We start from the raw sequence: 72089 nt of genomic DNA, 5'->3' as shown, positions 1-72089 counted from the left end.
AACATCTAAGAACAATACCATTCAATTCCAACAATATCTGTTTCACAGTAGACGTCAAGAGTCTCTATACCTCTATCCCACATGATCTGGGTAGAGAAGTACTAGAGTGGTTACTCCTTCAAGAAGAAGACATACCGGCACAGAAGTAATTTATCATGGCACTTCTCGAATTCATTGGTAATAATTCATATTTTCAATACAAAAATACATATTACTTACAAGTTCCAGGCACAGCAATGGGGGCCACTATGGCCCCTTCATATGCAAATGCCTTCATGCACAAGTTAGAGACAGAGCATGTACTTCAGAACAATCAGTGGCATAAAGATCTAGCCATATGGATCAGATACGTTGATGATATTTTTGGTGTGTGGACTAGTGCAGAACAGGAACTTCTGGCTTTTTTCAATTTCATTAACCACATAGATCCCAGGATCGTTTGATGTCCGAATCTTATTTTTTCAAGATCTCTTGTTACTTGTTTTTGGAATATCTCAACAGATGGTACTGAAAAGGGTGGAATGAAGTTGCTTTTTCCCCTAAATTCTTTAAGGTCAAGAATGTCCTTGTACCCAGGATGTTCTTGTTCAAGTTCAGCAAAGAATACTTTTAACTTCATCTTAAGTATAAGTTTATACAGTTCGATCTTGGACTCAAATACGGTGCTGTCGTGAGTGGGAATAAAACTTAGGCCTTTTTTGTAGAGTCTGAGTCTCTTTGGGTGTAAGAACTCTTGAGGATAGATTAATTACTATGTTTTTTCTGTTGTAACCTTGTGTTCAGTTTTCCCTTTTGGTTTTCTTTGCCCCCTTCTTGTTCTTTTCTTCCTCTTTCTAAAAAAGGAACACAATTTCTGTTAAGTGTTTCTGTTGAGCCTGTTGTTCCTGAGGTACTTGGAGTTGATTCTTCTTCTTGATTAGTTGCTTCTCTTTCTGTGTCTGTCCCTGAACTTGATGTTTCACTGGTGTAATTTGTCTTCGGCTTTCTCAAAGGAGGTTATATATTTATCCATCCAGCTATATACCTCGTCTTTCAAGTAATTGTAAGTATCCCATTTGAATTTACAGATCTTTTTGGTTTCTAATTCTGTCTTATATACAGATAGTTTGTTGTTGATATCCTCTAGGACGGCATCTACTTCTTCTCTATTTAAAGTTGCAACAAGTTCTTTCTCTATCTCCTGAATTTCTTGTCCCAATTCGTTGAGGTTATTTGCCAATTCTTGTATTGTCAATAATATAAGGTCTAGAGAACATTTGTTCAATATAGCCTCCCACTTTTTTACAAACTCTTTGCTTTCTTTGCACAGAGTAGGTCGTAGCTGGATTCGGAGCCCTCTTGGTATCCTTTGGCTCTCCTGGTGTTACGCTCACCTGGTTCCCACGGGGACGTCGATCTGGACCGGCCTGGTGCCACGTAGAGCCTGATGACTGACTGGACACCCCCACTTACTTCATTTGTCGGCTCCAATGAATATCTGATGGTTTAGAAAGGTGGGCTCTCCATCCTGCATCGAGCGCAGGGGCGCGTAGATGACCAGTTACTTCACTGGCGTGGAGGAATTGGTGAGTTCCAGAATTGACTCTTGGACTCAATAGTTTGTAAGAGTTCAAATGTCTGATCTTCACTCTTTCCGATTCCTTGTAGGTTGCCAACTTAACCACCACAGAGAGTCCAAAGGGCAGTTGGTGAGAGTCAGGTAAGTCTATAGCGGTTTTCCCCTTAGTGGCCAGGGTACGGCGATGATACAGAGTTTACTGCGCCGACCTGATATGAGGTGCGTTCCTCCTGCGGTAAATCAGGTAAGTCTTTGGGGGTAGCTTGTGATGTTCAGTGGTTTCCCCTTAGGGGCCGGGTGCGGCGGTGTTGCAGAGTTAACTGCGCCGACCCGAGATGAGGTGAGTATCCCCCGTGGTAATCCGGTAAGTCTTTGGGGGTAGTTTGCTTACTTGTCCTTTGGTTTTCCCTTAGCTCACCTTGTTGTTCTTGTCTCCCGAGGTGTAGGCGAGTGGCCAGGAGATGCTGAAGATCGCGATGGAATGCGGAGATGCAGCGAAGACCGGTGAGTTCAGCGCGGCGCCGCGAGATGCGAGGCGACGCATGTGTGACTTCTTGCTTCCAGCTCGAGTGCGTGATGGATCAAGGATTCAGGTAAGGATTACTGTAATGCTCCTGTTCTAACCTCTTCTCCTTCTTTCTTCTTATTTCTAGAAACTCCGGGCTTGAAGCAGGCGTGGCAGAAGACTGGAAGCTGCTGCAGGCACGGTGAGCGTTACGCTGCTGGATGCAGAATAACGCGAAGCACGTGTGGCTGTCCGGGCGTGGTTTAAATAGCCTAGGAAGAAGTCCCAGGTAAGTATTCTTCCACAGCCCCCACCCGAGAAAAAAGTAGTCCCTTAAGTAAATAGTCCCTCCTAAGCCCCATTTGGCTGGTGGCTTCGTGCAGCATGGTCTGCACCAGGTAAGTATGCAGCATGGTCTGCATTAGGTAAGTTTTCTGAAATGAGCCTGGCCCCATGGCGCCAGGACTGACTCGATCCTTATGAGCCTGGCGCCGTAGGCGCCAGGACTGCACCCAAACAGCCCCTAACTGGGGTTTTTGGGCATGCTCTAAATGGCATGATGTCTGCTTCCGGGGTTGCTGGGCCTGGTCTGGCTTCCCGGGGGCAGGCATCATGACAGCACTCCCCCTCAAGGCCCCTCCTAAAGTTGTTCTTCCCCTGGCCTTGGTTTGTTAGGAAATTCTCGGTAGAACCTCTTCACTAATTGAGGTGCATGCACGTGGTCACTAGGTTCCCAAGACCTTTCCTGAGGACCGTAGCCTTTCCAGTCGATTAGATAAAAGATTTTTGATCTCACTTTTTTTGAGTACAAGATGCTCTTAACCTCAAATTCGGGCTCTCCGTCTATGAGGATGGGGTCCGGAGGTTTGTTTAGTCTTGTTCCTGGTTGTACTGGCTTCAAAAGGGATACGTGAAAAACGGGATGAATCCGCATATGAGCACGTAGGTCCAACTTGACAGCCACCGGGTTAATGATGGCCTTGATGGAGTAAGGTCCTAAATACCTAGGGCTAAAAGGTCCGTGTTCCCTTGAGTGGGATGTGCTTAGTGGCCAACCATACTTGGTCCCCTATCTGGTATTGTGGTGCTTCACTCCTGTGCAGATCCGCATCTTTCTTGTATTTTTCCTTAGCCTTTCGCAAATGTGCAGTTGCTTCCTTAAAGGCTTGTGTAATGACAGTGTGGAGATGGTCCACCGCAGGCATCTCCAAGTGTTGGGGCGAATCAAGGTCCGAGGTTCGAGGATGGTGTCCATAGATGGTAAAAAAAGGACTTAGTCCGGTTCCCGGAATTATTGTACGCATACTCGGCAATCCAAAGAATGTCTTTCCAAGTACCCTCAGACTGATGTAGCATACAACGCAAGTACTGCTCAAGAGTCTGGTTGGTCCTCTCTGTTTGACCATCGGTCTGAGGGTGGTGACTGGTGGAAAGCCTAACATCTATCTGCGCCAATTGGCAACATTTTCTCCAGAAATGCGAAATGAATTGACTGCCCCGGTCCGAAATCAACACGCATGGAAAGCCGTGTAGGCGAACAATGTTTTCAAGGAACTCTTTGGCCAGGACTAAAGCTGAAGGTATCCCTTTTAAAGGAATAAAGTGAGCCATTTTGGAAAAAAGGTCTACAATAACTAAAATGGTGTTAAAGCCATTGCACGGGGGTAGATCTGTTATAAAGTCTAATGACAAGGTATGCCAAGGAGTGGGTGGGATATCCAAAGGTTATAATAGTCCAGCGGGTCTTTTCTTTTGACTTTTATTTTGGGCGCAAATGCCAAAAGACATGACGAACAATTTAATGTCTTTGCGCCAGGTGGGTCACCAGAATTGTTTCTTAATTTTGGCTTCAGTTTTTGCAATACCAGGATGTCCTTCCAGTAAGGTGTCATGGTACCGGGAAATGACAAGTTCTTGTAGTTCCTTTTGTGACAGAAATAGCCGGCCTTGGTAATGAGGTTAATCATCGGTGACAGAATACTCTGGACCTTTCTTGGCCCAGTCCTGTAAGGCAACGGAATCAAAGAGCTGGTGGATCTTTTCTTGAATGTCCTCCAGTGAATGTATGGACGTCAGGCCAAGGATCCTTTGTTCGGGAATTATGGGTACTGGTTCTAAGGCTATTTCTGTTTCTCCCATTCCAATTCGGGACAAGGCGTCTGCTTTACCATTTTTACAACCTGCTCGATAGGTTATTACAAAATCAAACTCGGCGAAGAATAATGCCCAACGGAGTTGGCGCGAAGATTGGGCCTTAGCCGTCTTTAGGTATTGCAAGTTTCGGTGATCAGTGACGACCGTAATGGTATGTCTGGCACCCAGCAGATAGTGCCGCCAAGCCTTGAAGGCGGACTTGATGCCTAATAGCTCCTTGTCGGTAATGGCATAGTTTAATTCGGGAGCCGAAAACTTCATTGACCAGAATGCCACTGGATGAAGCTGGTTGGTTTCGGGATCCCTTTGGGAGAGCACTGCTCCCATGGCTGAACTGGATGCATCCGTTTTCACTATGTATGGAAGCTTAGGACGCGGGTGTCTTAATACAGGGGCAGATGTGAATTTTGCTTTTAACTCTTGGAAAGCGTTTTCGGCTTCCTCTGTCCACACAAAGCGTTTATTCTTTCGCAATAGCGTTGTAATGGGATGCATGATGTGTGAGAAGTCCGGGATAAATCTGCGGTAGAAATTGGCAAAGCCAAGCATGCTTTGAACGCCTTTGACTGAAGTTGGCGAAGGCCAATTAAGAATTGCGTCCACCTTACGTGTATCAATCCTGATTCCTCTCGGGGTCAGAATAAATCCAAGGAATTCCACTTCCGTAGTGTGAAAGACGCATTTTTCCAGTTTAGCATATAGTTTATGCTGGCGTAACTTCTCTAGGACTGCTCGGACGTGTTTTACATGATCAGATTCTGATAAGGAGTATACTAAGATATCGTCGATGTAAACGACCACACAAACATCGATGAGCTCTCGGAGGACAACCTTCATGAAGAATTGGAAGGCTGTTGGTGCATTGCATAGTCCGAAAGGGATCACCTGGTACTCAAATAATCCGTACTTGGTGCGAAAAGCAGTCTTCCATTCGTCGCCCTCTTTGACACGTACCAGATGATATGCCCCCCGAAGGTCTAGTTTAGTGTATATACAAGCATCCTTCACCTGGTCTAGTAGTTCTGGTATCAAAGGCAATGGGTATCGATTCTTGATGGTTATCTGATTCAGAGCGCGGTAGTCTATGCATGTTCTAAGGTCGCCTTCCTTTTTTGGTACGAAGAACAAAGCTGAAGATGCAGGGGACTTGGACGGGCGAATGAAACCTTTAGCAAGGTACTGGTCAAGGTACTGACGCAAGTGGAGGTTTTCGGGTTCCGTAAGGGCATAAATTCTGCTGCAAGGTGGTTGTGCTCCCGGTACAAGATCTATTTGACAGTCATACGATCTGTGAGGTGGTAAAGTGTTTGCCTGTTCCTTCTGGAAGACATCCTGAAAGTCTTGGTATTCAGCTGGTAATTGCGTGGCAGCTGGGATTACTGGGGCCAGGACTGAGTTTTGAGTTTTCTTAGGGTAGCAGGTGTGAGCACATTCTGGGAAGGTTAGTCTCTTCTCTCGCCAATCAATGCAGGGATTATGTTTTTCTAACCAAGGTATTCCCAGTATTAGTTGGAACTGTGGGGCCTTGATCAAATCAAAAACAATAACCTCTCGGTGCCCATCTTGACCCAGCAATGTAATTTCTACAGTGGAATGAGTTACGGGCCCAGAGACAATTTCCGTTCCATCCACTGTGGTGACGACATCGGCAGTGGTCTTTCGGGTGAGAGATAGATTCATCCTGGAAGCCAATTCACAGTCCAAATAGTTACCTATGGCTCCACTATCAACCTATGCCTTTACCGCGTGCATGCGTGATGGTTGCTCTGGATCTACAAGGACCATGGGTATGGTGAAATGCGAGGTCAGAGTGTCCTTCTTTAGGCTCGGCAAGCGGACCTCTACACTTGCCGGGCTTGATCGTTTCCCGAGTCAGGTTCTAAATGGCTTTCGTCTGCTGCTCCTATAGTTTTCTTGGGAGGTTTTACTGGGCAGTTCCGAAGGAAATGAACGGTAGCTCCGCAATAAAGACATAATTGCAGTTGCCGTTTTCTTTCTCTTTTTCCTTCTGCGTTAGGGGTCCTCTAACCCCCCCAAGTTGCATAGGTTCTGGGGCATCTACTCCCTTGGAGCTTACGTGGGTTTTCATCAATACCCTATTCTCGAACTTGGTTCGGTCAGCCTTTCTGGTTTGAAGTCTGTGATCCAACTGGACCACTAAATCTATATATTCAGCACAGTCCTGAGGCGGGCTCACTATTTGGGCTAAAACATCTTTGAGTTCTCCTCGAAGCCCTCGATGGAATAATGTGATTCGCTTGGCTTCAGGCCATTCGGTTTCCACTACTAATCTGTTAAAGGTTGCAATGTAAGATAAAAGGTCCTGATTGCCTTGCCGTAAGGATAAGAGTTCGTTATCCAAAGCCTGTCCTTGGGAGTGTCGGGCGAACAGTCTTTCCATGCTTGTTCGAAAACCCTGGAAATCTCGAAGAATCGGGTCATCCTGATTGACTAGTGGAATGGACCAATCCGCCGCACTGCCGCGGAGATATGACAGCACAAAGGCCACCTTGGCCTGGTCATTCGGGAAGGCTCCAGGTCTACATAAAAAGTGCAAGCAGCATTGATTCATGAATATAGCAAACCTTTTTGGGTCTCCGGCAAAGCGTTCAGGCGGAGCCAAGGGAACAGCTCCAGGTAGATTTATCTGCACCGGGTTACTCAGTGGTACAGGAGCTGGACTTGCCCCAAGTCCTGGTAGAGGAGTTTGTCCAGCCTGGCTTTGCAATAATTGTCTGGCCAAATCATCGGTTCGTTCTTTTGATACTATCAGTTCTCTCCTGAGGGCATTAGTTTCTTGACGGGCGGAATGCACTTCGGCCCTTAATTCCCTTAATAATTGGGCAAACTGATCAGTTTCCGAGGTCTCCATGATGCCCAGGTGGGTATTTGTGGGAGGGCTTCGCGTTCTCTTACGCTCACCTGGTTCCCACAGGGACGTCGATCAGGACCGGCCTGGTGCCACGTAGAGCCGAGATGACTGACTGGACACCCCCACTTACTTCGTTTGTCGGCTCGAATGAATATCTGATGGTTTAGAAAGGTGGGCTCTCCATCCTGCATCGAGCGCAGGGGCGCGTAGATGACCAGTTACTTCACTGGCGTGGAGGAATTGGTGAGTTCCAGAATTGACTCTTGGATTCAATAGTTTGTAAGAGTTCAAATGTCTGATCTTCACTCTTTCCGATTCCTTGTAGGTTGCCAACTTAACCACCACAGAGAGTCCAAAGGGCAGTTGGTGAGAGTCAGGTAAGTCTATAGCGGTTTTCCCCTTAGTGGCCGGGGTACGGCGATGATGCAGAGTTTACTGCGCCGACCCAATATGAGGTGAGTTCCCCCTGTGGTAAATCAGGTAAGTCTTTGGGGGGTAGCTTGTGATGTTCAGTGGTTTCCCCGTAGGGGCCGGGGTTTGGCGGTGATGCAGAGTTAACTGCGCCGACCCGAGATGAGGTGAGTATCCCCCGTGGTAATCCGGTAAGTCTTTGGGGGTAGTTTGCTTACTTGTCCTTTGGTTTTCCCTTAGCTCACCTTGTTGTTCTTGTCTCCCTAGGTGTAGGCGAGCGGCCAGGAGATGCTGAAGATCGCGATGGAATGCGGAGATGCAGCGAAGACCGATGAGTTCAGCGCGGCGCCGCGAGATGCGAGGCGACGCACGTGTGACTTCTTGCTTCCAGCTCGAGTGCGTGATGGATCAAGGATTCAGGTAAGGATTACTGTGATGCTCCTGTTCTAACCTCTTCTCCTTCTTTCTTCTTATTTCTAGAAGCTCCGGGCTTGAAGCGGGCGTGGCAGAAGACTGGAAGCTGCTGCAGGCACGGTGAGTGTTACGCTGCTGCATGCAGAATAACGCGAAGCACGTGTGGCTGTCCGGGCGTGGTTTAAATAGCCTAGGAAGAAGTCCCAGGTAAGTATTCTTCCACAGCCCCCACCTGAGAAAAAAGTAGTCCCTTAAGTAAATAGTCCCTCCTAAGCCCCATTTGGCTGGTGGCTTCGTGCAGCATGGTCTGCACCAGGTAAGTATACAGCATTGTCTGCATTAGGTAAGTTTTCTGAAATGAGACTGGCGCCCATGGCGCCAGGACTGACTCTATCCTTATGAGCCTGGCGCCATAGGCGCCAGGACTGCACCCAAACAGCCCCTAACTGGGGTTTTTGGGCATGCTCTAAATGGCATGATGCCTGCTTCCGGGGTTGCTGGGCTTCCCGGGGGCAGGCATCATGACACCTGGTATTTGCCAAGCGTGATTGCATGTAATTTGCGGTTGATTTCTTTTCAAATTAAGTATTCTAATTGTTTAAACTGGCGTGTAGGGTCTTCTTTATTGGTGCTAGATGTGCTGAATCCAGTGTCTTTGATGAGACCAGGTATTTTGTCCGCCTCTTCGGCTGTGAAGCCTAAAGATTCAGCTCTATTGGTTGTCAAGCCTTCTACTTCAGCAAATGACATGTTTATCTGGAAAATGTACTGGAGAGGTTAACTCTGTGTGCCTCCACCTTGTTTATGCCGAGAAAAAGTACAAGGAATGCAGGGAGCAGGTGGTCACTACGTCGGTAGTTCAAACTTATTCTATTGGTAAAGTAATGTGTTAATAATTACTCTTACTTTATCCTGGAGCTACCAGTTGAAAAAGGTCCTATGGAATAAGGACCAAAAATCAATGAGAAAACAAAAATAGAGTGACTCTATTCTATTAGAACTGATGCTCTCAGTTGGCCCTTTACTGGGCTGCACATGCGTGTACTATTGTATTGACCGATTGTTCAACATAATTAGTATTCTTCACTACAAATGGTTCGAATTATCACAAAGGAACTCTTTATTCACATTCCTCTTAGGTTCTTTCATCAAATATTATTCCTTCATATTCAATGAGGCCAGGCAAATATAATGGTTAGGTTTCATGTACATATGCATATGCATTTCGGTTTATAACCTTCATCAGGGCTGTACAAAATTTCTAGCATACACTTTCTTTTACAGTAAATTGTATACACAACGCCAGGTATCAATGTATTGAAATCATGCAAGTGAAGGCAGAACAATAACATACCAATATTTCAAGTGTCCATCCATGTGTGCCAAGGGGTTGACATGGAAACAAAAGAGAACTGACAGTCAGCTAAATTGAAAAAAATCGAAATAACTAGTGTGTGACAAGAGTATGTTATAATTAAGCATTGTACCTTGTGTATTCAAAAAGGTTCTTCTAATATCGTGCAGAATGCTCGTACAAACGTAGCTCCTGTCAAAGATAAAGGAGCTGGTAAGTGCGGATAGAAGTCGGCATAGGAATATAATGCACTGAGTAGCTGGTACGCTTATCTTGTTCAGCAGAACAGAGTCGCGAAGTCAACTCGCCGAAGCGCGAGCGCGAATGCTATCTCCAGTATTTATCTGTTGTCATGGAGACGAGGCAGCGTACTGCAGCCAAGCTGCTGTACGTTGGCTCGTACCCCTCCCTCCCGCGTGTGTGGGTGGGCGGGAATGTCTCCATGGCTACGTACACAATCTCTACCATGCCCGAAAGCGGTGAAAAGAATATTAGTGTATACGCTACATACCAAAATTAAACTACTGTGATTCTTACAATATAATCCAATTAACAAGGTAAAAACAAGTTGCTAATGTTGAAAATACGCGCTCAACAAGAACGCGGCTGTAGCTATTCTCTCAGGCATATATTAATTAGCATGGAGACGGGACGAGGCGGCGCACAGCAGTCTAGCTACTGCACAAACGGCTCTGGCCCCACCCCCCATGTATGCGGGAGGGTGGGACTATCTCCATGGTTACATACACACTCTTAGTTATTTTGCTGATGTCGTCACCTGCTGAACAAGATAACCTTACCAGTTACTTGGTGCATTATAGTTCTATGTCGACTTCTATCCGCACTTACCAGCTCCTTTATCTTTGACAGGAGCTACATTCGTACGTGCATTCTGCACGCTATTAGAAGATCCTTTTTGAATACACAAGGTACAACGCTTAATTGAAACATACTCTTGTCACACACTAGTTATTTCGATTTTTTCAACTTAGCTGACTGTCTGTTCTCTTTTGTTTCCATGTCAACCCCTTGGCACAAATGGATGGACACTTGAAATATTGGTATGTGATTTTTCTGCCTTCACTTGCATGATTTCAATACATTGATACCTGGCGTTGTGTATACAATTTACTATAAAAGAAAGTGTATGCTACACATTTTGTACAGCCCTGAAGAAGGTTATAAACCGAAATGCATAGGCATATGTATATGAAACCTAACCATTATATTTTCCTGGCCTCATTGAATATGAAGGAATAATATTTGATGAAAGAACCTAAGAGGAATGTGAATAAATAGTTCCTTTGTGATAATTCTAACCATTTGTAGTGAAGAATACTAATTATTTTGAACAATCGATCAACACAATAGTACACGTATGTGCAGCACAGTAAAGGGCCAACTGAGAGCATCAGTTCTAATAGAGTGGAGTCACTCTATTTTTGTTTTCTCAGGAGAAATATTACTGACAGCCACTTGCCAACAACAAGCCCTGCAATCAGGGACAGGATCCAGGCCTTTCAGCCTTTTAATTTGATAAGGGCCATGAGCCTCAGGAATGTCCACAGCAACTACCGCATGTTGCCAGTTTGCAGTGTTATACAATAACACAGTAATTTATATACACTTTTGTTCAGGGGCTTAATGCCTTTGCTGCATTTGCGGGAGCCCTTCCGGCGGTCACTTCCTTTGGGGTATACAGAAGTGTTATCACCTCGTTGCCTTTTCACACAGGTTCCTCCACAGCAGGCACTTGCTGACATAGGCTTTATATAGGATTTATAGCTTTTCAGTGGGTATTATTGTTTCAACTTCCTGCTGCATGGCTGTTTAGTGGTAATCGGCGGCTGTTAACCCCCCAGTTTATTTCTTTGTCATTTCATTGGGTAAAATTGATGTGACATCTACTGTGATGTCATCATATGCTACTTACTATTTTTGAAACTGGTCCTAGAATGTTGGCATGTCACAGTCTTCTATCAGATTATCTAGATGGATAGCAGTGTGCTTTAAAACTGCAGTTATTTGACATACAAAGACGTTCCAAAATGGATCAGGTGTCACTGGAACCCTGGCTTTCAGTCTCGTTATTAGAAAATGACAATTATTTCCACCCACTTTCTAAGCACCCAGGCCCCGCACTAATAACAGCATGGTGCTGCAGAGGGCCTTTAGATAATCCTTCAGTCTCGTGATTAAGGTGCCACAAGCACTTTAATCACGAGACTGAAAGCCAGGGTTCAAGTGCACCCTGATCCGTAATGGAACGTCTTTGTAATGCCCATCAGGCCACAATAGGGTGACCAAATTTAAAAAGTAAAAAACTGGGACATGGCAACTAACATAAAAGTAGGACTAACTCTTGAAAGTGGCTGTCAAGGCACTACAATTCAGTAGCGTTTGGAGGGCAAGGGGGTTTAAGTGTTGCTGTTCAAAGAAACACATATTATAATACATTTATTACAAACTAGCACTATCTTAATTTGTAAAATAAAGCATTTCTTCTGTGCGAGATTGTGCATTCTTGCCTGCAAGCTATAAAAACCTACTACAAAAAACAGAGACCACTGCAGTTTCCAATGGGAACATAATCTTGAGAAAGGGGGACAGAGCACCAAATACCGGGACAGTCCCGGCAAAACCGGGACGTCTGGTCACCGCATACTTGCCGATCCTACAGATTTAGGCAGTAGGCTACTGCTTTTGAAGCAGTTCTACCGCCTACAGATTTATTCAGTGACAAATCCTACTGCTTTTTATAGTGGCAAGTAATGTATGCGACTATAAGGCAAGCTCCAGGACAAAGCATGCAATACATTAATTAGTCTGTCTGTACAGTGGACTGGTAGGTCATTACTTTGATTGGGCTCAGACCAATCCACTGACCTGACAGCTACTCTGTCCTGCACTCTGGCCCGGACAACCCTTAGGTGAACCACCAGAGAAGGCAAGTGGCAGAGTGTAACACCTTCACACAACATCTGCCTATCAGACTATGGGGGGTATCAGTCACCATATCATTCAGTGTTCAACTTGCAATAAATAGGTACTACCTGGGCTGCTGCTACAGAGCAGTGGCAAACGTTGCCCACCAGCTCTGTGTAATTACCTTCTGTGAAGTTAGGTAATTGAATTTGGTGTTAAGTTACCATTCAGAATTATACATTTTTAACATTTGAACATCTTTCCATATTGTGCTGTTTGATGGGTTGTGTATTTTAAAATATTTCAATGGTGCCAACAATGTATGTCATGTATTGTCCCGTGATGTCATTGTTATGGGAATTATTAATTTTTGAAACTTAAAAAATCCTACATCTTTTTGGTCACAGAATGTTGGCAAGTATGTCACCGTAGGCCAACAACATAGCCTGCTTGCATAGGGCATTTTTAATATTCGTTCAGTCTCGTGATTAAAGCGCTTGTGACACCTTTAAGCACTAGACTGAAAGAAAATGCAAAGTGCCTTCTGTAGCAGGCTATGTTATTAGTGCGGGCCTGGGTGCCTAGAAAGTGGCAGTAAATAATATTTCTCCCCTCATTTGGGCGGGTGAGATATTGTATATTTCCACATTCTAAGCACCCAGGCCTGAAGTAATAACATAGCCTGCTTGCAGAGGCCATTTTTTTTTTCAGTCTCGTGATTAAAGAGCTTGTGGCACCTTTAATCACGGAGACTGAAAGAAAATGTTAAATGTCCACTGCAAGCAGGCAATGTTATTACTGCATGCCTGGGTGCTTGGAAAGTAGCAGTTAATAATAAATCTCCCGCCCATAAGGGCGGGAGAAATATTATTTACTGCCACTTTCTAAGCACCCAGGCCTGCAGTAATAACATAGCCTGCTTGCAGAGGGCATTTCAAATATTCCTTCCTTCTCGCGAATCACGAGACGGAAAGAATATTTGAAAAGCGATCTGCCAGCATGCCATTGTACTGTGGGGCTTGGTACTAGCAAGTGGCTGGAATTAATATTTCTCCTACCCGAATGAGCAGGTGAAATATTTCTTCCTAGCCGTGGCCACTTGCTAACACTCAGCCCTGCAGACAAGGGTCTCGTCCTCATCCACCCTCCCCTAAGCACCCCAGCATGACTCCTTACCTCGGATTGAAGCCGGGTCTGTGAGTGGAGCTCGGGTGCTCCTGCTGAGTCTTCTTCTCCGTGTGACTTCCACGCCACCCCCGGGCTGGGATCATAAATTGATACAATGTATTTAGCCCAGCCCGGGAGCTTCTGCCTGCTGCATGCACACTGTCAGTGCACCGAGCACAGAGTTTAAATAAAAAGGCACAGTAATTTGTGCCTTTTAAGATCTGCGCTTGGTGCCATAAATCATATTGCAGTTTCTGCGACATGATTCCAAAATTAAAACGCAAACCAGCGGTATCGTATCGCAAATTGCGATGCAATACCACTTATTTTGTGCCTTGGTCTCCAGTGATTCGGTTTGTGTCCTGTCGTGGAGCAGTCGCTTAACACATAGCAGGTGACATGGTTAGCTAGGACACGATGCAGTGTTGAGCTGATCGAAGTGCAAGCACTAGTTTGGTTTGGTGGAGGGGCACAAAAGCCAGCGTCGGCACCTTCCCTCTTGTTCAAGGTGCAGTCAACACGTAACAACCGATTCAGTGTGGTAGAACAGAGAAGCTTTGGCTGGTCTGACCCTCCGTTTACTGTGAGGCCTCCACAGAAGACCCGAGGACAGGATGTATCGGTTCTGTGTCTGCTCTCCCAGTTTAGGGGATTTGTCACATCAGGCTGAGGGCTTTGGAAAGTGCTGCTTTCCCAAAGAGAATCCAGTGAGATCTTCAGAGCTAATCTACTGCAATAAAAGATCAGAGAAGGCCTGATAGGAATCTGAAAAAAGGTTGAAATACCCCTTCTTTTAAAGGCACAAGTCCTGCCCAAGTGGTCTAAACCCTGCTCTTGAACTCAGTGGACTTTGCTGTGTTGATGTCACACCCAAAGTTCTTTGCTCCAGAGGAAGTAGAGGGGACAGGAAAGAGAGAGAGGGGCAGTGAGAATCAAAATGGTTGAAACCTTCTCCCATTGACCAGAGCCCTCCTGCCTATCCTAATATTGCCCCATTCCCTCCTTACAGAGAACAAGGATCTTTAGAGATGCAGCACCCTGGTGAGAGGCTACTCCTGCTAAATAGGTGTGTTCCCTTTATGCCTGGGCCCATTACCAGTCCTCACAAAGAGATCACAGAGAATGCTCAGCCTTCCAGGATGTCATCTTGCCATTTGGCGGGCTGCATCCAGCTGATCAGAATACACAATACTTTCCATAGTGGAGCTGGCTGACATGAGCTGATACATGTGCAATATCTATTGGAATGTGGCGGTTGTGATCATAAGTAGCGCCATGCACCATGCCTAAACGTAGGCATAGATTTTATTTAGAGTTTACCCTGCCACCAGCATGGGCGACTCATGAACATCATTCTGGGTACAGTCAGGCATATTTTAAATGCCGCCTCTCAGATGCAGGGACTTGGCTGTCTCTGCTGCTGTCAAGTGGGCATCTTGTGGCCTTCCAACCCGCTCTGTGCCATGAGTAGAGCGGGTGTTGTGGATCGGGCTACTGATGCGGCAGGGCGTGAGAGCCCTATGCTTTTGGCATGGCATCAACGGGAAAAGGGGGAATCTGGTTTGCAGATTACACCTTTTTGAGTTGGAATTACCCTCATCATTCTATTTGTTCATACAAATTTAAAAAGACAGGGCTTTGCACCCTTCCCAGATGGCAATTCCTCACAGTGAGATTGTATGCAACGTAGGATATCTGTCAGAAGATGCAAGACAAAGGCATTCCATGCGAAAGTACAAGAGGTGGTAGTGACAAAGTACAACGCAAAGCCTCTCTTTTACCTCCTCAACTCCCTCGGCACATCCTACACAAACTACGCTGATGACACTCAAATCCTCATCCCCCATCCGGCAACCACTGCCAAGACACATCCAAGGTTAATGCCATCTACGAGGCCGTTCAGACTTGGATGGCTATGCACAGCCTCTGTTTGAATGATGAAATGACAGAAGCACTAATCATTGGTTCTCCAGCATGCCTCACCAAACTTGATAAGTCCTTCAAATCTTTTATTATTGATGGCCACAACATCCCAGTTGCGCCTGCAGTAAAGACTTTGGGGGTCTACTTTGATGCTACCCTCAACATGTCTCGACAGGTGAACCACACTGCTTCTACATTTGCCTATGCCACCAAGTTCATCAATGCCAGCAAGCCGTTTCTGTCCTCAGAAATCCGAACCAACATTACCCAAGCACTTATCGGATCCAAACCCAACTATTGCCACCCTCTACTCTGCGTCACGTCAGAAAAAAACTTAAATAAACTGCAAGTGGTTCAAAATAATGCCCTCTGAGCAGCCACAGACCTGGGCAAACATGACCATATTTCTGAAATGAGGCGATCCTTTCACTGGCTCCCAGTCAGGGATAGAATAAAATGTAAAACAATTTCTATCACTCACCAATGTTTAGCCAGCCACATACCAACAAACCTCATCCAAAAATTCCCAAAACAACCCCCTACAAGACTGCAGTGGTCAGCCTACAAACACTGCCTGGAGACTCCCAGATACAACAGCAAATGAGCTGGAGGGGCCAGTTTCCCAGTCCGGGCTGTCACCCTCTGGAACAATCTCACCCCCACCCCCACACCTGCGGGCTGAACCTTCAGACCAGAGATTCCGAAAAAAAATTGAAAAGCCACCTTTTCAATTAACAGCTACCAGGTTATCATCCTTGTACCTGTATTGCAAATAGCGCCTAGATGACCCCGGGCTATGTGTGCTGCTATAAATGTATAAATAAATAAGTTATATCAGCTTTCTTAATAACCTCGGGTCTGGGAAATTAAGGCCTCTCCAGATTTCCCTGCGCTATTATTTCCCCTGCCTTTACTTGATATTCACACTGTTCTGAGTTAGGATCTTTATGTCACTCCTATAGTCAGGTTCTATGATGCCTGCTAAGGCATATAAGCCATATCACCAGGCTAAACGTGATTTAGAGGTGAGCCTAATGTATGTGCCTAAAGGAGGGATTAGGACCAAGTCAGTGGGCATCAACGATCTGTCTCCAGGTTGTATTAATTCTCCCCTACTGCTATATAAATGAAATCCAATAGAATGTCTTGTAGCTATTGTTGGATCAGAAGCTACATTTTTTAAAGCTTCAGTGTTCCCCAATTTATTTCACGTGAGCCCGATCCTCCTCCTGACATCATATGCCAAGGGTCAGGAATGAAACTCGGACACAGGTAATTCAAGATTTTGTCCATAAACATTTAATGAACGAACATGGGTGTGGAAAATGCCTCTCTGTTCCCTACTTTAAAAAAAATAATGGATCAGTCTTTTGTCAGGATGTCCAAAGTAAACTGTGCTGTGTCCAAAATACTATTCTGACCATCACATTCTGAAAATCAACTATAAAGTGAAAAGGGAAATGTCTTTGGCCTTGGAAGGTGCACAAATGTTCAACACAGAAAATGCTTAACTCCAACTCAAAGGTTCCAGGAGGATAAAGTTCACAATTCCATTTCTCTTCACTCAGCTTTATAATGGTTTCTTTAAGTTCCTTTAGATCAAATAGGTTTAGCATACAAAACAGCTTGGCTGACAGCCTGATTTTTGATAGACTACCTGGTGTGCTAACCCACCAGGTTTCTTCTTACTCCTTGATATCTCTCAATCACACTCTTTAGTTACTTCCTGATGTCTCCCTCTCAGGACTTTCTTATGCAGTGTATTTTACAAGTTGTCCAATTTAGTTTTACCCAGTATACTCTCCAGCTGCATTTCTTTGATATGCAAAATTTCTTTTCAACATCTACAATCACTTATAACTTGCCTGGTATACTCTCTTGCAAGGGCTTTTCCTAAAAACAAACACTTGTTCACTTGTACAAAACACTTGTAATTTGAAATGCCTGGTATACCCGCCTGCCAGTGCTTTCTCTAATGCATTTTAATTATTTATGTATTTTATTTATTTATTGGATATTTGTAAGGTGCCTATACAAGTGGTGTATCAAGGTGCCACAAGACAATAAAGGGGGGAAACAAGGGAGAAACAAGGGAGAAAGATAAAATAACGGTCCTACTAGGCCATGTGACATTTGGATCGTGAAAGGGCAGAACAAGAAGTGTGAGGGAAAAAGGGGGAGTGAGGGGTGAAGTGCAGGTCTGTGACCGATGAAGTGCTAAGGAGGGAAATGGAAGGGGATTGGTTGATCTGCAATTGTTATGGGGAAACCAAAAGTGCAAGTGCCATTGAATGCAGGTAAACACAACGAAGGGGCAAAGCAGGAGTAAAGGGGAGGTTAGAGGGCAAGTGCCATGGAAAGCAGGTAAGCAGAGAAAGGGGGGACTGGAGAGAAGAGGGCCTGGAACCCTGTAATATTCAGAGAGTACCAGGAGGCCAGTCATAGAGGAGGGGGAAGGGGTTAGCAGGGAATGGAGAGAGAGAAGTAGATCCGGCTCAAGCTTGAGAGGGGCCGGGAGAACATTCCAGAGGGAGGCTCCTGCAGAAGAGAGACATCTGCCCCCACTCTTTGTTTGGAGATGCGGCAGACTCGCAGAGATTTGCTGCTAGCAGACCGAAGGGCTGTAGTAGGGAGGTATTCAGGGAGAGAGAGAGATGGATGTAGCGGGGTCGTAGGCCCCACAAAGCCTACTGTATGATGCAGAGGGTATTTAATTTGATCCTGGCAGCAACCGGGAGCCAGTGGAGAGTAAGTAAGGCAGGAGGATATTGCAATCCTATTCTGAATAGGTTTAAGTGGACGGAGGGAGGCAAAAGGAAGGTTAAGCAAGAGTCTGTTACAGTAGTCAAGCCTAGAGAGGACCAGAGCTCTGGAGACATTGGGCCTCATCACGAGTCTGGCAGTATCTCAGCGGTAATTTTGCCAGGATACCACCAGCTCAAATGGCATTACCGGTACTTACGTTACTGCTACTCGGTCTGGCGCTATTAGTGCCAGATCACAAGTAGTGGTATAACAGTTTTTTCCCATTCCCCATTGGACTCAATGGGGGTTTCATGGTGCTATTAGTGCTGAAAATGGCCTAAAACAGGCAGGAAGCTGGATTTTTTAGGTAAAACTCCAAACTTTCTGTCCAACCCTAACTAGGGCCAGCCCTTAAATTGTCATGGCCACAGGCTCAACTAAACCAGGGCCAAGGGTGAAACCACCCATGAGAGGGGCCTTGAGGGGGAGTGCTGTCATGGCCACAGGCCCCAGAACACAAAAACCACACCATCTAGTGATGGGGCAATGGGTCACTTGACTCACTTATGTCCCTTTGACACCTATAAACAGAGGGGCCTTGGCTGATCTCAGAGATGTGAGCAGGAACACTTTATTTCAGTGCAGGAGTGCTTTTACTTTATTTCAGTGCAGGAGTGCTTTTATTTTACAAAAGCTTTCCAGGAGTTGAAAGCCTTTATTCCAGAAAACATCCTCATGTGCTGACTCATCGGGTGTGGCTCCCTAGGCCTGGTCTTCATGTGCTGAATCATCGGGTGTGGTGGCAGGCAGGCTGAACCTGGTGGGCGTGGCTTCAGAAGCTCAGCTATATAAGCTGCTCCATCCTTAAGGCCGGTCCTTTGCATTACTGTGCACTTGCATGCAACATGACGCTCCCCGCCGCTTGGACCAGTTTACTTACCTTTGAAACCAGGTGTTCTCCTGCATACTCACCTCCAAGAAACTGGTGCTTCATTGCTTCATCTGCAGACCCATCTCCTGACATCCAGTGATCTTGATCCCGATGCCGCAGCACTGCACTCCGCATCCACGAACTCGCACCCTGTGAAGAAGAAGAAAGACGAGGTTAGAACATCCGTCCTAGGGCCACGCCACATTTGAACCCCGCGTGCCCCTAGTTAACAACTTACCAGCTACTGTACCGCTGCAGCTTCGTTCCTCATTCCCTCTGGTTGTTGCCTCGAGCTCTGCAGCTTCTGCCAGGCCAGCAACATCACCTGCAAGGGAAGAAAGCAAATGAGCAAACATCAAAAGTGGAACGGACAGCAATACAAGACAATAAACTTTACATTACAACAAAAACAGACGAGGAAAGACAAAGGCAAACAGGAACACTTACCTGAAGTATAGTGGCTTAGTCGAAGCAGGACGGGACTACCACATGCAAGGGACCAGTGAAGGAACTCTGTCCAGATCATACAAGCACCCCTGACAGAAGCAGCAGGACGGAGTGTTCGCCAAAAACGAATCAACAGGTGAGCTTTCCAGGGACAGCGCATCCCACGGGTACCACGGTTTGGGAGAAGGGGCCTGGAAGGGGATCAGGTGCACAAGCTGGCATACTCACGCTCCCTATTCTACACGCAGGAGCAGTCCCGAGCAGCATCACCTATTACCACCAGTCACCACATAAGCGCAGAGGGCGAAGTCGGACCCGAGCGACCTCATCCCCGGGAGGGCTGCAACCATGCCCCAACGCCTCTGCAGAGACCAGGTGAGCGTAACATAAATTCAGCGGGAATAGCATTACCGCTGCATTTAAGGTTTATTGCCCAACTTATGATGAGGCCCATTGAGTTTCTGGAGGAAGGTAAGGAAAGAGAGAATACCTCTGAGGAGGTGTAGTTGATAGTGGAACGTCTTGGTGAGGTACGCAATGTGAGGAGAAAGGGAGAGAGAGGAGTCAAAGATGACGGCAAGTTGTTTTGCCTCACAGGAGGGTGAGGGGAGGGGGCCCATAGATGGTGGCCAGAGGGAAGCAGGGAAGGAGGGAGCAGTGGACCCAAAAGAAAGTATCTCAGTCTTACTGGCATTAAGGCAGAGATCATTGGTGGCACACCCGGACTGAATGGTAGTCAGACCGTCAGGTATGAGGAGAAGGAAGGTAAGGGAAGCTTGGAGGATAGCTGTGTGTCATCTCCATAACACTGGAAGTGAGGGGAGAAAGAAGAGATCAGATGGGCCAAAGGGTCAAGGTAGATATTGAACATCCACAGCGAGAGGATAGAGCCTTGAAGGATGCCACAGGTGGAGAGTGTGATAGTAGAGAGAAAAGGGCCCACTTTTGACCTTATGACTCTAACTTCTGCCCCAGAACAGATTAAGATAGTACCAGACAACCTTGACGACTCCTCTCTTGGCTCTGCGAAAGGTTAGCAGATGTGTACCTACATCCACTGGTTTTATGTTTGTTGTAATATGAATAATATGAATAAGGTTCACATGCCAGAATTTCTGTTACTCATTGTGCCTTACCGAAAGCGTCATCTACACGATACAATCGAACTACCAGCGACAATATCAGATACTAACTGCAAGTAAGCAGGCTACCTGTATGTGTACCCTAATCCCATACTTCCTCTTCTTTGTACATATGTCATGCAAGTGCTTTGAAGCGGCCCCTTGCAAGTTAGCGCATTATAAAACTCAAATATTAATTTGCCATGAAAGGATTTTGAGAAGACAAATGTGAGGCTCAGTATCTCGCATTACTAACATTACCCTATAAGTGGAGAGCAACATTGCAATATCATTTACTTTGCCTACAAGGGATAATGGGTATGGACTTTGCCTGGGATTACTCGTCCATAGTGTCAGGGCACCGCATATTCAGACAGGAGAATGCTTTTCACACAAGTATACAGAGTTCCTTTGGGCATAGACCGTCACACATTATATGGTAACTCGCTGCTATGCAAAAACAGTTTCACCGAACACTGTGTAATCTTACACAATGATATAAGGGTGTGGTATGTTGCAAACAATCTTGTATGCACTGCAAAAGAACTGCTTACATGCAGAGTCATGACATTCTTAAAATGCACATAATATGTTGAGGCATTAAATATGCCTTGCTTGCAAAGTATTGTGGGTCTGCAAATATCCCAGTGAGTGTTTACTGTTAAAATCCCTCACTTTTTACAGTGCTCTATCAACTAGTAATGGAGGCTAGCACAGGGGCCGGGCAAGGGTATGGGTGGAAGAGCACAGGTCATCACTCCTTGTGGGTGATGAGCAAAGCAGCACATTTCAAAAACCAAGTCAGACGTTTCGGCAGTACACTTAAGGAAATGTGTTGCTCGTTTGCTAAACAATAGGAAATTCTAATACCAGTCTAGACAACAGCACCTTATTTTTATTTCTATGCTCAGCTGCTGAGGGCTTTTCAATATAACCATGTCATCTGTATCGCCTCTAGCATTTCCCTGCATCTTATTTAACTTATAAAAAAGAATTACAGAAGAGGGATCCATAGTTACAGAAGAAGGGTCTCAATCTGTTGTATCTCTTGAGATTTGATGCCATTAACTTAAAAGGCATATATATGTGATTTTCTTGCACAGGGATCCATAATAAACCAATAAAGCTCTTGTTTAAATTGTCTAGGGTCTGGTGTGGAAGGGTGGGCAAAACTATAGACTACATTATGTTCCCTGTCATTTCACTTTCTATGTCAGGGTAACAAGCAGGACTCTAATCATATTTTGCTCCCTACTTGGAGTCAAATGATTCAAAGTAATTAGCTTTGCCAATAGGGATACTTTCTGCTTATTAAAAGATGTTCCTCCCCTTACAATATCTGTTGAGATCAGGCATTAACATTATTAGAGTTCCTTCCTATGCCACTGCTGTACTGGTCACTAATTCGAAAAAATATCAGTGGAGCTTTGTGGGTTGAAACAACAAAATGTTCATTGTTTCTCACTTGTGTTGGGCACTTTTTCATTTTAGAGAGTAAAAATGGATGGTGTACATGTCTCTCAGCTGTAAGGCTGGTGTTATCACTACCCAAAGAATAAAGTAATGTGGATAGTAAGCAGAGGCACAGGAATATTTACTCATCATATTCTGAGGTGCAGTTATTCTGATGCAATTATCATCCTTACACAAATTATTAGAAGCATGTTCTCCTGGCTCTTGAATTACTTCATTAAAGTGGCACTTGAACTCCTCTCAGCACGTTTCTTGACACCTTGCTTTTAATTGCCATTAATCCACTTGCAAATGTTGTATTTTGTCTGAATTTCTTGACCGCCACATCAGTTTATGACCAGAGATATTTGTATTTTGTAGTACACATGAGTGATTTTCCAGTGTCATAAAACGTTTGCAAGGTACTGTTGCAGATTTTGAAATCTTGGACTGGTTGATGAGTTTTCTGTTTAATCACATATGACATATTCTATTGAAGCCAATGGGCCTCATTACGACCCAGGCGGTAATCTTCCGTCATTACCGCCATGGCGTAATAAGCGTTTACGCCGTGGGCCGATGGCGTAAAGAGCGCCACATTACGACCCATCGCGCACGAGCATTACGCCATGGCGGTAATGCAATTAACGCCATGGCGGAAAAGGCCCCTACCGGCATCGTAAAGCGAGCAAGGTGCACTTCCGCCACCGTAAGTAGCGGCCACCGTAATTAGCGGCCACCGTAATTTGCGGTGGCCGTAAAAAGCAGGACCGGAAATAGCGTCATCGCGCCGGAACGGGAAACAGCACGTCGGCCATCTTTAAAAACACAATCCATTGCCATCCTACCAAACAACACCAGATCCAACCCTGACACCTGTCCCAACCAATCACCCACCCATCCAACTACCCAAAAATGCCTAAAGCTGTTAAGAAGGCATGTGACCGCCAGCGCCAGGAAAGATTCAGCCGGGAGGAACTCTGCATGCTTGCGGAGACCCTGCAAGACAACGCAGCTGTCGTTTTCTCCCCTGAAATGACCAGGACAGCGATAGGGAAAAAGAAGGCCATCTGGGCCCTGGTGGCCGAGCGCGTCAGTGCGGTGGGGACCGTACCCCGCACCCCACAGCAGTGCAGGAAGCGCTGGGACGACCTCCAAATACGGGTCAGAGCGGTCATCTCTGCGAACCGCAACCTTGCAATGGGTACCGGTGGAGGGTCGGAATCCCCACTAAAACTCCAACCGTGGGAGGAGATTTGTGCAACCACGATTGGCATGAAAGCCATTGAAGGCGTCGGAGGGAAGGAAAGGGGAGCTCCGACATCAGGCGATGAAGGTAGGTGCCTCAAACAAGACATGCCATAGTCACTGCAGTCCATTCATGTGTAGCACAAGGTTGCCCTAGAGTGTAAATGCAACACATTTCCACACTGCCCATAGCCACATGCGAGCACCACCCTGTATACACTGCTGGCACCCGCATACCTGCATCCACATTCCACACTAAAAGGAGACAACCTGCATGGCCCTGCCTGAAATCTGCCTCATCTACTGACCAGAATAATGTCTATCATTGTCATTCCAAAGTCCGCAGACCCATCAATAACGCCTTCCCTCCTTTGCTCCACCACAGGCACAGATTCACACCCCGAGGACCAGGACACCCCTGCGACGAAGAGAGCCAAGAAGGCCAATTATACCGTCCCCGCACCCTCGACCTCAGCTACAGTGAGGCAGACCCCACAACAAGCAGGACCCACTGCAAGCATACCGGACGTCCCACCGGCAAGCACCCCTGTAGTCAGCAGGCCAGCAGCAGCTGCTCCACCTCTACCAAAATTGCCTGCCACAGAAGGCACCGGGTCAGCGGCCAGCAGCAACATGGGTGAGACAGCTGCAATAGCTGCATGTTCAGACTCAGACATTGAGGAGCACGAAGTCCGAAGCCCCACTGACCTACTACATTCCCCCTGTTTGTCAGACGCCAGCCCCCATGAGGATCACACACAGGGGCACACAGAGGTAGAGGAGTGGCCTTCTACCCCATGCCCAGTCCTCAGTCCACAGGAGGGGAGCAGCCCCTCCATCACACCACCAGCACTGGCCATGGGCCAGCAGGGGCAGCAGTCCCTCGAGGACATCACAGAACGGCAGCAACAACTGTCCACGATGCTGGCTGAGCATGCCGTGGAATGTGTGGGGGCTAGGGCAACCATTGAAAAGGCCACGGAGACCCTAAGGGCCGAAGTTGCGCAGAGCACTGCCACCCTGAGGGATGCCATGCAGGCCATGTCCAGGGACATCTGTGCTGAACTTGCCGGCTTGCGTCGTGCGCTCACTGAACTCACCCACACCCTACAGGACGGGCATGCACGGGGGCAGGCAGGGACATCCTCCACTGCCAGTTCTGCACAGAGCAGCCCCGTCCGACGTTCCGGACGTAACCTGCGCTCCACAGCCAGGGGTGCCCCGGGGGCCGGGAGAGGGGGCTTGTAACAGCCTGTGCCCACTGTCACAGGCATCTGTTGACACCTACATGGGGTGTGTTGGGGTGTGCAGGGGGGAGGGGGTGTGTTGGGGTGTGCAGGGGGGAGGGGAGAGGGGGTGTGTTGGGGTGTGCAGGGGGGAGGGGGGAGGGGGTGTGTCACGACGTTTCATAGTTTAAATACACTTTTTTCTTTCCCAAAATGAAATGTGTGGACATTTTCATTGCGTATGTGTGCTTTATTGGTGTATAGTCCACAGTGTGCATGTCCCAGAGACACACAGTGCCCCAAGTGCAGTCTCCATGTGATTCACACCAGCCGTGTGTGCTAGAAGCAGTGGTCGATGATACTTAGGCGCATTGCACGCCCCTCCTGTGCGTCGCCTCCTCCATGGGGTGCCGCCCCATCTGCACCCTCCTCATCCTCATCGTCAGGTGGTTGCAGTTCTGCGTCAGGGGGCAGGGGCACATTCCGTCTGACGCACATATTGTGTAGCATGACACATGCCATGACGATCTTTGCCACCTTCTCATGGTGGTACAGGAGTGCCCCACCAGACCTGCTGAGGCTTCGGAACCGTGCCTTCAATAGGCCGAATGTCTGCTCTATGACCACACGAGTATGTGTATGTGCACGGTTGAAGTCCTCCTCGTGCTGGTTCTGCGGGTTACGGACTGGTGTAAGGAGCCACCTCTTCAGGGGATAGCCTGCATCCCCTGTATGTAGGTGAGAATGTATGTGTCAGTCATGTCGTCTGATCAAGAACATGATGTGCCAACATGGCTTGCATCCAACTGTTACTTTGGCTCACTTCTACATGCACTAATTGATTCACACAATGCAACCAGTATATGCTCATGGCTCCCATGGCCTGTTTTGCATGCCATCACCCAATGTATGCAGAGGGGTTGAGGGGATTGTGAGTGCCCATCCTCTGTCTCCGTTCTCTGTGTTACTCACAGCCAGGTGGAGTATGCATCATTCCCCCCCCCTTTCAGCCAGGTGGAGTATGCATCATTCCCCCCCCTTTCAGCCAGGTGGAGTATGCATCATTCCCCCCCTTTCAGCCAGGTGGAGTATGCATCATTCCCCCCCCCTTTCAGCCAGGTGGAGTATGCATCATTCCCCCCCCCTATCAGCCAGGTGGAGTATGCATCAGTACGTCATTCACCTGCCCACTTCCATGACATTGGACTCACCGAGTAGCCAGGATCTTGGGCCTTCATGTCGCTCCATGTAGCGTGGTATTGTGGAGTTCCTCAGGACCATAGAATCATGGGTTGATCCGGGGAATCGGGCACAACAATGTGTGATCTTGTTGGAGTCACAGACCATTTGCACGTTGATTGAGTGGAACTGTTTCCGGTTGCGGTACGGTACCTCCATGGCACGTGGAACCACCAATTCCACATGGGTGCAGTCGATAGCACCAATGCAACCGGGTATGCCGGCTAGTGCATGGAAACCCACTTTGGTGTTTGCAATGTCCTGGGCAGTCCGTGGTAATGAGATGTGGTCGTCTGTGTGCTTGAGGAGGGCATCGAGCACTTGGATGAGTGTTCGTGAGAATAATGGTTGTGAGATGCCATGCAAGTGCCCCACTGTGTGCTGGTAGGTGCCTGTGGCCAGGAAGTGGAGTACAGACACTACCTTCAGTAGGGGGGGGATGGCGGTTGGAGTTTCTATCATGCTGACGATGTCGTTGTGTATCATGTCTACGATGGCGGTGATGGTGTCCCGGTCCAAACGGTACAGGGTGTGGATCTGCTCAGCAGTGAGGTTGAATGGATTGGCTCTGATGCGTGGGATTGGGGGCTGCCTGCGTGGTGGCACTGGCTGTGCTGGTGGGGCTTGCTGGGCCTGCCTTGCCCTCCTTCTCCTCCTGCGTCTCCTCTGTGCTGCCTGTTGTTGTTGTTGCTGTTGTAGCACATGCATTGCTATCAGGTCCTCCAGCCCCAACATTGCTAGTCGTATTGGTATCATTGTGGAGTATGACTGGGTGTGGGAAGGGGTGGGGTGTGCTCTTTTTGTACTTCCTGAGTCTGTATTGCCTTCACCTGTGCTGTTTCTGTGCACCTGTGGCAGCTGCATTCACTTTACATGGCCCTTTACGGTTGGTTCGCGATGGCGTAATTAGCACCATGGCGGTAAGGTACTTAACGGGCTGGGTGATGGCGTTAGGTGCATGTCCGCTTGGGTCGGCATTTGCGTACCTTTCCGCTATGGCGCTAAGTACGGTGTGGCCGGTCGCGTGCGCGCACCCTTAGCGCAGTTAGCGGCAGCGTTAACTACGATGCCGCTAATGGCATCGTAGTTAACGGTCACGGGTCATGAACGGACCTGGCGGAAAACGATGGCGGTAACCATTTACCGCCATCGTTTTTCACTTAGCGCCAGGGTCGTAATGAGGCCTAATGTGTTTGGAAAAGGTGTTGGAAGAATTGTCAAGAATTGCACTGGCTGGGAAGCAGACATTTCTTTCCAAACTCTCTTCTGTGACGGTAGTTCACTAAATACGCAGGATCACGAAGTGGCTTACCTCATTAGTCAGTTGCGCACATGGAAAATAATGTGCGCACATCAGCAAACCAGTTCTGCACATAGAGAAAAATAATTAGAGGGAACATTGGTCAAGATTAGAAAGAAGGTCATTACAGGTGTTCAGTTTCCGTGTCTCTGGCAACTCTGAAGGTGGACTGATGGTCATGAAGACAGCCGACAGAATCAGAACGTTGAGTCAGTTGGGAGATGGCAAGCTGCTCGAGGAGTTTTCCCAGGAAGGGGGTAATGGAGATAGGGTGATAGTTAGCAGATATGAAGGGCCAGAGGAGGACTTTTTAAGGTGGGGGTTCACAGGGGAGTGCTTTAGAGGTTGAGGGACGGATTCTGTGGTTACAGAAATCTGGCAGGGAAGGCGCAAGGGAGACAATTTTGTCCTTGATAGTTCTAGAGCAGCAGGGAAGCACCTGTTTGGAGGAGACTTTCATAGAGAAGTCTAGTTTAGAGACCTCATCTGGTGCTATGGGAGAGAAGGAGGAGAGAGGTAGGGAATGGGGGAGGGGAGTTAAGGAAGACATGATAACTCGGGAGGGAGGAGGGACAGGGATGGAAGGGGAGATGTAGAGACTGCAGAAGGATTGACAAATTCTTTGCAGATTTTGAACAGTTCACTAGAATTGTGGGCTTGGATGCGAGCCCTCTCCTTAGAGCAAATGGAAAATCTGTATTGCCTTTTGAGCAGGTGACAGGACAGTTTACCAGAAGGTGCGTCTGACGTCCACCACTTCCGCTCAGCCACCCTGCATTTGCGTTTCAGAGAGGCTAGGTAAGAGCCTTACCAGGTGTTATGCTTGGAGGCAGGCTTCATCCGGATCCTCATGACAGAGGCAAGAATATCAAGGGTGTTAGTGATTGAAAGATGAAGATTAGCAAGGACAGAGTCAGTGTGGGCATCCATGGGAGGAGGGGGAGGGAGGATGAAGGTGGTAGAAAAATCAGCCACTGACATTGGCTTTATCAGTCGAATGGTGGAGAAGGAGACAGGCAGTGACGGTAGAGGAATAATAGGGGGAACTAAGAGATTAAGGTGAGAAGACAGGAGGAAGTGGTCAGACCAGGAGAGAGGAGTAGTGAGAGGGTTAGAGATAGTATTGTCAGAGGAGATGAGTTCATCCAGGGTATGTCCGGCAGTATGTGTCAGGCCTGAGGGATGGATGGTGAGGGAAAGAACATCGCAGAGGCTGCGAAAGCGACTTTTTGCAACGTCAGAAGAGTCTAGGTGTATATTGAAATCACCAAGGAGGAGAAGTTGGAAAGTAGAGGCAATAAGGGAAGATGTGAGGTCAGACCACTCAGAGAGGAAGATAGCGACCAGACCAGGGGTCCTGTAGATGTTGGCAAGAGTCAACGAGAGGGTTGTAAAGATGCTGACCCTGCAGACGAGGTATTCAAAGGAGGAGTAGGACTGAGTGGAAATGATAGTGGCAGGGATTCAGTCAGGGAAGATCAAGGCCACTCCACCTCTATACTGTTTAGGCCTGGGCTTGGAGAGTATCTTAAAGCCTTCAGAAAGGAGTATGTGAAAAGCAGTGACAGAGCTGGCAGTGAACCACATCTCAGTGAGGGTGAGAAAATCGAGGTCAAATTCTTCAAGGACGAGACAGATATCAGAAGCGTGTTTGACGGCAGAGCGAGAGTTGAGGGTAGCAAGGTGGACCTAGTTACCACCTTTGAAAGTCTCCTGACAGAGGTACAGGGACGTCGTAAACCCATCGGAGGTGGGGATGGGGATAGGGGGTGGAAGCTGCAGGAGTGACGGAAGACGCCTGTCAAGAAGGAGAAGGTTGGGATGAGAGCCTTGGGCCTTCTGGGGCCTTGGGCCCCAATACCTTCAACTCTCTCTTCCTAAGTATCTTCCTTCTCAAGCTTTTAGCTCATCTGCCTCCAACTCCCTCAGGGTCAGTCGCTTCTCCAAGCAACTAGTTGGTGATAGATCTCTTTCTTCGTCTGGTGCCTCCCTCTGGAACAGCCTCCCTGCCTCCCTTAAACTTGAGGAGAACCATCTCTGGTTCCGGAAGCGCCTCAAAACCTTTCTCTTTGCTTCTGCTTTTTCTCCTACTCTCCTCTGCTGACCTCCTGGCTGTAACCTGTACTGCACTGGGCACCTGGACACCCTCTGATCTCGGGCCTAGGTGCCTGCAACGCCAGCGTCACACCTGCACTGCCCACCTGGCAACCCCCGCACTGGGGACTGTTTCTGTATCCCTACAGTCCCCATACCAGCTCTTGACATCTGATGTCTGCACTTACCCATGCACTTGCCACATGCTGGCTGTCACTTACTTATTGTTATTATCTATTCCCATATACTACACTGTCCCTGCCCCCTTCCCACGCACTTGCGCAATCTGAATGACACCTGGCCTAGTAGGATCGCTGTCTGTCCTCCCTTTGTTCCCCTTTCTTGCCTCGTCGCGCCTTGAAACACTTGTGTATAAGCACGTTATAAATGCCATATCATATATCATATCATGACAGTGCCATTGTGATAGACATTAATGTTGCACCTAGAGGATGAGAAATCCATCAAGAATACTTCCCATCTGGTGCCTCCATTATTGTGAGGCGAAGAGAAAGGAGAGAGGACAGCGACCATATGTGGAGTCCATAGGTCCGGAGAGAGAGTGACAAAGAGGATGTCAGTGATCATCTGCCTGGAAGTGGTGTCAGTGATGGGCAAACCGGGAATGGAAATCAGGAGATTCTTTTTGAACTTTTTCCTTCCAGGCTTCGAGAGGGAGGAAGAATAGGTGATAGAGTAGCAGTTAGAGTAGATAGTTGAGATGGAGATGGCCACGGGTGGGGGGAGAGAGCCGAGAGAAGGAGGGAGAGAGGCAGGGGGGAGCAGAGAGCTGCAGAGGCATGAAGAACTCACCAGGCGGTCTACTAGTAGACAAATGATGTAAGAGAGAAGCAGAAAGGTGACTTTATCATACTGTTCAGGGCCGCCCAGACGGCCAGCCCTCCATCCACAAGAAGCAGGAAAAATAGGTGCATGGGTAAGGAGAATAGGAACTAAGAGTCAGTGCTGCCAATAGTTGGGTAGGTAACCTCTCCAGTGAAGGCCACAGTGAGGCTTTGGTGGTGGAGTCAGTGCATATAGCACGATCAGCTCCAATGATTTGAAAGTGACCAAATAGACCACAGAGGGGGGAATATGACAGGTGAAGCAAGGGTATAAATCAGCCATATAGTAAGCAAGAAGGATAAATACAGTGATCAAGCTTTGTTCTGCTCTGTTTCTTTAAGTGACATGGCTCTTTTCGTTCTTTCTCATTTACTTCATTTTCTTCTGCTTGCTTTTGATCCTGTTGCCAAAATAAATGCCTTGGTGTTCTCTCTTCCATCAGGTAGACTCACTGTTATGTTAAAGTAATATGCCACTTTTCGTTCTCTCATTTACTTCTTTTTATTCTGTTTGCTTTCAGTCCTGTTGCTGAAATGCCCCAGCGTCCCATCTTCCCTCTGGTGGGCTCACTGGTATGCTGTAGCGGGAATGGCTTCTCCTACAGTGAACCTGCAGCAGCCCATTGGCTCCTGCTTCCTTACTTCAGATTTGTTGTCTTTGCTTCGTTGTTCCTGTCCTTCCTGTGACTCTTGCTTGCCTATTCCACACTCCCATGGGCTCCAACAATGCAGAAGCTGAACTTCGGTACAGCTGCATGCCAGGAGGCCACACTCCCATCTTTGACATTCCTGCAGCGTACCGCAGCCGTCTGCCTCTCCCGGTTTCTCCAATGAGCTGGTTGGCTCCACGCACTTTGCATTCACCCAGCAGTCCCTCAGTCAGCAGTGAGAGGACACATTCTCTTCAGCCAGCTCCTCCCTGTCAGCTGTCTTTACTGTTCAAATGTCCCACCGGTCCGTATGTGCTCACAACAACTAGAGCGCACCTTACGCTCTGGGCCTTCATTGATCTTCACAACTCGGCCCAGCTTCCTTGTGGCATTACTACTATCCTTAGAACAAGGAAAGTCAGTTTGTGATAATTTATGAGAAGAGTCTGGAAGGTGTTCTCAGCAGTTTTAAATTTCCAGTTTGATGACTCGAATGCAGAATTTTAAGAGGTATTTTCAGTAGTTTTGGAGAGGAAATGAGGAGAACTATGACAGTATGCCATAAAGGCTTGGGGAATGCAAGGGGTATCCTCAAGAGGAAAAGGGGGAACCATGTCTTGTCCGATAATGTTAGTACATTCCCCTCTGGGTTACCTCTCCGCACGAGGTCCTCCCTCATATAGCGACCCCCAGGGTCAGGATCAGGTAGCGGCTGCTGTCCCCTGGCCACATAGGGGTAAGCTGCCACTGGTAAAGGAGTGATGACACCATCAAATTTATTACACTTGGCAATGGGAACAAAGTACAGGTAATATGGTTGTCTGCTAGCCCTGATTAGGGCTAGCAGACAACAAACTACCTTGCGCAGTGCCCCAAAGGTGTTCCATGGTTAGATTAATGTCCCGGCCATGGTCTCATGTGAGGCTGATATCTGGTCCACCAGCTCCCTCACCCTCTGGCTGATGAGGCTGTTGCTGGCATTACTATGAACAGTGCACCTGCACAGACGATTGATTTATCGGGACACCTGCCTTGTTACCCCCTGGAGTACGTTGCGTATGGCCTGGGAATGTGCCAATTTTTCCTGTGCTTTTGCATGTATTTCGGCCTGTCATTGTTCCATCCTATCAAGCCGATTCCAGATGGCCGGCAACATCTGGCATGGCACTAGCTGTGGGGATTGTCGTCGTCAGGTGGCTCTGCCTGGTCATCAGAGGATGAGTCGTGCTGAAATTGCAATGCACGTCTGGGTGACAAGTGTGAGGGTGAGGAATGCAAGCATGAGAGGCTTCGCAGGGGGAGGATTCTGGCGTGAGTGAGGTTGACTAGAGGTGTGTGTGGTTGACTGCGACATCACGTCCGCATGGGTTGCAGTGGGCTGCTCACATGTCAGGCTGTCATCCCCATCCTGGCCAGTGTGTGTCCTGGCAGTGTCCCCAGCAGTGGTGGTAGGTGTCCCTGATGAGGGTGGAGCTGCTGGCTCAATATAGTGTCATGATGCCTACCCCCGGGCAGCTGGACCAAGCCCATCCGCCCCGGAAGCAGGCATCCGGACATCTGTTTAAACCTCAGAAGCCCCGGCTAGGGGCTATCTGGGTTCTGTCCTGGCGCCTTAGGCACCAGGCTCATAGTAGAAATCAGTCCTGGCGCCTAAGGCGCCAGGCTCATAGTCATTACTTACCTCAGGCAGACCATGCTGCACATGCATCCAGGCCAACGTGAGACCTGGAGGGACTATTTTTCCACAAGGACTACTTTTCACTCGGGTGTGGTTCTTGGAACTTCTTACCTGGGACTACTTTCAAAGCTATTTAAACCACGCCCGATCTTCAACACACGCTTCGCGTTATTCTGCATTTAGCAGCGTAACGCTCACTGTGTCTGCAAACCTGCATCCAGCCTTCTGCCACGCCCTCTCGAACACGGAGCCCCTAGGAGAGAAATGAAAAAAGATAAAGAGGTTAGATTACAGACTTTAATCTGATTCCTCACCTGATTTCGGATCCGGCATCACTCCGAGCCTGAAAGGACATTCTTCCGGCATGCGTCGCATCCCAGCTGCAGTGCCGCTCCATTTTCACCAGCCCACAGCATCTCCGACTCGGCGCTGCCTCTGTCACTTTTTCGGTGATTTTCAACACCTGGGGAAAAGACAAGAAAATGCAAGGTGAGCCTAAAGAGACTAAAAAGACAATCACTTATATTACAAGACTTACCTGGCTATCACCGGAGGCTTCATCCTTCAATACGCTGCATCTAGGAAAAAAGGAAAAGACAGTGAGCTATTCTCACGCACCTTTACAGGATAGTTTGGGTAATACAGACTCTTACCTGAATGCCGCCACCAACCTCCAGACAGAATTTGCCGCCGCAAATCAACAGGGGAGTGCAAGAGTGAACTTTGGACATTTTGGACTCTTTAAAAACTTGCCAAACTCTGGACTCAATAACCGTCCAGAACCCCAACACCTAAAACCAGTGAAGTAACTGGTATCTACGCGCCCCTGCATGCCACGCAGGATGGAGAGCTCACCTATCAAAAACATAAGGTGAGGACATTGACCGGGAGGTGGCAAGTGGGAAGAACGGGAGCAGGGAGGGGGGTCTGCATTCACATCCACGGGGCTAAATACCTTTCTCCATCTACAGGAGAATACTTCTACGAGTCAAGCTTACTAGACTGAGGGGGTCCATCCAGACGGTCATCTTTGCCTTACGCTTCACGCTGGTGGAGGCCGCAGCTGTCCGGGTTCGATCTACGCGCCTGTGGGAACCAGGTGAGCATAACATATAGTTGACCTTGTGGTTATGTCCTTTGCACCAGTGGACATGGCAACTGAGACGTTTACTTGAGTGGCACGCTCCCACTCCTAGACCTAGAATGGCCTATGACTTTTGTGGTGCCTGTTGGTGCTAGTGTCGTGGAGGTACCAGCACTATTGGATGGTTCCTGGGTGTCTTGTGTGCCTGTTGGGAATATGTGCGTAAATACATTGATAGTCATGTGTCTGGCGACTCAACATGTACTTGTACTATGGGGTCACAGTGTGTTAGGCCTCCAGGGGGTCCTTCCCCATGTGACTGGAGTATGGCAGTCGTCTGCATTGATTTAGGGTGACCATCTGCTCATTGTGCGGAACCTTGCTTACTTGGGGCATCCAGTCCTGCGCATCAATGACCTACGGGGTCACATGTGCACATGTACATTAGGAAGGTTGTTGCTTAGTTTTCATGTAGTGCTGTCGGCTAATGGGTGACCTACTAGTTATGGTGGGGTCATGTTGACATGATATCGGACATCTTTGTACCATTTGTGGGCCTTTGTGATACTTTTCAGATGCTGTGGTTGTTAGTCTGACACACACGTCCAGTAATGTTCTTTGATGGCCATGCACTGCATGCTTGGTACCATGCTTAACGTCTGGACTGCGCATGGGTGACTGGTGTATGAGCAAGAGGTGGAGAAGATGTGCACTGGAGATGTGCATTTGTACTTCTAACTTGTAGTCCAATGGTGGGACTTGACTACGTCATGCCCTCGCCGTCATGCTTGGAAGGGGTTTTCATGGCTTCATTGACTCAAGTAATTATGACCTTCAGTGTCACATCGATGGGTCATGTATTTTCGGGGGTGATGTCGTATGAATGCATGGCAGTATGTGTACATGGCATCATGGTTGTTCTGCCACAGGCCCATCATACACTCAGGTACTCACCAGATTCCACCTGGCTGCTGGCTCTGCTCTCAGCCGAGCCTACACCATCTATAACCACTATGTGGAGTATACCGCTGGCCAGCTCCTCAAATGGTGTCAGCTGTAGTGGTTTGTTACTTACTCCACCGGTGGCAGCTGTCTCCCTGCGGTGGGTCGCTATCACCTTCTGACTCTAGTCTTCAGGTAATTCCAGTGTTTTGTCACGTCCTCTGAGTCGCGTTGGACATGTCTTACGACCACCATCTTGTCACAGATTTCTGACCAGATATTTTTTTCTCTGCTGGATGGTCTTCTTGTGTTGCGCACCATATCGTTTTTCGCAGTGTGCCACCACCTGCTCTGCCAGAACAGTGAGCTCCTGCTCTGAACATTTTGGGTTCCGCATGCGGATATCCGGCACCCTGGATTTGCCCTTCCCTGCAAACATGTTTTCAGTTGTCTCTGGGTCTGGATGGCACTCCTATGGCCTGATTTTTGATGGATTGTGTTTTTCAAAATGGCCACTCTAGTGCTTCCTTTTTACATAATGATGAATTTCCGCTGGCAGAATTTCCGCATATGGAAATTCCACTGATTTGCCCAGCAATAACGGTAATCCCAATGACTATTGGCGGAATTACCAACGCAAGCTCAGTTTTCAGTGGTAATTCCACTGGGCCTAATTACTGTTACCGCCAATGGGGGGGTGCACGCCGGGCATGATGTGATACAGTGGAAATTCTGCGTCACACCACAGCGGTAATGGTAATTCCAAGGTGGAATTACTGCAGATTCCTTATTGTGCCTGCAGAATGAAAATAACCTCTCACAAAGGGAGTTCCTTCGCAGAAATCATGTGTGGCTCGTGGTGTTCACACTGGATAGCAGAAACTGAAAGGGTTTGTCGATCAGACTAATTATAATAATTGGCATACTATAGGGTGCAACATTTTGCGGCACATTTGAAAATGGCACATTTTGCGCTTTTTGGTTGCGAGTGGAAAGTGGAGATAAACTGGAGGCTTCAATTATGAACCAGGATGTGCGATTTCAGATAACAGAGTTTATGTGCCTTCAATGGAGGGCTGTGGACTCATTATCAGTAAACGGTTATTACTTCCTGAAAATGGAGAAGTGCAACCATGTTCTGTAAATACAGAGGACCCCTTTACAAGTTTGGTGGTATTCTGACTGTAAATCCACCAGAATACTACTGTTACCTTCACTTGGTCTGACAGATTTACCCGCCGGATTACAAGTGGTAGGCGGTGTTAGTTCGCATTTATTGGAATCCATAGGACTCCATCGGGATTTCGGCAGAATTACCACAGATTTTGACGACTTTCAGCTGTAAAGTGATGGATTTACCTCCAGCTTTTTGGTGAAGGTGAATCCTCCACTTCACACTCTAACTTGCAGTAGGGTGGTTTATCACCGATTTTTGCTGCACCGACATACTCATAATGAACCCCAGAGTCTCCACAGCTGGACTCACACTGATGCGTCGGTTAATAGCAGATAGACCTTGCTAGCACCTAGACCACATAGACCAGGCACTTTCTACGAACATGTAACCAGCATCATTAAAATATGCCAGTACAAAATGAAGCACTAGTATGGGATAACATTTTTTTTATCAGAAATGGCAGTGCACAGCCTTTGTGAACACCAATTCAGACTGGATTAAAATTGAGCCATTAGTGTATTGCCATTTCCATCGTCAACCTAATTGCACCTCCACTGTTGAGCCACATTAATTTTACCAGGAGTGTCGAACTGAATATTTGTCAAGCAAAATCAGAATAATCAGGTTTGCAATTAAAGTTTCAGGAGATCATTAGACACTTCCAGCTGCTTTATGCATTGAAATTCTAGGCCCCATGCAAAGCCCAAACATATAGACTCCTAGAAATGCGTGCAAACTCACATTTCATTGGAGTCCTTTAAAAAGCAGGTAGGGACATTAAAAAAAAGTATTTTTCATCACCTGCAATAACCACAGGGAAACTGATCCTGTGTGGCATTTTTTTTTCGAGCTTCGTTTATTGAAAAATTGAACAGCTTGCTAGGAGAGCGCAGCCTTCTGATGACTAATAATGAGGCTGCCTTGTACAGTCAGACCGTGCAAGGAAGTTGTTAATTTGCAGTATATCCTCATATTCTCTATTACCCATAATTGCAGCAAGAAACATACCTAATTGCTGAACTATCATATGTTTACATATTTTATTGCATAATAAGGGAAAGCATTCTGCCAGCCACATGGGAGCATTAGGGAATAAAGCAGTCTGCCAAATGGAAGCAGTTGCCTGCAAGTGCATGTGTCTAACCCTTTTACTGATGAACAGCGTCTATACTCTTAATAACTTGTTTAAATAGCAGCAATGACTGCAGTGTTGCCGTTTCAAAGCTCTGCAAATACTGTAGTGGGTGCTGCTGTTATCTGGTTTAAGTGACAATACATGACTGCAGACAACATATATCATCTGTAAATTGTCAATTTGTGATATGAGTCTGTTGCGTTAATGTTTGGAAAATAGGTATGTTTCATGTCAGTAAAGACGCAGGAAAACAATCAGGTCTGGGTTATTCTTAAGGGTGTGTGATGTATTTATTTGTATGGTTTGGGGGTTGTCAGCTTTTGTATGAGGTTTGAGGTGTATTTTTAGTCTACGTGTACCTTTGTAAGTGGGTGGATGTGGTGTTAGGTAAGGGGGTATAGAGGTGTTGCACTATATGCCTGTTATTGGCACAATATGCGTTACTGAAGCCAAATACCATGTATTGCCATCATACAGCAGGGAGTATCATACAATGACCTGCTACTTGTATGAGGTGCAAAGTTTCAGGAAATTATTTCCTGAGAATATCTATGTGGTCACCAACCATTTGTTCTTTAAAGAACTTCTAAAACACCCGGGGCCTCATTATATGTTCGGTGGTATCTCTGTGGTAAATCCCCCTAGATACCACTGAATGGATTTACTGTTACTGCCACTCGGTCTGTGGAATTACCGCCAGATTCCAAGTGGCGGTATTGCTGTATTAGTCACCATTTATAGGGATTTTGACAGAATAACTACTGGCGGTAATTCCACTGGTGGTCATTCTAATGAAATTTCTGTTTTTTTTTGGTAATAAGGTAAAATTGCTTCCAGCATTTTGCAGCAGGTTTTTCCTCCACCTTACCTCCAAACCCATAGTTTGGTGGTGCGGTAATGCAGTGGTTACTCTGTTACCAATTCATTACCACAGTTTTTGGCCACATCACCAAATTCATAATGAGGCCCTTACCTGTTGCCTCAAGAGGTGGTAACATTTTCATGATTTGTGTGGTGAAGGTCTTAAGCTCATGATACTATTTTGTTCTCTCTAGCTCCAGGATGCCTTTAAAGGTTACAGTTTGCACTTCAAAAATTCTAGATTCATATATTCATCTGCACAGTTATTTCTACCAAATTCACGGGTAGTTCCACTGCGTGGCAAGATTACATAATAGACATTGCCATTCAGCTGCTTCTATTGCACACACAAACACAAATACAAACAAAATTCACAACCACACACGCTCTCTTTCATATACACACACAGGTAGTAACCCACACACATCCATACAATCATAGCCATCCACTCGCACAGAGCCATAATAATGCATACACACTCTCCCAACTCTCTCTCTGCTGCTCTATCTCATAGAAACTCACATACATCTGACAGCACAAGTATCACAGTAGGAGTCTACCAAGAATCACTCATTGGACCTTAACTCTTTACCCATTATGCCCCCTCTCTTGGAAAAAATCATCACAGCATTTAGCTTTTGATATCACATTTCTGCTGATGATACCCAGATCTTCTCCCACTTTTGCAACTTCACCCTGACTTCTCAGCCCACATATCGAATCTTCTCTTGGCCATATTACAAGTCATTGCATCAGCCAAAACAGACATCCTCTACATCCCTGCACAACATTCCCTTTCCTCCAAATCTACTCAGACCATCTCTCCCAAGGCTCATAATCTCAAATTATCATTGCCATGTTTAACTCAGTCCACATTAGGTAAATCCATCCATTGTTTACCAATTTACCAACCCCCCTACAAAACCACTCATGTCCACTCATGTACTCCATTATATCGACAATTGTTGTGACCTCCCCATAGTCCCCCTCTCTACTAATTTGCACAGCTTTATGAAATCCTCAAGCTTGCAACCCATACTCTCTACACCATTCATTCTCCTCCTTGGCCTTCCACCTTCAGGGGTAACGGGTAATCGAATCCACTTGTGCATGCAGAAGATATGTACGAAACTTCAAAGTTCACTCAAAAGCGTCACCCCCGACATCCTTGGCTCGGCTGTCAAGCACGCAAAAAAACTGGGAAGCCACAGTTGAGCAACCATGATCATATGAAAACATGTCCTTCAGAAAATGTGCAGCAATGTACGAGGAGTATTAGCATTGCTGAAATTAGGACAACCCAAACCAATACAGGAAGGCATTGCTTTATGCTCCAGAAAATCACAAAAAGAAAATAATTATCAAATTATTCAACTAATTTATAAAATAATAAATACCTCTCAAATCCAATGCACTTTAGCATTTGTCATCAGTCCTGTAAGCATCTCTGAACCACCAAGCTACCCACCCACTCATATTTCAATGGTCTGTCACACAAACAAAACAATATGTTGTCTTTTGAACATCCCTGGTGCCACAAAAAGATGAAAGCGATGACAATACATTATACATTTAAAAAAGAACCTGTAATGTAATTTCAAAGCTATATTAATACATTAAAAAGTTTAAAATGGATAAATAATGGAGATATACGAAAATATGGACGGAAATTGGTTACAATGCACTTAGCCGTTAATGAGAAAAGTATAATAAAGAAAACATCAATTACATGTAGCTTTAGAAATCTACTAGGAGATTCTGTAACAAAGACAAGTAGCCGTGGGATGACAATGGGCCTCATTACGACTTTGGAGGTAGCCGTGCCCTTAATAGGGGCATGACGGCCTCCAAAATCGTGTCCGGGTCCTTGTTCCCTGAATGGGGAAATACCGGGCCATTCCGAGTATGGAGGGCCCAGTATTTCCTCCTTCAGGGAACCCGGGCCCGGTCCTTCCCCATTCCCATTCGAGCCCTCATAGGGCTCAATGGGCACAGAGAGGGAGCTAACAACGGGCACATTACGAACGGGCCCGTTGTTAGCTCCCTGGTCCCCTCGCGGGACCCGCTATGGACATCTGGAAAAACCAGACGTCCAGAGCGGGTGCCGCGAGGGGACCTCGTAATAGTGCGGAGTGGGCTTAACGGTGCTGGCATCATTACCAGTGCCGTTAAACCCATTCCGCACAAGTTGTAATGAGGGCCAATGTCTTTAGTAAACTGCAGAGATGTTTTATTGGTAATGAGATGAATTACTTTACAAATACTCTAAAAGTGGGTATGTATGCAAATTTGTTACGTTAAAACTCTGCCCTTAAATATTGTTGAGCGTGGTATACTGTCAGGACTTTGCCATATTTCGGTAAGTGTAAACTTTAAGGTAGGTGCAGGGTTGATGACGTAAAATTTTGAAATAAAAATGTGGGAATACCAACGAACATTGTGAGCACATGGTCAAAGAAAGAACTGCGGAAGAGGTGCAGGCCCTTGTGCAAGGACTCATACATATGTTGATTCAATGGGACATGCTCTTCAAAGGGAAGTATGGAGACACCAGGTCTGTGGTGGTCATTTGGCCAATGGTCACAAGACAAAAGACCCCTTTGAGTTCTCCATCATATTTGGCACTTGGTGCATGCTCACCCACCCGCCTCCATTGCATGTGAGCGCATGGCCAAAGTGGGAACTCCCTTTGATAAAGGTAGGGGGAGGATCAGGATAAAACAGGATAAAGAGGAATAGGTGCAGGCTCCTGTCGTAGGACTCGTACATACGTTGATTCAATGGGATAGGGTCTGTAAAAGGGGAGTGTAGGAGGAGTAGCTGGGGGCTGTGAATAGCTTGGGGCTCTGAATAGCTGGGGGCTTATTAGCTTATGCAACTGTAGTGTGAGTCTCAGACAGAAATGCAGAAATGCGCAAGGCATATGGTTGCCAATGCATATGATGGAAAATGCACAGAGTGCAGAAATACAGAGCACATGCTTAAAAGGGAATATTATTTCAGGATGCTATTTCAATTGACAAAACCTAATACTGACATATTAACATAGTAATCCAACCCCAGTAACATGTCCCCCTATTAATATATAGTGCAAATTATTCTATGTGGAATAGCCTAGAAAGTTTTGGAAAAAGCATGGTGCTTTGTAAGCAGACTGAGCTTGTTGTAGTAAGTTAAACAAACATGAAATTCCGCTCTGCTGACATGAACCACTGTTGAGTCAGGAAGCAGAGGAAGAAATGTAACATTTGTTTTTCAGAAATGCAGTCACTTCAATGGGGAAAATACACAGAGCAGATCGGATGATGTGGCTGGATCTAGATGATTAGATGTTGCATTGATTGACAGAAGAACCTATCAAAAAGGCTGTGAGTGGGTGTAGTCAGATCAGACATCCTCAGACACTGCACTGAGAGAGACAGTCAATTGCAGGGGGCTGAATGGAGAACAGTGTTCAGTGCTGACAAGCTGCCCAGTGCCGTAGCAGTCCTTATCTGAGTGGCGGACCCTGAAGGGGTTTCCCATGTTCAGCTGAGCCAGAAATATCAGCAGCATATCTGTGAAAATTTAAGTCTAAAGTGAGGGGTGTTGGATTGCCTGTCGGTCAGTTAGTCAGGGAAATAGGTCATCTCATTTTTGGTGCTGTCGATGTTGAAAGTGCATGCAATTTCGAAATTATATGAATGCCTTTGCTGTTTTGTTCCCTCTCTCTTCAAAGTGCATCCCTTGTCAAATTTCTCGCTTTCTAGGACGAATGGTAAGACTGGTCACAGGTTATTCTATTTTTCAAATGTGCCATTGCTCATTGTAATACACTTGCACTGTAAAACCTGATTTATGCATAATTGTTGCCATGTGTAACTGGTACATTTATCTGTTACGATAAAACAAACACATTATAAAGTCACTTGGTGTTCTGATGCATTTTTGCGGCAGTCAGTCATTTTATTTGACCTACACAAAGAAGTGGGTGCGCGACTAGAAATATCCCAAAGGGAAATAACTGCTGTGAACTATCTAGCCAGAAAAGGAATGAGTGTGGAGTATTTCAATTTGTTTGTTTTATGATTTTGAAATGATATGATTTTAAAACTCAGCCACAAGGGCATATTGTAGTATTGTACATAAAATACTGCGAGAAGGGAAGGTATAAGTTACCCACACAGAATGTATCAAGTCCAGTAGACTGTTATGGTGAGTGGCCCTGGTAAAAAAACAATTGTTAGGCAATATTCTGAAGTTAGTCTCACCACTGTAAAAGGAAATACCCCATCGTATTACCACAAGAGATACTACCACCATAAAATACCACTCTTTATCACCATAATAAAAAATACCACAACGTTAGGTATAACCCCAAAATATATCCTATATATTTGGTCCATTGGCGATTGGGAAACTTTAAAACAGTTACTGGCCGTGGCATTGCATTCTAAGCATAGCTATTCTGTGCACTTATTAAGTGAATTGGTGCTGTGAAGTGGTACTCACTTAACTTACACAATAGTGTCACCATTTCCCAAATCAATGCTGAGTTTCCTGAATTGGCAAACTACCTTGAGGCAAAGCTATTTGCCCATGCGGTTTGGTCTTCAGAAAATGCGACAATATGGAAGGACAGTATTACCACTGAGGTAGGAAAAGAGGCAATTGAAAACATATTTCATGAAGGGAGCATTGTGCAGGTATGCCTCATGAGACTATTCCGAGCAGCAGACCGCAAGGAAGAGAAAAACTGCATTATCAGATTGTGGGCAAAGTTGTGGGTTTTGTTGCAAAGATCCTTAAAGATGCAGGGAAATGACATTGAAGTGATTAGCAAGTTACAGTACAGCTTGGACAATGAATGGAATCAGGTGCAGCAGTTAAAAGCATAATTAAGATAGGGGGAGCTAGACACAGAATTGCAATCTAAATGCAGCAATATAGGTACTCAGTTGGCTCAGAAAGAGAAACAATTTAATGAGAATGAGCAAGAATTAATGCACTTAAAAGGGATTTTAAATGCAATAAGATAGGACAAAGATGCTGCCATTTCATAAATACAAACCCTTAGAGAACATAACATGATAAAAGACAAAGAATTTCACACTCTATAACAGGAGATATTCAAATTACTGGAAGAGAATGACAAGAAGGATAGGGCACTTGACCAGTGTCAGGCACAAATAAGTGAGTTGCAAGCAATAATTATTAAGGTCAGGGATGATAATTCTGATCTTTGTCATGATGCAGAATAACTTCATGGATTTTGCAAGAATTTATAACAGCAAATACTTAGGGCCTCATAACGAGCTGGGCCGTATCCCGGCGGTATTACTGCTGTGATACTGCCAGCGCTAATAGCGTTACCGCCACACGGTCCAGCACTATTAGCACCGGATCAAGGGTTGAGTGATAATGGGTATTCCCCATTCCCCATTGGGTCCATTGGACCCAATGGGGCATTTTCGGCGCAATTAGCGCACACTAATAGCACTGCGCTAATTGCGCCTGAAAAGTGGCATTTTTCTGGTGCATGTTTGGACGGACCCTTAAATGCGTTACCGGCGCATTTAAGGGCTACCACCCAACTCGTGATGAGGCCATTAGTCTCAAATCTCAGGAAAGGCGGCAAGGCACTACATTCAATGGAATTGAAATCAATCACAGCTCTGTCCATGGGAACAATGTACCAACAGCTGTTCCTGTGGCCAGACCTGGTTATAGCCCAATAGTGGGGTATGAATCAGCAGCCAAAGGTTACAATCATTCCTGCCCACAAGAGAACAGAAATGAGTGACAAAATGACACACACCAGAATGCACCACGTAGCCCTATCAAAATCATGAAGTCTATCAAGACATTGATTAAGCCATTCAAAAAGGGAGGGGATTGTTGCATGGACCATTTAGAAACAGTCCACAATATATTTAAAGCTCTCCACATACCCAGGGAACAATATAGACAGTACTTCCACCTAACACTAGATTCAGCAGCTGCTAGTGTCATTCAGGGTCTCAATGAACAGGAAAATGTGTAATGGGCGGACTTTGAGAAAGAGGTTAGGCATCAGTTCTCACTTTATCAGTCCATACAGGATGCCAAAAAGGCAGCTCATACTATGACTGCAAAGCCTGATATGTCCCCTCACCAGTACCTCCAAAATTTAAAAAGAGCATTTTTTCACGATTTGATGTGGCCTTTAACCCTAACTCTGTAGAATTTAAGACTGCATACTTTTATGGACTCCAAAAAGAAATTGTATCCCAGTTAGTAAGGGAATGTGACAGGGAAAAACCAGTAGAATGGATAATAGAACAGGGGACCAAGCTATATGAAGTGATATTGTGTCAGAGAGAGGAAGGGCCTAAGAATAAGGAGACAAAACCAAAGTCCAAAGAACCTGCGCCAGCGATTCTGGAGGTAAAATCTGTAAAAATGCTGCTTGAATCAGCCCAAACCCAGGCAAGAAACAACACGACACACAATCAAAGGAGTATGCCTCCACAGAGGACACCACCTCAACCTCCTATGTTCTAATCAGTTGATCCCAGCAATAGGGAGTCTTACATTAGACCTAGATATCTGGGTAATTCCCCCCCCCCCCCAAGTAGGATTTCACACCGATATGTCAGGTCTAAATAACAATCAAAATCAAATGTACAATGGCCCCTACCAGACTCTGGGGACTCAGAGTAGGTTTGACCCTAATACGGTGAAGTATGGCCACCAAGAAAGGCCAAGGTATGTGGATAGGTTTATTGAAAATGGAAATCAGTGTAGGGGACAATTCCCACCAAATTAAAGACAAAATATGAGCTATGTCCCTCGCCAATATAACCAATCGGCACCAACGGTCGACCATGGTCAAAGGATGGTCACTCCGTGTTCTTCACCTCCTGTGTCACATGAGTTCAGAGGTAACACAAATAGAATCCAATCTCCTGAGAGGTACCCGAATAAGCCTAATCGGATGAATTTAACAATTACCGGTCCAGTCCAAAAAGAGAAGAATCCAGAGACATGGACAGGGTTCAGCGCTTAGAGGTCCAAGTCAAAATTGTCTGAACAGATAATAAACTGAGGTGCAGTTCAAAAGCAACAACCAAGTGAAGTTACAGAATGTCATTGGAGTGATCGTGTGCGTTCTGACATTCAGTGACTATTTAATAACCCCTGCACTGATGAAAACACAAATGCCCATGAATCACTTTTGAATGCCGTTTCTGAATTGCCTACTGAATTCAAAATAAGAAAGCAAAGAAATGCAAATGAGACAGGAAATTTCACCACACACAAATAGGGTGTGTGGTTCAATTTAGAGTTGAACCAAATAGTTGTGGGAAAATGAAGAACAAAAAGGGGAAAATTAACCAGAAAAACCCAAAGAACAGAGAAACAGATTTAAGAAGAGCATCCAATATGAAAATAAAGCACAAGAGGAAGAGCTAGGATCAAGAGTTATACTATCCTCACTTGATAGTCAGAATACTTTTGAGCTCCATACAGAGAAAACAGTAGCTCAAAAGGAGGGTGCAAGTCAATCACCTGAGGAGTATTTTGAACCACAAATTCCAAGAGACAGAAAGAACAGACACCATGGAAAACACAGATAAGTGTCATGCGCCAGAAGTTGACATGGTGCTACATGACACTTGTGAAAATATCCAGTCAAAAGGTTGCAGTGTGAACGCTGGTGGTCCCAAGTCAGAGGGGTAGTTGGTGGCTGCACTCCAAATGGATTCTGAGCCCTGGAGAATAGACAAAGAGATTCAAAATGAAGTGGCTGAAAAGGAGGGAAAGATGTAATTTCATATGCCCATTTGCCAAGCAAAGAGTAAAAAAGAGCTAAACAAGTAAGTCCTGAAATCAGCAAAAATTCAAACGATTTATGTGTGCTGGCGGAGGTTGAAGACAGGTACTATGCTCCTATCACTATTGAAGAAAAATGTTATGCATTTGCAATGATTGATACGGGTGCCCAAACAACGATAATGTCAAAAGAACTAGTGAAGAGTATCAATGAAGCGAGGTCCCCACAAAATCACATAAAAGAGAGACAAAACGAAGGCCATGTGCACAACTTCAATGGGGAAGAAATACCTATTGAAGGTGTCACTGAGGTTGACATAAAGCTAGGGAAGCATCGGATGAGACAGTTGATCAGATCCATCAATGAAATACCCTTTCTCATAGGGACGAATTGCCTCAAGAGGTTGTCGCCCCTTATTGATGGGGTAAATGGAGTTTTGTGGTGCCTAGCTAAAAAAACGTTCAGGCCTATGAAAATAATGACACAAAACAACAGTGTAAAAGAATGCCATACCGTTGCTAAATCAGAAAGTGAAGTGGAAGTATATCTTCAGAACAACTGTGTGCCTAGCGTCACTGTCATTCTTGTGTGTCAGGGGTAAATGCGGGGAGAAAAAGAGAAGCAGTGTTTGGAGATTTATTTGGACCTCAAGAAAAAATGGCAAACAGAAATAGATGAGAACACACTGTGCTTTTATCTAAATGAAGAAAAATGCAAGCCAAATGTCACTCCAGAGATAAATACAGAAAAGCAAATTTCAGGCCTTTCAGAAACACACATGAGAGATGGGCAGCCATGGATTACTATCCATGTGAATGGGCATCATGAAATGATAGAAGCCATGTTAGCACTTGAACATGAAAGACATTTTATTAGTGAAAAGGTACTCCAGCAAATAATTGACAGGGAGGAGATCCCAAAGTTCAGAATAAAGAATCAACACATTGTTGGCCTTGATGATTCTGAGTCGGGGCAAAGAATTGTAGGAGGTTGTATGTTAAAGGTTACAATTGGTCCTAAATGTATTCATCACAAAGCGTGGATCATGAGCGGGACACAAAACAAGTTTTATTTGGGAAATGACATTATGCACAGAAGTGTATGGTATTAGACTTTGTAAATCAAAAGATTTGGTCCAGGTTAGGTGGGGCTCTACCTGAAATTGAAGACAAAAGACAAGCTTATCATTGCACACAGTTGGCTCCATATGCAGTTGACCTGCAGGTGAAAAAGGATGTTACCAATCCCGCATTTACTAGACAAGTTACAATAGCATTAAAGTACAGAAAGGGACAATAGATAAAAGAGGCAGAAGAGTCAGAATGCAAATATACACCACTGATAGAGATAGGGGATGGACCCTTTCAAATCCGGGTGGACAATAAAGGGTGCCAAGACATTCATTTCGGAGAGCATTCAGCAATAGGAATGGCAATGCAGAAATCTTATTACACTGCAGAGTTCACTAGTGCAGTGATTGGGAATATCCTTGAAAGCTATGTGACTGCACAGGGTGAGTTGCCAGAATCCTTGGATTCTAAGCTTAAAGGAATCTTCAACGTTCAGTCTGTGTACCCTTATGAGGCAAATGAAATAGTGTGCTGTCATCAAGATGATTGAATTCTATTCAAATTAAGTGAATCTGAAAGTGAAGAACAGCATATTGAAATGGAGGTGAATAGTCAAAAATATTTAAGTGTGTCGACTCTCCAAAAAGGTACAGCTGCAGGGTTAGAGGAAAGTATAGAGGTTCATCCTTTGGAGGATTTTCCGGAGTTCGCTAAAATGGTAGAAGAGCAAATACAGGCTGCAGATGCTTTCACAAATGAAGAAGAAAAAGACCAATTGAGAAAAATATTTATGGAATTCAAAGAGGTTTTTCCCAAAGATGCATATGATTGTGGGTTAACAGATTTGCATGTTGCCACATTACCAGAAGGATATGGTAGGTAACCAGTATTTGTGCGACAATATAGGTTACCCCTGGCATGTCTGGAATCACTAGCTGAAATAATCAAAAATGTAGACTCTAGAGGAATCATTAGACCTATTCATAGCACATCATATACCCCAAAACTGGGTGTGTTAAAACTAAATGGGAAATGGTGTTTGTGTGCAGAACTATGAGAATTAAACAAAAAGGTACCTGTTTCAAGGTGGCCTTTTCCATTTAGTGATCAGGGTCTCACACAGATTCATGGGTCAAAGGTGTTTACCACATTAGACCTTACAGCTGGATACTGGTGTGTTCCACTGGCTGAAGATATTCAAAATTTGTTTGCATTTTCTTTTGACAAATCACAATATGCGTGGGCCCGGACACCTTTTGGGTATGTCAATAGTGGGAGTGAGTTTGAGATATTCCTAAGCAAGGCACTCCCGGATGCAGCTGAAAGGGGGAACAATAGTTTATGTGGATGATGTGCTAATAAAAAAAGAAAATCTGAAAAGCCACTTCAATGAGATCAGACATTTGCTTAGTCAGCTACAGAAGGCTGGGGCAAAAGTATCTTTACAGAAAGCATAATGGTGTAAAAAAAAAAGGTGAACTTCCTAGGTCATGAAGTGACCGAGAATTGGTTAAACCTGCAAAAGAGAAATGTGGAGGCGATATATAAACTGAAATATCCCACTAATCTGAAAGGGTTAAAGAGTGTGTTAGGGATGACAGGTTACAACAGGAAATGTATTGAGAATTATGCAGAGATTACACAACCTTTAACGAGACCAGTGAAGTGAGGCAGTAGCCAAGCTAAAAAACTGCCTAATGAAAGCACCATGTTTGGCATATCCAATAATAAAATAGGATTTCTTTGTAGGAGTAGGATACACTGATCAAAGCATGTCAGCAGTGTTATATCAAGAGCATAATGTGAATAACAAAACTATTGCATATGATAGTAAAGCGTTGTCACAGGTAGAGACCAAGTTCAGGGAATGCGAAAAAGCGCTTCTGACCACTGTCTGGGCGTTACAACATTTCCGCACCATAATTCAAGGGGAGAGGGTAATTATTGAAAGAAATCACCAGCCTCTGCAGTTTCTGCAAAGGAAGAGAATCAGATCAGGTAATTTGGCCCAGTCAAGAATTACTTCCTGGACATTAGCACTTCAGGGATTTCCTATAGACGTGAAATATGGACAAAATAAAAAAAAAGCCCATTTGCATTAGAACTAGCCGAGTTGCATGATTGTGCAGCCATATGTGCACCTGATGACAGAGCTGGAAACAAGCTTGAATGAATTTGAGCAATCCCCACAGAAAGCATTCAACGAAGAAACATGCAAGGATTTACCAACTGTGTATGTAGATGGATGAGCATACTATGTAGAAAATTATACAGAAAAAGAGTTAGTAGCAGCAATAGGAAATATATGGTTTAAAGGTAGCAACGTTGCAAGGGTAAGCATGAGATAGGTCCCAGAAGTAGTCAAGTGGCAGAATTGGCCGCTATTTACAAGGCAATCTCTACAGCAGTGGAAAATAAACTCAAAGAAATAGTTCTAGTAACTGATTCTGATTATGCACGAAATAGCTTAGTAGAATATTTACCTGGCTGAAAGGTAAAAGGCATGCTCCCCTATAACAAAAAAAAACCCTTAAACATGGCAAGATGATTCAAGCCACCGACAAACTTGTGCCAGAAAATGATTTGATAATACATTGGAAGAAAATACATGGTCATTTGAAAACGCCAGGTGAGGACAATTAGGGGAATGACAAGACAGATCACTTAGCCAACATTGGAACTGTAATGGGGGAGTTCTTTCCTATTGACTACCTGCTTGGTGAAATACAGATAGATTCAATAACGTGCTCCAAAACTCCAGAAGCAGTTGAGCAGCCCGTGGCACAATCGAGTTTTGATATTCCAGATCAGGACCTGATCAAAGTGCAAAAGGAAGATCTTGTTCTATGCCTATTTTATAACCATTTGTTAGATGCAGAACAACATCCTCTGACTGAAGAGGCCTGCAAAGGGAAAGAGGAATTGAGAGTATTGCTAAAAAAAAAAAAGAAAATCAGATTACAAGATGGACTGATGATTAGAGATTTTGTGGCAGGCCAAATCCAAAGGGTAGTGCCTTTGTAATTTTGGGGGTTGATGTTACATCACATCCACGATGCCATAACTACAGGACACAGAGGTTCACAAAAAACTTTGGAAATTTTAAACGATTATGCTAATTGGCCACACACGTCCCAAGATGTTGAACTCTACATCAGAGGGTGCTTATTATGTGCACAGTTTGAACCTGTGTCACCTCCTCATAGAGCACCATTGATGAAAAGGGATGTGACACTCCCATGGTCTAATTTGCAAATCAACTATGTCATATCTGTAAAAAGATCAGCAAGCGGAACCAGCTACATGCTGACAGTAACTTGTCTAATGTCCAAATGGGTGGAGTGCATTCCAGACATGGATTCCAGTGCGCAATCCGCGGCCACATTACTTGTAAATCATATTTTTTCAAGATTTGGTTTACCTCAAAGGATAGAGTCAGACAGAGGAAGTCATTTAACTAGTGCATTGATGACAAAATGATGGCAAATTTTGGGTGTGAAGAGAAAACTACACATTTCTTACCGGTCCTCCTGTTCAGGGGAAGTGGAATGGTTTAACAGATCAATAGTTGGCATGTTAAAAAAATGTGTAGCTGAAGCAGGAACTAGTTGGGATTTACGCTTCCATTGGTACTAATGGCTATCAGGTCGACACCCGCTAAATCAACAAATCTCAGCCCCCATGAAATATTGACAGGAAGAATAATTGTGCTGCCATAACACTTACTTTACAAAACAAATTTACAAGTCCTTGTAAATGCGTCCACAATTCATGAATATGTGGAAGAGCTGATAAAGCACTTACGTCATGCATTTGCATTTGTACAGCAGAATTTGGAAAAGGCAGCTGATGGTGCAAAAACATATTATGATAGGAAGGCTTCTGTGAAGGAATATGAAATAGGGAATCACGTATATATATTTAATTTCCGGAAGGGGAAACACAAAAACTCTACATTTCTTGCAGTGTGGCGAGGGCCATATAGAATTACAGATAAAGTTTCACCTGTGGTCTACAGAATTGCTACAAAGGAGGGTGAATTAACAGTGGAACAGTTTGTCCATGTTAATCAGATCAAGCCTTTTCGCCTGAAACATGAAGTGAAGAGGCTTGAGCAAGTTGCAACAGTTAAAAAAAAGTGTAGAATTGCCATAGCAAATGGTTAAGTGTAAGTAGTGCTAATGCAAAAGTATGAAGGGGCTTTTATCTGGAAATACCATGTGGTAGTGGGGTAATTAAGTGTGTACTTATTGAAGGAATGTCTTGGTTATATGGCACGCTATTTCTATAATGTGTATTAGTGTAGATAACCAAATTTGATTTCAGATGCTCCAGTGGAAAAGGAAACGAAAGGTGTATTGTGCTTGATACTTAATGTGTCTTTTCTTTTGACTTTAGAAAAATAATTGTTTTCCTCGTCAGTGCCGGATTCTTTGAGCGCTGGACACCTGGAGGATACCCCTGGATTGGTGTCCCCTGGAAAAACCCCTGTACTGAAGACGGAGGATGAAGAAGATGATACCAAAAAAGATGTGGAGATGACGACCGCAAAGGAGGTGCTATGGAGTCCCGGAATGGTGGCGTTCCACCAACAACAGCTTACTATTTGATTTTTTTTCTCACCACAAATTATTGTTTACATGGTTTATTTCTATTATAGACTATATTACTATTCCTGTCACAAACTATTTATTGCAGGAGGTATTTATTGCAAAGACTATTTCTCACCAACTGATAAGAAAATCCCAAATAGCTGGGGGCACAGTATAGTAGGGGCTTATTAGCTTATGTATCTTATGTAACTGTACTGTGAGTCTCAGACAGAAATGCAGAAATGTGAAAGGCACATGGTTGCCAATGCATGGGGCATGATGGAAAATCCACACAGAAATGCAGAGCACATGCTTAAAAGTGAATATTATTTCAGGATGCTATTTCAATTAACTGATTTGAAATAAAAATGAATACTAACATATTAACATAGTAATCCAACCCCAGTAGCATGTCCCCTTACTATTATATAGTGTAAATTAGTCTATGTGGAATAGCCTGGAATGTTTTGGAAAATGCATGGTGATTTGTAAGCAGACTGAGCTTGGAGCAGTAAATTAAACAAACATGAAATTCCGCTCTGCTGAGGTGAACCATTGTTGAGTCAGTAAGCAAAGGAACAAATGCAACATTTGTTCTTCAGAAAGGCAGTTACTTCAATGGGGAAAATACACAGAGCAGATCGGATGATGTGGGTGGATCTAGATGATGAGGTGTTGCATTGATTGGCAGAAGAAACTATTAAAAAGGCTCTGAGTGGGTGTAGTCAGATCAGACATCCTCTGACACTGCACTGAGAGAGACTCATCACGAATTGGGCGGTATCTGCGTTAATGCTGCGGTGTGTGGTGCAAACAACGCCACATCAAGAATTGGCGTGCATGCGCACACGGATGTAGCGTTAATGCAAATAGCATCTGGCGGTAACAGTGGTGGTGATCCCGAAAACCCAGTGCACATTGCGTTACGGTCGGCACCCTGCGCCATTAACGTGTGCTAATAGCGCAGCGGGAAATGCGTCACCGCCGGAACAGGAAACAAAGTGGCAACCATTTTGGAAATCACAATCTGCCAGAATTCACAGCCCCTGGTAGTTATCCACTGCTGAAAACACCCAAGAATTTCCCAGAAGGGATCGGCATCAAAAATCAAGGAGTACGACACACTCCAGCTCACCCCACCGCAGCACAGTCACACTGCCTCAATGGCCCCAAGCCTCCAGGGGGTTACCACCTCAATGGCCCCAAGCCACCACTGGGTTGCAGGATGTTGAGGAAGCCACCAGTGGAACCAACACAGATTACGGCCACACATCAAGTGAGGAGCAGCATGGTGTACCGGTATTGTCACCCATTCAGAGACCCGCTGAAGAAATGGCCACACCCCAAAGGACCCCGAAGCAAGTGCATGTTGAAAGTCACACTCCCCATGTCCCAGCACGCCAATGTCGTGCGCACACACCCTTGCTCGATGATGACACCCCCTCATATGGCTCACCTGAAGGCAGCCCCAGCAGACAGGCCTCCACGTCTAACAACAGCTCCTTTACTACCCCGCGTAGAGCTGGCAGGGCAATTAGTCACACACGTGACAGACCCATGCCTCCGGGGGCAGCAGTAATGGCATGCCAGAATGTCATCGAGGCATGTCAGATGTCAGATGCGAATAGAGGGCATGGTGGTTGCGCAACTCCCACATAAAGGCGATAAGCATTGCAATTTGGGGGGCAGCCAAAACCATATCGCAGGACAATGCTCGCACCCGTAGAGTCGTTGAGAGGTGTACTATGGCCCTCACTGTATTTGGGCAGAGAGTCCGAGAACTCTGTGAGGTCGAATCAGCTCATACAGAGCAGATGCGGAAGGCCAATAACCTCCTCCGCCAGCAGCTGCAGTTGGCGCCATCAATTCCATCGACCTCGACAACCCCCACTGAGGGATCCCTGCAGGGTTCACCCAGGTGACGTTCCTTGCACCATCCACAACGGCGCTCACCAGAAGGTGTCGGACGTGGGAAGCGTCAAGATCGTTCATAGATGGACAAACCACTGTTGGGCTGAGGGCCGGGCACATGGACCCACATCCACTGTGTTGGGAAGTTGGTGGGGGGAGGGGGGAATGTGTTTTGGGGAGTTGGTGGGGGGAGGGGAGAATGTGTGTTGAGGAGTTGGTGGGGGAGAGTGGAATGTGCTGGGGAGTTGGTGGGGGAGGGTGGAATGTGTGTTCAGGAGTTGGTGGGGGGAGTGGGGTTTGTCCCACACAATATAAATCTTGTTGATACTGGATAGAAAGCTTGGACATTCATGATTGTGTTCAAGCGCTCTTTATTTGACAAGTGATGTTTGTGACATGTACCCATCCATCAAATCAGAAAAGATTGTCTGGCCAACCTCCCCTCCCTCACCCCATCCCTGTGTGCATTGGCCCCAGCTATGGGCACATGCTCATCTTCACTCCCATCCCCCGGTGGTTGGCCATCAGCATCAGGGGTTAGTGGCACATGACTACAGCAGCAGATGTGCAGCATTCCACAGGTGAGTACAATTCTGAGCACTTTTTATGGCGCATACATCTGTGCCCCTCCCATACGGTCTAGGCGCCGGAAACGTGCCTTCAGCAAACCAAATGCCATTTCCACACAGATGCGTGTACGACTATGGGCAATGTTATATGCCAGGTCTGCTGGAGTTTGGGGATTATGCACAGGGGTCATCAGCCATGTGTTCTGCGGGTATATGGAATCACTTGAAGGGGACAAGATGTGTACATTAGGCCTAGGTTGGTTCAGTGGTTGTGCAAGGGATACACATCAATTCACTGAGCACTATGGTCACGTATGTGTGCAACAGGTGCTATCTCATTGCAATATTGGTTACATCCATCATCTTTAGGGACATGCATGGGCTGACATACATGCAGCCTATGTCAATGAGTACGGTGTTATGTGGCAGGTTACATTTGCATGCACTTGGTGTCAATGTACATGCAGCAGTGTATCAAGGACTATGTGTATGGATACGTGTGTGACACTCATGCTGAAAAAGTATGGTCATGTTTCCATTTGTCCTTTGATTATGGTGTCTGTATGTGCACCGTTTGTGCTCTTCAATGTGCGCCATTTGCTTTATGGGAAACTTGCTGCCTGCACCACCGCCTGTATGCAGAATGCAAAATCAACAATAGGCAGGTTCGATTTTAGCTAGGGCAATGCAAAATCAACAATAGGCAGGTTCGATTTTAGCTAGGGCAATGCAAAATGAACAATGGGCAGGTTCAGTTTTAGCTAGGGCAGTGCAAAATCAACAATAGGCAGGTTCGATTTTAGCTAGGGCAATGCAAAATCAACGATAGGCAGGTTCGATTTTAGCTAGGGCAATGCAAAATGAACAATGGGCAGGTTCATTTTTAGCTAGGGCAATGCAAAATCAACAATAGGCAGGTTCTATTTTAGCTAGGGCAATGCAAAATCAACAATAGGCAGGTTCGATTTTAGCTAGGGCAATGCAAAATCAACGATAGGCATAAAAGTGCCTGGATTTGGCTGAATGTCAGCAAACATAAGGTGTCCTGAGTATATAGAGTGGGAAAATGGCTAGCATTGACTAAATAATATTGATCATATAGTGACCGGGGCGGCACAATGAGAAGTCAGCATTTGCCAGGCACATCAGGGAATGCAGTGCAGAGTGCAGCCAGGTGGATGCCAGGGTGGATATATGACAGTGAGCAGCAGAGGCACTGGGGGCCAGAATGGCTAGGACAGATACCTGAATACAATTGGTTAGAATAGGCCAACATTACTTCATAAGTATATTTTGTTAATTTGAGGTTGGGATACATATATGGTCTAGCAGCTCAATATGCTAGTGCCATGATATACAGTAGGTCGGGCTAGTACATTGGGCAAGAAGTAAGGTAGCAGAGGGATGACTAGTAGCCATGCTGAAGTAGATACTTCACATAGCCTAGTGAACAAATATGGTAGCTCAAAGGGGATGCATAGGGGATAAAGCTGAAGCAATAAAGTCTTACGGTACCACGTTACTAGTGCCTGTAGAAAAGTCCAAAGTGGGAGGCAGGTTGCAGGGCTTAGGGTCCAGGCGCAGACCGCAGCACGGCACGCTGTAACGCTCACCTGATTCCCGTAGAGGCGCCGGTCTTGACTGGGCGTATACCGTATCTTCAAAGGTGATGTGTAACACACGGCTGGCTCTTTGGGCTGGACCTCTGTGCACTGTATGTCTCACTCGAAGGGTAAGATGTCTGCAGATAGAAAATATGGGATTAAGGAACTGGGTTATTGAATGTCTCTCTCTTCTTCCCTTTCTCTTCTCCTGTAGAACCCCAAAGGTTAACGCTCTCACCTTAGGTAAGTGAACGCTGTGCTCTCCATCTGCCTCGGGGCAGGGTGCTGTAACCAGTTTCTTCACTGGATAAGGGGAGCAGGCCTCTTGACTTCAGAGGACTGCTGCCCGTCGTTTACTGCACGAACGGTAAGTTTCGAGTAATTCTAATGTCTTTAAAGTCTTTAGTAATGATGTCTCTTGTTTTGCAGGGTTCCGGCGATGGCGGATGACGGGTTGAAGTGAGTTGAAGATGGAGCCCGTGTGATGAATAGAAGCGCCTGGAAGCACGTAAGTAAGCGCTTGTTGCCTGCTTCACGATGCGCTCTAACTGTCTTTTTATTTTGCAGGTACAAGTTCGGAGCGGCTGCAGGGTGCCGGAATACCCACTGGGTTAGATGTGGAAAGGAGTAATGGCACGTGAGTATTAAAGTTCCCCAATGTCTTTAAACGCACCTTGTTTTGTCTTTCAGATGCGGGATGCAGCGCCGAAGGCCTCCGGAGCGTGCGAAGAGTTGGTAAGCTTTTGTCTTTCAGATGCCGGAATGCAGTGTGAAGACCTCCGGAGCGCACGAAGAGTAGGTAAGCCTTTGTCTTTCAGATGCCGGAATGCAGCGCGAGGCGTTGGTGACAGCCGATGGACCAGGTAAGTGAAGAGCTGTCACTGAAGACCGTAATGCTAACCTGTTCTTTCTTGTCTTTATAGGTGTTGCTGAAGACTGGATTCAGGATGGTAAGCCTTTTTCCTTAGGCCCAGGATCAGATGCAGAAGACACGATGAGCGTTCTGCTGCAGAGGATGCAGAATAACGCAAAGCAAGATTCATCCATCGGGTGTGGTTTAAATAGCCTCCTGTAGTGCTTAGGTGTCTCCTTCCACAGCCACGCCTAGGTAAGAAAAGAGTTCCTGCTTTCCAGAAGAGTTCCAGTGTTATGAATCTAGGGAGTGGCTCCTGCCCCACCCAACAGGAAAAGTAGTTCCAAACAGAAGAGGATCAGAGGCCCAACTGGCAGGCAAGTAAGCAGCATGGTCTGCTGCAGGTAAGTCCACCCAAGCATTATGAGCCCGGCGCTTCCAGCGCTGGGACTGGGCATATTTATGAGCCTGGTGCCACTGGCGCCAGGACTGGGTCCAAAAGGTCCCAATTGGGACTGGTTGGCACTCGGAACCTGGGTTATGGATCTGCTTCCAAGGGAGTTGGGAAAACCCTGACCTTTTGGAAGCAGAGATCATGACACACGCTCGGTCAGCTCCGTCAGCTGGGAGCCTTCTTTCAGTGGCCTTACTTCAGTGGGCCGGCTCTCGCCTGCCGGCGAGGTGTGATTGGTTTAGATAGATAGTATCAGCCAATCGCCGGGCGGATGCAGGCAGGGAAGTCAGGCAGCAGGTATGGACAGGGTCAGGCGCAGGGTGCCCTCGAGGCGGCGGCCATCTTGGGGCAGTGAATCCCAATTTCGGTCAATGGGATCTGCTTTAAATGCCCTTGAGTTGCGGCAGTAATTCAGCAAGAGCAGGAAAGCTGATTTTGAATTGATTTAAATGCAGATATGCAAATTAGGAGCGCATTGCTGGCGCTTGAGGAATTCGAACGTGGAGGGGCTGGCAGGCAGGAGGTAATATGCCTACAGCTTACCTCCATAGCATGGCTGGATGCTATGGAGGTAAACTGTATAGCGGAATATTCGATCTTGAAGAAAAAGGTTCAGGCCGTTAGCTTGGACTATTGACTTAAGAGTACAGATGATAGAAGTTATGTTAAAAGTGAATTCCCTGTGGATTCTGCGTTTTAGCTCAGGCCTTGGATGATGGCATCCCCGCGTGTAGGGCTTAGCAGAGGATAGCAGAGGTGCAACGTGCTGGTCTTGAAAGCAAGACCATGCAGAGCAACTGCGGTTTGAATCTCGGATCCACGCTTAGAAACCGAACTCAGGTACGGTATTAGGCACGTTATAAAAAACAATTAAATAAATAAATAAATAAAATTAGCAATTGAGGCTTGTTTGAACCACGAAAGGTGTTCTTCTGTTTAAGTCTTGTGAAGGCATTTTATCTACAAGGCGAAGCTGTAGGTACAGATTGGGCATGTGAAATATTGGTATCCCTTGTTAGGAGGCAGGCCAACGGCCGTGGGTATTTGTTGTCGGTAATTGTGAAAATAACGGTATAACTGGGAAGTGGTATTGTGAGCTCCATCAGTGGTCTGTTTCCTTCACCTGTGCATCTTAGAGGTGACATCATCATTGAGGTTTCTGTGTAGGGCTTGAAAAGCACAAGGAGATGCAACTGAGTTGTGGTGGTTTGAGGTGATGTGTGGAATGCGCATGCGCTAGAATATTGGGTGTGATCAAGGAGAAAGAGGTTGAAAAGAGGAGGTGCGCGGAGCACTCTCAAGGTATTGGTTGAGAGCCAGAGAGGCTCACCAATGTATGAATAGTACTGTCAATTGAACATTTGTAGAAAGTATGTCTATTAAGTGACTGTGGAAGTGTTGAAAGCCCTGACAAGGGCTCAAGTAACTATAAAGAATAATGTATAATGGAGTTCATGTGGGGAACACACCCCTCCAGCACATGTGCAGGTCCCTTCCGTGATATAAGGCCAACATTTGTAAATATAGCACGAATGGACACAGAGCACAGAAGGTAAAATGCTTAAGCCATGGCCAAAGGACAGAAGCTTCTCCAAATTTGTGCTGCAACAGTTACACACAAACACCCACACATTCAAGAGGTTTAAAGGGGGAAACAATTGAGCTGCCGTATGGCGATATTTGAGTTCTGAAAAATGTTCCTGGATGACTGAGGGGATGTGGCGCTGCATCAATAGATGCTGGGCCAACAGGAGACCCCGGGCAAAAAGCCCACGACCCCCACTTCTCCTCCTCCTCCTGAACATGGGAACGAAAAGCAGCAGCAGGAGTACAGGGAGTATATCCAATAAGAGAATTGAGAGCAGCAGAGGGATACACAAACCCAACACGCACCTCCACCATGCACCAAGGAGGAGGAGCAGAAAGGGGTTTCACAAGCAGGAGGGGGAACAACAGGTGCTGAAGGTGGAAAAGAGGAACACAGCGAGACACAGATAAGGGTAAAGGACAGTGACCCGGGAGCAGAAGAAGGAAAGGGCTGGAGAATATGGTATCTAACAAGTGTTTGGGAAGACAAATATTACTAAAACTGGATGGAAAGACAGCGGGAGATACAGGAAGGGTGAGTAAGGAAGCAACGGGGTGCAAGGAGAATAGTGAAGCACGAGAATGGGCAGAGATAATGGAAAAGGTGTAGAGGCAAGAAAAACAGGAAGGGAGGAACACGAGAGAGTGCAAAGAGAAAAGCAAAAGGCAGAAGAAGTCGAGCAAGAACAGCAAGAGAGGAGGAGAAAGAAAGTGCTCAAGGAGATAGTGAGGAAAAGGGAAGATGAATAAAGGGAAAGGCAAGTACAGATAAAAAGGGATTAGAGAAAGTTAGAAATAGAGTGGCTCGCAAGAGAGCAATGGCGCAAGGGGGAGGAAGAGCACGCAGTGAGAGAAGTAAGGATTAAGTTGGGTTAGCATGGAGAGGGAAGAGCAAGTAGGTAGAGAACAGAACCAGAGGTTTGACAGGGCAGCCACACTGCCAAGCAAAATCAATGCAGGGCCCTCTGTGAGGGGGGACTGCGGAGGCATGAGGGGAGCAGGGAGGAACATTGTTGAGAAGGCTAAGCTTTCAAGACAATATTGACAGTGACAGCAGAGACGCTGAGTCGGACGACAACTTCAGAGGAAGTGAGGATGAGGAACTAGCATGGCCTGCACGAGGATGCTTAGGGAAGGGCACGGACCGAGACACAATAGGGGGTTCGGGCAAAGACGGGAGTGGATTACCGGGTGACAAAGATGAAAGGGTACATCATTCTAGCTCTATATCATGCAGCAACAAAAGCGCTACACTGTACACACAGAGACTAAGGGACCCTCCAGTGCGCAGGAGGGGAGAATTAACAAGGGCGTTCACTGCCACCAAAGACAGTGGGAGACTGGAAGGGTAGATTGGGCAGACACAGTTCCCATTACTGGAGAAGGGAGGGAGGCAACCTCAAAATATAGCATGGCAACGGATCGACAAGGAAAACGTAAGGTGTAAGCTACCCTCTTTGACTGAGGGTGCAGGGAAATGGATATATGAAATGGAAAGAATAACAGCAGGACAGACATTAGCAGTGAGGGACATTAAAGGTTTATTAGCAGCGATCCTCGGACTGGCTGCCGACGACATAAGGAAAAGAGCTGGATACCCAGGAGTAACCACCCATAACACGGCGCACAATGGTTCACCATTTAACAACTGCTCAGCAGCTGAATGGCAAGCTCTATGGGTGCAGTACCCAGACACATCAGATATCACTGCTATCATGGCACTCAAAATGGGGGAAGACGAAGGTGCCCTACAATATATTCAGGGTATACAAGAGTAATCGAGACTTGAAACATGGGAACCGTGGGATAAAACAGTGGCATTATTTTATCATATACTATGTCAAGGGTTACCAGAGCAGGAGCAGAAGAAACAAAAGAAGTTGGTGGAGATGGAGGCAAAGCCGTGGTCAGAAATTCAACTTACAATAGTACATTACTGCAGGTTACTGCACGAAAGTGTGAGTGAAAAGCGTGAGGAAAGAAAGCAGGAGGAGGCGAACTTAGTGCAGAAGAAACTGTCTACGCAATGGAAGGGGCAGTGTTAACAAGCACGGGAGGACAGAGCACACCACAGACACAGTACGTACCGCTGCCCACGGGAAGAGGGTTCACAGGGCGGAGGGATGCGCAGCATGGGTTTCTGAGGAAGAGGGGTGCAACCTAGGGGAGGCGGGTATGGGCATCAAATGCAACAAAGCCAAGAGAGTTTTCGCGAGGTATTGCGGATTTGGGCAACCAGTACATCAAGGCCCATAAGGGTTCTCTGAGGGGTAGCCGAGGCAAATGAGAGAACCACCCCTGTGATGGGTGTGCAGAAAAGTAGGGCATATCTCTAGAGTGTGCAGGAGCAGAGGGGGGATACAGCAGAATGGGGGAATGCAATATCAGCCAACATATCAGGGGGAGCACACTGGGTACTATACACAGGACCAGACACAATGGCAAGGACAGGCACCAAATGCATACCCGCAGACACACCAACCCATGACACAGAGACCACAAATGCAGGCGCCAGCACAACAGTATTCGCAGACACCCCAGATGCCACAGAATAACATGCAATCACCATACACAGCACCAAAAACCGACTGGACAGTAGCAGTCACAGAGTCCATGGGAATGATTCCCATTCAGAAACTAGGGGGGGGACTACCGTGGTGGGGAGCAACCCATTTGCAGGGAATGGAATGTCATTATACTCTCAATAGGTCAGCCCACAGATAGACCTGATGTGTTCCATCCTATTGATTACACCTAACCTGGTGGAGGAACCAAGCATAGGGGTGACCATTGGTGACAAGTCGTTCGCCTTTCTTGTAGACACAGGGGCAGCTAGATCCTGCATCCAAGAGGGGAGGTATAGAATGTCAGGCAATGCCATGAATGCTCAGGGATTTTCTGGGGCAACATAATTGGTTCCTTTTACTGATGATCTTACACTTTCTATAGGGGAGCATGGCCTAACTCTACCATTACTGTATTTCCGACAGACACCTGTAAACATAATGGGAAGGGACGTCATGAGCAACCTTAACATGACCATCTCATTCACTGACAAAGGGATAGTGTGTTCCCACCTGGGATCTACCTTCTAAACGGGAGGGAAATTATTCAAACTTACTGTGGACGCCCGATACCGAGGGTCCTACCAGCAGATGAAGAGCTAGTTCTATATGGGGCTGAAGTAATAATAGCAATGCTCCCAGGGATTCAGGGAAAATTGTGGCACCTTCCAAATTAATAGATGTTCAGACCAGAACTACCACTTGACGAGAAAGAAGGGACGATAATACCACTAAAATTAGAGTCAGTAATTGTGGGAGACGACAGAATGATGGTACATGGGAAAAACAACACCAGACGGGCATGGAGGTCAGTGATCGCGGTGGCAGAAGGGTATAGGCTAACTACAGTGACAGACGAACTGTTCAAAGCTAACCGCTCAGATCAAAAGGTAGTGTTCGACATTAGCATCACATACTGGGTGAAGATACACTACAGGGAGGTACCACGGAGAATGGTGATGATGCTGCAATTACTGCCAACATTTTGTTGAGGAAGACTTGGCAAAGTTACCCAGCATCATATGGACCACAAGTCTCTATGATGTGGGGCTTCCGAAAGGGATAGGAGCAGTGAAAAAAAAACTGAAGCCAAGAGCAATTTTACCATGAGCTAGTCAATATCCCCCATCGAGGGAGGCAGACAAAGGTATTTCTAAGAAACCTGCAGCGCTAGTGAAGCAAGCATCTTAATACCATCAGAATCACTGTGCAACACAGCGGTGTACCCTTTCAAAAAGACAACGGGGGGGTCATGGCATTTTATACAGGACTTGCACCCTCTGAACCATATTGTCAAAGCAGAATTTCCTTTAGTTCCAAATCCAGTGACAATTCTATGTAGCATTCCTACGCAAGCTACCCACTTCACAGATTAAAGATTTGAAGAAGGCTTTCTTCTCTATACCACTATACCCAGACTCGCAAGACTTAACTTTGTTCCTATAGATAAATAAGAAGTGGAAACGTTTTACTACAATCTTACTACCTAAGTTTTACTACCTCTTACTACGTAAGTAACGCTCACTAGGTAATAACCCTGCTATTCTTGTAACCTCCATGTTACCTGTAAACCTCCATGTTAAGATTAAGTTACAGTTTAGCTCGTATCAGTATACTACCTGTCTCGAATACATCTAACTATGTAACTATGTACAAATTATGAACTTCCCTATGTGTTACTATGCAATTACTGTATTAACTACTGTCAAGAAAAGGGCCTAGATGCCTACGGGTTCGATGCACTTTATAAATTGCATAAATAAATAAACACACTAGATTTCCTCATTGGTACTGCGATTCACCATCACTATTCTACAGGGTCCTTCAGATGGACTTAGGAAATGTACAGTTAGAGATCACTGTTATACAGTACATAGATGACATATTGATTTGCAGCAAAACAGAGGCAACATGTAGAGATGACTCTGTATACATGTTGACTGTGCTTGCAGAAAAAGGGTACAAGGCAGACAAAGCCAAATTACAATATTGCCAGATAAAGTTGTTGTACATTGGACAACTGATATCACAAGACAGGCGAAGAGTGACACCAGAAAAAGCAGAGGCAATACACAAAACTCCAAAACCCACAACCATAAGACAAATGCAGCAGTTCCCAGGACTATGTAATTACTGCAGAGGATGGGTGTTTGATTAGAGCACATAGACTAGGCCCTCGTTAAGAGCATTGAAAGAAGTAAAGAGAGGGGAGGGCACCACCTTACAATGGACAGAAGAAATGACTGATGCATTTGAGGAGCTGAAGGAAGCAATATACACAGCTCCAGTATTAGGGATCCCAGACTATCAAGATGAATTCTTCTTATTCTAGCATTCCATTGGAGAGGTTATGACTGCAGTACTGACACAAAAGACAAGAATGGGGCACAAACTTCTAGCATATTACAGTGGGAAGTTAGATCCCATGATGAGAGGACACTATGTGTGTGAACAGGCACTGGCTCTTGCCGCATTCGCGGTAGACAAGTCAGCAAGCACCATGAGATTGTCACGAACACTGGTGGTGGGCAGGAGAGACAGGCGAGAGCAACATGGGTTATGGCCTGGTGGGCTAGACACTCACTGCAGGCAGTCACAACTCCCACCTCTCCACCCCATGAGGAACACTGTACAACAGGCACTTTTATTAGACAATCTCACTTCCTGTTGTTTCAACATGGGCTCTGAAAGCCCTTCACTGAACATTGAGGCGCATTCTAGTCTCCGGGCGTGGTTGGCTATATAAGCCACGGCCAGAGGCCGGCCCGTGCTTCGTGTTGCTTCTGTTGCGTTAGCAACACGCTCACCACGTTCCTGCTCAGACCGCTGTTGAAGGGAACCTTGGAGGAAACTTCAGTCTGCAGCCGCCCTCGGTGATCCAATCCAGCCCATGTACTCTTCTGGAAATCTGCACCTACAAGGGAAGCAAAAGACAGAGAAGGCAGTTAGTGCTCGTGCAACTCAGTCTTCCCGGCCCTGCCCTCGCGAGTGGCGCCGGCAAGTATTCAGCGCTGACTTAACTTGAAATCACAGGCGAATCAGGACATTATCTGGTGCCGGTTCGCACCTACAGACTCTCCGGGCTCACCTGTGGAGAAAAGAAAAACAGGTTAGCCAAACTTCCCCCATCTCCTGACACACTTGCCTAACGAGTTTGGCTCGCAGTAACGCGCTGTCCCCCAAGACATCAACTGGTGCTGGTTCGCATCTACAGACTCTCTGGGCTCACCTGTGGAGAAAAGAAAAACAGGTTAGCCGAACTTCCCCATCTCCCGACACACTTCCCTAACGAGCTTGGCTCGCAGTAATGCACTGCCTCTCACAAATACTTGGTGGCCGCGCCTTCTGCATTCATAAACATTCTGCATTCATGAACACTTACCTGCAAAGCCAGGCTGCATAGGGGACCCAGTGAGGCAACTGGATCAATTTACCTGCAGCAGCATGACAGGAGTCTACACCCGTTGACAGTCTACTGAGACTCAGTGAGACAACTGAATCTCCCCACTTACCTGCAGCAAAACAACAGAAGTCGTTACACCCGCTGAGTGCACAAGGACAGCAGAACCAGCAGCAACCTGAACTAAACTATAGCACAGCTCCATCTCGAGGGCCACGTGAAGCAACTGGTTTGCGGGATACCCAAGACATTGTGCGCCTGCGTCTCGCAGGATGGAGAGCTCGCCCAACTAACTCAAAAGGTGAGCCAATCCCTGATTAAGCCAAAACCCACTAAGCACTAAGGGACAGGAAGCAGGGAGGTTCAGGGTAGTTCCCCAGGATTCTAAGTACTTTCTACTCTCATTTGGCAGGTAGGCTTCCCATACAACTAGAAGGGGTTCCAAAGAAACAGGGAAAGGGACAGAAGGCTCCATCGCTCCCGCAGAGACACAGGTAAGTGTGACAGAACATGAAGCCTTCCTAAAACCACACTGCCTGAGCAATGGAGACCTCAGAAGTGGACCAGTTGTCGCAGTTGTTGGGGGAATTGCGGGCCGAGGTACATGCGGCCCGCTCTGAGACTAATGCCTTAAGGCAGGAGTTGGTGGTGAATAGGGATAAGACCAATGAGCTAGCCAGGCAGCTTCTGCAAATGCAAGCAGGTCTGGCCCCTCTTTCGAGTGGGGCTACCTCAGGCCCGACGCCGATAGCTCAACCTGTGACTCCCGTACAGGTGGTCATGCCAGGGAACATCCCATTAGCTCCCCAAGAGAGGTTCACTGGAGACCCCAAAAGATTTGGAGCCTTTATGAACAATGCCGCTTACACTTCCTATATAAACCCAGACTATTCCCAACCGATCAGTCGAGGGTAGCATTTGTGCTCTCGCACTTGGGGGATCATGCAGCAGATTGGTAAATTCCATTGGTATGCAATTAGGCCAGTTTCCAGCGTGAACTGGAGAAGCTTTTTGCCCGTCGTACACAGGGCCAAGCTCTGGATGGTGAGCTACTATCCCTCCGGCAGGGCAGTCAGGATGTCATAGCATATGTTGCAAAGTTCAACCGTCTGATTGCCGAATCCAACTGGCCAGAAGAAAAACGCACCACGTTGTTCTACCAAGGGTTACATGGGGAGTTAAAGGACATCCTAGCACAGGTGGTTAACCCACCCGAAGGTTGTGCCGAGTACATCGATTTAGCCATGCATCTAGACAATTGACTCCAGAATCGCAAGGCCGATCACGCTCGCTCAGAAAACAGAACAATTTACGTGTGACCCAAAGAAACCTCAGTCCGACAGCCCACAGAAGTACATCCAGAGCCCATGCATTTGGGTAGCCTCTGTGGCCCTCTTACAAAGGCAGAACGCGACCGGAGACGCCAGGACCAATTATGCTTATATTGTGGTCAGTCCGGTCACTTCCTCTGAACTTGCCCAGCTAAGCCCCCTTGAAAAGCGGTAGGAGCAATGGACAGCGGAAAAGAGAAGGATGAGGCAGAAAACTCCAAACTAACAACAACCGACCAAGATGCACGCCCTTAAGGCGTTTGTGGACAGCGGGGCTGTCGGGAATTACATGGACCTGGACACTGCAGGCAGGATAGGCTTACCAGTACGCTCAAAGGCAATTGTGGAAAACGTAACAGCGGTTGACGGGACTCAACTGCTTTCAGGCCCAGTAATGCAATGCACCTCCGAAGTCACGTTGCTCTGTCAAGACGGTCATAGGGAAAGCATCTCGTTTGACCTCATCTCAGCACCACAGTTCCAGATGATTCTTGGCAGACCCTGGTTGGAACTGCATAACCCACGCATAGAATGGCGCGCAAGACCGAAGGAGAGAATGCCCACTTGAAGAGTTATCTGGACCAATACCTGACAAACGGTTTCATCAGACCTTCGAAGTCTCCCGCAGCCTCTCCCCTTTTCTTTGTACCCAAAAAGGAGAGTGATTTAAGAACATGCATTGACTACCAGGCAATGAACTAGGTTACGGTAAAAAACAGGTACCCGCTACCGTTGATTCCGGTACTGCTCGACCAAGTAAGACGAGCACAGATATTTACAAAACTAGACCTCCGGGGCGCTTATCTACTGGTGCACATAAAAGTGGACGATGAATGGAAGTCCATGTTCCGCACCCGGTATATCCTGTACGTGTACCAGGTAATGCTGTTCGGGCTCTGTAAAGCCTCAGCAGCGTTCCAACACTTTATGAACAATGTACTATGGGAGTTACTGAACGTGTGTGCGGTAGTGTACATCGGCGATATCCTCATCTACTCGTCTAGTTTGCAAGAACATGTGTCGCATGTACGGGCAGTACTTCACAATTTGCAAGAAAACCATCTATACACCAAACTAGAAAAATGTTCCTTCCATGTCACGAAGTAGAGTTTCTGGGGTTTGTGCTGTTACCGCGAGGAATCAAGATGGACAACAGGAAGGTGGAGGCAATCCTCACTTGGCCTTCACACACATCCCTAAAGGGAGTACAGAGCTTCCTTGGTTTTGCAAATTTTTATCAATGATTTATACCCAGCTTCTCACACTTGGTGCATCCCATCACGTCCCTCTTGCACAAGCACCGAAAGTTCAGCTGGACCCCAGCGGCACAAGAGGCATTTCGAGCCCTGAAGGGCAAATTTACTTCAGCCCCGGTACTACAACATCCACAGCCTGATCTCCCTTATATCATAGAAACTGACGCCTCAAGCGTCGCCATGGGAGCGGTTCTGTCTCAACAAAATCCAGAAACAGGTTGCTTACACCCTGTAGCCTTTTGGTCAAACTTGCAGAACTGAATTACGCAGTCACAGATAGAAACCCTCAAGGAATGGAGGCATTATCTGCTAGGTGCCAAACACACCATCACCATAATAACCGACCATCGGAACTTACAGTACTTGCGCTCTGCTAAAGCTCAGTCATCCCGGCAGCTTCGCTGGGGTTTGTTTCTAACAGAATATGATTTTGTGATTTCTTACCGACCTGGGGTCAAGAATGGTAAGGCAGATGCCCTGTCTCGCATTGGCAAGGGCAAGGATGCTTACATCACCCCTGACCCGGTAGACATTATCCCCGGTCATAAGATCCTAGGACTCTGTGGGGGAACTCCCTCTCTGCTGGATACACTAAAGGAGCAGTTAAGAGCAGTCTATCGAAGGAGGAGATGCAAACTTGGGACACAAAGGGGAATCTGTTTTCCATCCAGGACAACCTTCCTTACTTTCGGGGACGCCTTTACCTCCCAACACGTGCCCTCCAGAGGGAAGTGGTTGCTTGCTACCATAGTACGCCCCTGGAAGCAGACCCTGGAGTGCCTAAGACCCTCAAGAAAGTAAAGAGAGATTACTGGTGGCCGGCTTGGCAAGAAGACATTACCGAATTTGTCAACTCCTGCGAAGTCTGCGCTCAATACAAAACATGACGACAGAAACCAGCCGGCCTAATCAAACCACTGGCCGTTCCCCCAACGCCCTGGCATACCATCTCGAAGGATTTTGTAACAGGTCTGCCTCCCAGCCCAGGGTGCAACACCATCCTAGTGGTCGTCGACCTCTTCTCAAAGATGGCTCATTTTATAGCACTGAAGGGAATTCCGTCGGCCCAGACACTAGCCTAGGTCTTTCTCAATCGCCTAGTGAGAGTACACGGATTCCCTTTCATAATAATTTCCGACAGAGGCAGTCAGTTTGTGTCTCAATTCTGGAGGAAATGTTGTGCCTTGGCAGGAGTTGAAATCCGTTTGTCTACTAGTCACCATCCTCAAACCGACGAGCAGACAGAACGCACAAACCAAACCATGGAGCAGTACCTTCGCTGCCTCTTACACCAAACAGACCAGGCTTGGGTGGAGGTCCTGTGGATTGATGGAGTACGCCTACAACAACTCTATGCACGCCTCTACACAGCTAACCACGTTCTATACTCTATATGGCCGAAATCCACGGACTTCAACGTACGACCTGTCAGAAGCAATTGAGATGCCAGCAGTTAAGACCTTACACAAATGCATCACCCAAGCAGCAAGAGACACAATCATGTATTTACAGATTGCTAAAGGGACACAGAAAATGTATGCTGACCCTCATCGAAAGGAAGCCCCAAACTATCAAGTAGGGGACTCAGTATGGTTGGCGTCAAGGCATATAGCATTTAGAGGACCCAGGAAATTCCAGCCCAAGTATCTAGGCCCAAACACGATCGAAGCTGTGATCAACCCTATGGCCATGTAACTGACACTGCCACCTCAAATCCTTACCACTAAGTTACAAAAAGAGTGTGGGATAATGTGGGATTATGCTCACCAGAAAAGGAAGAAGTGTTCCCAAAATGATAAATCAGGATGGTATGGCTGGGTCTCCCTTGCGCATGTTTTTAACACAGGACAAAGCAGGACTTCTGAGCACAGCACAATCCTAGGCCTCTCCAGCAAGAGGTTCACAATTCCAGTTCCAGAACCTTCAGGGACCAAGTCTCTTTTCTACAAAGTCTCTTGCCTTAGAAGGCCTGATCAAAACAAAAAACAAAAGTTATTTCGGTAATCTTGCACCTTGGGCGATTGCTCTTCAACCCTTGGATCTCCCTCTGCTGGCCTCGGATCATCCTTGCCACTTGGGCCTCCCTCCGACGGGTTCACTACAGCCTTTCAAATGCAGCTTGCAATATTCAAAAGTCTTAGTGCCTTTTTAAACAACTTCCTACTGCGGACAACCCCCGGCCGGGTTCCCGCTTGTCACACAATGTTCACGGGTGTATTACTCTTCACTCCAACTCGCAGGCATCCCTTTTTGGGGTTCACATCTGTCGCTCCCACAGTTTACTTTGCTTTATCACGATATGGGGTTTACGTAGCCATCGTTAATACAGTTCACGAGTTTCTAAACACAATTCATGTTTTATTTCATATTTTCAGAAAGTGTGGTTCATATTTGCCTAGTTTTCTCTTGGCATCCCTCTGTCAGGTTCACACTTGCATTAATTTGCATACCTTCTTTTGGAAAGCGGGGTTGCCCTTCCCCTAGCTTTTCTCTGGTGTCCCCCCATCGGGTTCACACTCGCCTTATGCTTGCGTTCAGTATTTTCCCAGGAAGCAGGGGGGTTTCCATTCCCCTAGCTTTTCTCTCTTCGATGGGTCAGAGACCTTCGATTGTACAAAGGATTTTTATGTGACCTTTGGTGGACCACTCTGACCCTCACGCCGTCCTCTCCTGGGGCTTTCTAGCATTTGCAGTTTCAATAAACGAGGGCCAGCGAAAGTCCTTCAACTGAGCACTCCGACAGCGCCTGACCACTCTACAGCTGGCCCTTCTCTGGGCTTTCTCAAAAGTTCAAACACACAAGTTCTTTGTTCTCAAGTTCTTGCATTCATCTTATGTTGCCACTTGCAACCTTGGGCTCAAACACAGTTAAGTTTCATATCAGCTTCCTCCAACTCACCGGCTGTGTTGAACTCACTGGTCTGTTTCATCTCTGGAGTCAAGGACGGCACCACAGTAGCCAGCGTGCCTCCCCGCCTGTGTTATCCATGTGGGAGGCCCCTGTGCAGTGTTGACATCTGTCACATCACATGCCAGCTGTACTCCCCGGTCTACTAATTCCTTTATTGAAGGCTTTGCGGTCTTGAGTTGAAAAGAAGAAGGGCAACTCACTCTTCATTGTCCTTTGAGGTCTCACTGCTTTTATCCTTTTCTTGAACTGCCGGTCTGGAATAGCTTTCCCCTCATGCATTCGGCCTTGCTCATTGTGGGCTCTCGTGCTCCATCTTTTATCCCTGTGGGGAAGGTAAAGGGCCTTCAGGTGTGTGTGGTTCTGGTCAATTGCCTCACTCTGCCTGACCCTTGTGTTGGGACATGTCAGGTAAACTGCTCTGGTGTTAGTCCATTGTCTTTCTCTGTGTAAGAAAGTGTTTGTGACGGAAAAGGGGGTGGTATAGCTTCTATGGGGTTGGATGGGGAAAAGTTGTTACAGGGAAGGGGGTGCCGCGTCTCGCCCTGTCGGTGTCCCACTTCCACTCCCCGAAGACCCCCCACCCAGGTGATCCTCCCCCACTGGTCCACCCACAGTAACTGGATTCAATAGTGAATGCCGTGTCCTGGCCACCTCAATGACAGATCCCAGGGGACTTCAAGTTTTTCACAAAAGACATACTGGGACAGCAGCAGTGAGATTATAGGAAGACAGGTGGAACTAGGTGGTGACAAGCTTATGTTTACCGTCATATTTTTCAGCACAGTCTGCAGAGCTAGTACCTTTAATATATCTGGCCACCTTGGATGTCAAGGCCCTCTATACTTCTATTCACCACAAATGGGCAACCGTTTCTATTGACTACACCTACATGAATGACTCTGCCTCGTACTATAATCAAATTCAGATGCTTAAAGAAATGTTGCAACTCACCTTGGATCTTAACCTCTTTACATTTGACAACAATATATACCAACAAACCAAAGGGGTAGCTATGAGCACTAAGTATGTCCCTGCCTTAGCCAACCTTGTTATGGGCATGTTAGTGGACAATATAGTATACACGGCTCCTTTCTTTCTTAACAGGATCAAAATGTGGACTCGATACATCGATGATGTATTTTGCATTATTGATGGGTGTACTGAAGATTTTCAAGATTTCGTCAACACACTGAAACAAAATTGCTATGATATCCAGTTTGTAGGAGAGTGCAATAACAGAACCATCAACTTTTTTGACTTGACAATACAATCAGACGGTAACAAGCTATACACTTGGACATTCAGGAAACAGACAGAAGTTAACTCTATGCTCCATGCGAGCAGCTGTCACCATCACCCAACAATTCGTAATATACCACTAGATGAGTATATCAGAGCGATTGCCAAGAGGACACCAAATTTGAAGAAGAATGCTCGCTACTACAACATCGCTTCAAGAACAGAGGATACTCTGAAAAATGTGTTAAATCTGCGTATGAGAAAACCAAACTGAAGCGACAGCGTGATACTCTACAACCGAAAGCTGATAAAACTACGGATGGACCAATAGGACCACATTTCATAACACAATATTGCAGAGACCATCAGCAAATTCAAAAAATACTGAAAAAACATTGGTACCTGTTGAAACTTGATGAACATATTAACCAGTATGTAGAGGATAGGCCACGTATGATTTTCAAGAGAGCTGGAACACTCTGGATAATACTTAGTCCATCATTTTTACCGGATATCAAGCATGTGAGCCGGACAACCTGGCTGTCTAGCAATTTGAGCGGCTTTAGAAAATGTGGCATGTGCGCACGGTGCAGATACGCACATGAACAGACGACTGAATTCAAGGATGTTAATGGAAAACTATGGTCAATCAAACAAGGGATCAATTGTAAAACTAAATTCGTTGTTTACAGTGTTATTTGTGTCTGTAAAAATATCTACATTGGCAGTACTAAGAGAGAGTTAAGAGTATGTATTCGAGAACACTTGGCCAAGATCGGCAGCCAAAACATCTCTCTGCCGTTAGCGGAACATTGGCAAACCCATCATTAAATGCACAACAAATCTGAGATCAGATTTATAGGTCTGTAACAAGTAACACTGAGTAAAAGAGGAGGGGATAGACTTAAGGCTTTGAGACAGTCTGAAGCACGTACTATATGTTTTTCAATTCAACCATAACAGGTCTCAATAGTGACAAGGAGATGGTGTCATTCCTGTAGGACCAGCCTGTTGTAAATGATTTGCTTTATTTTTTTCATGTACAACGGTTAATCGGCTGATTGAATGCATCTATATGCACGTATAGACACTTTTGTTTGATATATGTGGGGTAGTAGGAAGCACCTGGACACTGATTAATTAACATGATCAATAGGAAGGTTCTGGCAATGACTAGCTACACTTCATCCACTTATTGTACACAATAACTGATCAGGCAATTAGTGCTAGATAATTTGGGCACGAATACGGCATGAATACCATTTCTCTCACTCACACAGCGAGTAATTATAAGGCAATGGTGCCTTTACAATGGAGTTGTGCCGTTTTTTGGAACTAACACATTTGATGGAAACAAAACTGACTGTGTAAGCATGTAACATACAAATTAAGTCAATTAAGTCAACTATGCTTTTTAGCAAAGAGCGTAGTATGTGAATGCATTCTGTTATTAATTAAATACAATAGTTCATAACCAGGCCTAATATGACCCCTT

The 72089-nt window shown here is 46.1% G+C and overlaps 1 long non-coding RNA gene across 1 annotated transcript; it reads left to right on the top strand.

Annotated features, from left to right (window-relative positions):
* The first annotated feature begins 18926 nt into the window (after window positions 1–18926).
* Window positions 18927–51431, top strand: LOC138467126 (uncharacterized). Its single transcript, XR_011268057.1, has 3 exons — window positions 18927–19542; window positions 19655–19781; window positions 50722–51431. It is a non-coding gene; the product is annotated as an uncharacterized lncRNA (long non-coding RNA).
* Window positions 51432–72089: the final 20658 nt, after the last annotated feature.

The sequence above is a fragment of the Ambystoma mexicanum genome, chromosome 4q (genome assembly GCF_040938575.1).
Source record: "Ambystoma mexicanum isolate Mex_15411 chromosome 4q, UKY_AmexF1_1, whole genome shotgun sequence".
Classification (NCBI taxonomy): Eukaryota; Metazoa; Chordata; class Amphibia; order Caudata; family Ambystomatidae; genus Ambystoma; species Ambystoma mexicanum.
The sequence above is the reverse complement of the archived record's forward strand: the minus strand, read 5'-3'. Positions and strand labels throughout refer to the sequence as shown.